Genomic DNA, 70,261 nt, shown 5'->3' with positions numbered 1-70,261 from the left:
CTGCCTTGGGCACAAGAATGTTGTGGGGGGTGATGCTGAATGCCTTGTGGCCTTCCAGGTAACGGGCCATTGTTGTTCTCCCACCGTCCACAACCCTGTCCTTTCCTCACAGAAAGCAAAGAGGATGGACAGGCACAACCTGCCCTGGGTAAACCCCGCCACCTTCTCTTCCAGACACCCAGAAATGGGGTCCCAGTGGACATGCTCTGGGGCACAGCCCTTAGTTCCCCTGCTCACCCATTGGCCATTTTGAAAAGTGCACACACTGTGTGAGAGCTGCCAGTGGTCAGGGAGTCCCCCCAGTCTGCATGGGCTTTCCAAGATGGTGGAGAGTGGCCTCACTGTGACATCGTCCTGCTGTCCCAGCTCCTGGAATGCTGCCCCTGCTGTCCCATAGACTGGAAACGATTGTGTTAGTTCCAGTGACCCCTGACTTGATCCCCATCCATTGCTGCTTGTTCTGACTCCAGTCACAGAGGCCTGGGAGACCTTGCTGGAGAAGAGGGAGAACAAGAGGACACAGAGATTCTCACCTCTTATGAAATTCATCAGTGTCCACACAGTGTCTTTGTTTCTCCTTTAACTGTTCCTGCAGTAGTAACAGCTCATTATGGGGCCCTTGAATTGCCTTACAGGTCTGGACTGAGCTTTGATCTGGACTGTTGCTGTGCTTGGCGGCTGCTGTCCTTGCAGACCAGATGAACTCACTCCTGCCACCCTGCCTGGCAGTTTATTCCATCCGTGTCACAGCTCTGTCTGCAGCACTGACAGCTCCAGCTCCCCAGTCAGGCCCCTGGCTGAGGACATTGCCTCACATCTGGGCTGAACCACCCCAGCTGTGGCACCAGCCCAGCTCTGACTTGCAACAAGAAACCTGGTACCAAGTGTCCAAGAGCCCATGTGTGCAAAGGCTTTGAATCAGAGCACAGACATGACATGGCCAAAGATTGGTGAATGTCTCTCTAGACCGAGGAGTATAAATCCAGAACAAAATGCCTGAAGTCATTCAACCGAAGATATTTCTTCCCCAGTTTGCAGAAATTAGATAATTTGCTGTAACTTTCCTGGTGTCCTGTCTAATGATGGGACAAGAAAATATGATTCTCATACCGATTTATTTTTTAAAATGAAAAATACAATGCTGGTGAGAAGTGTCTCTGAAGAGGAGAGAGAATCAACATCACTGATTACTTCAGGTTGTTACAAAGGATGTGCCCCTGGACTGCCTAGGACACCTGGAGGGAGCCCAGAGGGGACAGAGAAAGGGACATCATGGGCTGCTCCTGTGCTGCTGAGCTGGGCTGGGCTCCTGGGACACAGGGAGCTCATGGCAGCGGCAGCGCTGCAGAGAGACAGCTCTGCCCAGGGCAGCTCCTCTGCAAAGCGCAGCAGGGCTGAAGTCTCTGCCTGCAGCACTGAGGGCACAGGAGCCAGGCACAGAGAGGGGAAAGGCAATGTAGTGGTTTGGTTGCTACAGAGTCAATGAGACACAAATCTTCACAATCCTGACACAGTAAGTCTTTTGCTGTAGGACAAGGAAGCTGCATTTCCTGGCAGAATCTCCTAAAGCCGGCACATGACACAGTTTGCAGGATCTGTCAGGTCTCTCTCACAGTATCTCTGTTGTAGAGAAGAACACACTCCAGAGCAGGGCTTCCCTGCTGCACTGTCAGAGGGACAGGGCATGATGGCAGCTTCTGCTGAGGGTGACTGCAGGGGGAGCACCCAGGGGTGCCCAGGGCTGTCCTGCAGAGCAGGGTCCCTGCACCCCAGGGCTGTGCTGGGGCAGGGACTCTGTCACCTGCCAGGGTCAGCGCTCAGCCTGCCGGGGGAGATCCCAACATCAAGGAAGGGAGAAACTGTGGGGAAGAAGAGACCCCCAGCAGGGAAGAGTCCTTCTGCTGCTTGTGTACAGGTATCACTTTAAAGATAAAGAGGTTACCTGAGTCTGTCCTTTCAGTTTCCTATTCCAAGACTGGAGTTGGGGGGGGTGGGGAGGGGCATGTGTGAAAGGATAAATGCAAAATGAGCCCTCATGCTTTAACAAGTCACTGAGACTCCTGCAAATCTGAGTGATCAGTACATCTGCCAGAAGGCTCATAACATCCCTTGACCACCCCTCTGCCTGTGCACAGCACCTGCATCACCTTGGCTGGACCCGTCAGCCTTAGTCTGACCTGTCCTGTTTTCCAGCCTGCAGACAGGAAGGTGCCCCCAGGCAGTGCCCTGTGAACAGGCAGGATCTGTAGGGCCAGGGGGAGGGCACAGAGGGTGGGATGGTCTGTGAGCACTGACAGGGAACAGACATGGACAGGGAAACACCTCCCAGGGGAGAATCTCCAGGTAGCAGGGAAATGATCAGAAATGAGAGGAAACCAAACCCGGAATTGTTATGGGAGAGAGAAAAGTCCCTGTGATCCCCTGCAGTGCAGATCCCTCCTGTGAGCAGCCCCCCGGCCTCCTCTCCCACCCAGCAAAGCCTCTGCCCTCAGGGCCGGGGGCTCCAAGGCATGAAGCAGCTCCTGTGCAGCCAGAGCTGCAGTTCCTCTGCAGAGCACAGGGGCTGAGAGCAGCTGCCCGGCAGTGTTGGTGTCTGGGAGGTGGCTGCACAGCTGGGGAAGGGTGATGCTGTCTGAGTGCCCGGCTGCCTCTGCCCTGGCCTCTCTCACACCCACCCTCACCGCATTGTCCTTCTTGCTCCCCTGCTCTGGGTCACTGCTGTTGGGATCTTGTTCTTGCTGTCAGGCTCTCTGGGGATGGCAGTTTCAGCTGCAGAGTCACAGCCTGATCTTGTGGGTCCTTTCCTGCAGGTGTGTCCATGGGCACACGTGTCCCAGCTTTGCTCTGACCTGTGGGCTGTGGGCAATGCAGTCTGTGGGGCTGGGGAATGAGCTGTGTGTGTCCTGGGCTAAATGTGGGGTGCTGAGACCTTCAGAAAGGGTGAGACCTGTCATGGTCTCAGGTGGGTCCCTCTGCTCTCAGCAGTGCCTTGTGGCTTTTCAAGGTAACATGGGAGTGTGATCAGCCTCCATCTCAGAAAGGTGCCAGCCCAGGGCGGCTGGAGCAAGACAGAGGGACAGAGCAGCTGCCCTCACTCTGCACTGACCCACAGGCATTTTCTGGTCTTGCAGGGCTCACTCTTTTCTCCCTGAGTGCAGCACAAATGCTGAGGGTTTCTGACACCCAACAACACTCGCCAGGGTGGGAGGGGAGAAGGAGCTGTAGAAACACCAAACCTCTCCAACTCAGTTTCTCAGGCCTGGGGGTACAGATGCTGACAGTCCCTTCTGCACCAGGAGCGGTTCCATCTGACAATGCTGAACCCCAGGACTGGCCCCTGCCCACCCAATCACACAGGGTCAGGCTGACTCCTCAGGAACCCCTGGGCAGAGACCCTGCTCTTCATTGCACACTCATCAAGCACCAACGAGGGCTTCAGCCAGGACGTTCTCCTGGAAAAAGAAAAGTGTCTCTTTGTGTGACAGGGTGTGAGGGTCTGTGGGAAATGGTTTTGATTATTCCCAGAGAAGTGTCATCTAAACCTTCACTATCTTTTCCTCCTTGCACAGGCAGCCAATGTCCAACAGCAGCTCCATCACCCAGTTCCTCCTCCTGCCATTCACAGACACACGGGAGCTGCAGCTCTTGCACTTCTGGCTCTTCCTGGGCATCTACCTGGCTGCCCTCCTGGGCAACGGCCTCATCATCACCACCATAGCCTGGGACCAGCACCTGCACACCCCCATGTACTTCTTCCTGCTCAACCTCGCCCTCCTTGACCTGGGCTGCATCTCCACCACTGTCCCCAAGTCCATGGCCAATTCCCTCTGGGATTCCAGGGCCATCTCATACTTGGGATGTGAGACACAGCACTGTTTGTTTCTCTTCTTGATCACAGCAGAGTATTGTCTCCTCACAGTCATGTCCTATGATCGCTACGTTGCCATCTGCAAACCCCTGCACTACGGGACCCTCCTGGGCAGCAGAGCTTGTGTCCACATGGCAGCAGCTGCCTGGGCCACTGGGTTTCTCAATGCTCTGCTGCACACGGTCAATACATTTTCACTGCCCCTGTGCAAGGGCAATGCCCTGGGCCAGTTCTTCTGTGAAATCCCCCAGATACTCAAGCTCTCCTGCTCACACTCCTACCTCAGGGAAATTTGGCTTATGGTAGTTAGTGTATTGTTTGACCTCTGGTGTTTTTTGTTCATTCTTTTCTCCTATGTGCAGATCTTGAGGGCCGTGCTGAGGATCCCCTCTGAGCAGGGACGGCACAAAGCCTTTTCCACCTGCCTCCCTCACCTGGCCGTGGTCTCCCTGTTCCTCATCACTGCCATCTTTGCCTACCTGAAGCCCCCCTCCATCTCCTCCCCATGGCTGGACCTGGTGGTGTCTGTTCTGTACTCGGTGGTTCCTCCAGCAGTGAACCCCCTCATCTACAGCATGAGGAACCAGGAGCTCAAGGATGCCCTGTGGAAACTCATATCTTATTATTTTGTAAAGCAATAAACTGCCCATCTGCTTCTACATAGGCGTTTTAATGTAGCTAATTACAGGTCCAGCCTGTCATCTGGATTTTTTGTTGTTATTAGTTGTTTTCTTATTGTGATAATGTTGTGATCCCCTTTCTAATTCACTTTTCTTTTATAACTGTTGGCTGTGTAAATGAGAAGCCGTGCTCTCCTTGTCTCTAAACAAAATAAAAGGCTCTTTAGTTACTTGGTTTTCACTATATCCTTTTTAAAAGCACATTTTTAGAACTCCAGGGATGGTTCCTGTGTTCATGAGAGGAGGGGAAAAAAGTCGAGCCTGGCAGCCCTGCCAGGGAGCAGCAGCGCTTGTTCTTCCAGAGCTGTTCTGGTTCCACTCCCACACTCTCTTTCTCATCCCTTGTGTTGGTGCAAGGCCTGAGTGCTCTGGCAGCTTGGTCACCGTCCTGCTGTGTGTTAGTCCTGTGAGCGCAGGCAGGGACAGGCAATGGGCACTGCTGTGACAGAGCTGGCCCCAGAACAGCCTTTCCAGACAGAAAGGTGATCTTCTATGGGCAGAGCTGGAAGGTTCAAGTCTTCAACTTCTTACAAAGTTTTTCTCAATAACGTGTCCAAGAAAGTAACCCTCAGATGAAATACCATTGTACAGCTGAACAGTGTGTGTGTGCAGGGCTGGCACACAGCAGTGTCCTCTCACAGCCAGGCTCCTGCCAGAGACCTGCAGGACCAGCAGAGCAGGGGCTGGGCTGTGCCCCTGTGCACTGGACAAACCATGGAAGGAGCCCCAGGTCAATCACCATGGACTGGCCCCTCACAACCATCATTTCCAGCACTGGCTTCTCACCCACAGAGGCTGTTTTCTCTCCATGGATGGACACTCAATGAATAGTCCATGTTTTCCTTGTACAGATGAGATGTGAGCATGCACATCATGTACGTGAAGTGACATGAACACGAGTGAGCACAAACACCATCAACTATTCCTTTCCATTCCGTGAAGGCCTGTGAGACAGACGAGGTCTTGAGGTAACTTCATATTGGGAGGAACAACCTATGGGAAATCACCTGAATGCTGCACTGCGTTGTGCTTCCTTGAACTGAGGTCCCTGTGTCCATTCCTCATGACATGGGACATCTCAGATGAGTGCAGAGCAGGTGACACACCACAGGGCTGAGGTGTCTCCCGTTCTTTGGGAGTGGCAACAGGAGGCCAAAGGGACACTGTGACTCCTGTCTGTGTGTAATAGGGACAGACTGTCTCTGAGCATCCCTGGGTGAACAAGGAGTACTGAGACCAACTCAGATATGGATGCCTGACAGAACCTGACATTTCTGTGTGTGACTCCATTAACAAACCCCACTGGATCAGTGAGATTCGTCTCAGCTGCCTTGGACAGGATCATTGCAAGTGCTCCAGTCTGCTCTGTCACCCTTTCTTGTGATTCCAGATTGTGCTTTCATAAGTGTCAAGGAAACCAGAATGGCTCTGGGGTCCTTAGAAACCTCAGACCTCAAACCCTCTTCTTCAAGAAGAGCAGGAATAGGAATGGGGAGAATAACAAGCTGGCCACCCTTCCTTCCTCCCTGGGAGGGGATGGGACAAGCCTCCTGCAGCCATTTCCAGGAATGTGAGTGACAAGGAAGGGATTGCTGAACCCAGATGGACAGGGGAAAGAAAGGCATGTTGTGTACAGGGCATTTGCAAGGTTCAGACATGGTCTCCTTCTGGCCAGAGTGGTGCTGATGGGGCTCAAGAAGTGGATGCTGGGTGGGAAGTTGGCTGAACAATCAAGCCCAAATATCACCAGTGGTACAAAGTCCTGTGTGCAGCCAGTTACTGGTGTCATCCCTCAGTGACCAGCACTTGGACAACACTGTTAAACATCTTTATTCTCCCCTTCTATGATGTAACAGAGTGAATCTTTTGTGCCTTTGAGGATGATGCAGACCTGGGTGGAGGCCTTGAGCAACCTCACCTGGTTCACTCTGCCCTGAGCAGGAGAGTGAGACAAGATGAGTGAGACAAGATGAGTGAGACAAGGGCTCTCTGCAAACTTGAGTTATTCTGTGATTTGACAGAATTTTTGCCTTGGAGAGGTTTCAGGAGAGAGAATAGGTGGAAGAATAGGAAAAAAAAAAAAGGCAAAAGAGGACATATGTGCTGTGTTAACATAAATACAGAAGTTCCAGTGAGGAGTGCTTTTCACTCTCATTGTTAGTAGGAAATATATTTGAATGATTTGAACAAGGTGAGGAAGCGAGATGGATGTCTACAGCCTGTGGGAAAGAGGGGCAGGGGTAGGACTGTGTAGAGCACGGTTCAGTCTTGGTCAGGTCCTGGGTGCTAAGGAGGGGGATGGACAATTGTGGTGTTAAGAGGTCAGTTGTGTCTCAGACACTCATAATCCAGGTGGAATCATGTGGCTGCGAAGGGGACAGTGAGGTCAGTTCTGTGTCTGGAGGTGACAGCCCAGCAGCAGGGACATGGCTGGGAAAGAACCTCTGCCAAAGTGCCCACAGGCCCTACCCAGGAAGAGAAACGGGTTGTCATGTCCATCCCACCTGAGAACATGACGGGACAGAAGCAGGAACATGGTTGTGTCTGTCAGAGAAGCTGAAAGAACAGCAGCAGTTGTGGGATTTAGAAGATCATGGTGAGGTGACTTCTCTCTGGTCAGGTAAAAGACCATAAGAAGCCTAAGAGGTTGGGTTCCCTGCATGAAGGGCAGTTTCTAAGGTGGCTGAGCTTTCCTTGATAGTGGGAATAAGAAGGAAACAGAAAGAAAAATATCAGAAAGTACAGTTTGGAAGGTGAGGACTGGATATGAGAAGGAAGAAATGTCGCTGGAAGGGCAGTGCTGTGGTTCAAGAGGTCACCCAGAGGGAGCTGGATCAGCCCATGGTTTGTGTTCCAAAGAGCAGCCAGTGAGGGTGCAGACACAGCAGTGAAGGTGCAGAGATGCTGGGGTGAGAGCAGGTGGGGAAGCGAGATGAGTGTCTGCAGCCTGCAGGGAAAGAGGGGAAGGTGTGGGACTGTGTGGAACAGCCTGTGGTGGAGATGGCAAAGGGCGCTGTAAGGCTGGAAGGGACCCACAGAACCCAGGTCTGTGTCCCCTTGGCCATGGCAGTTGTCTCTGCCACTGAGGCCCAGGAGAAGACATGTTGTCCTCATGGCACTGGGGCCTCGGTGCCTCCTTGCAGCCCCATGGGGAAGCTGGAAGTTGTTGTCCCAGTGTTGTCCTTCCCTGGGCCTTGCACACCCACATCCCACGGTCCCAGGAAGAGCCCTGAGCCGTGTGTGAGGGGCAGGATCCCCCTTCCCATTGCCTGGAGGTCATGGCTCCTCCTTTCTGCTTCAGAAAGCAAACCAAGCAAACTCCTCCTGGGAGTTACATCACTTTTCTTTACATCAGATTCTCCACTGAAGTTTGCGCCTGGTTGTTACAGCTTTTCTGCAGTTGGCAGATGTGATGCCCGTCTACAGGAATGGCCAAAAGGAGGATCTGGGGAACTACTGTCAGTCTAACTTCTGTGCTGGGCAAGGTCATGGAACAGATGATCTTGAGTAACATCACATTGCACTTACAAGAGAACCATGTGATCGGGCTTAGTTAACAAGAGTTTATGAAAGACAGGTGTTTTTTAAACAACCTGATCTCCTTCTATGACAAGGTGACCTCCCTAGCAGATGAGGGAAAGGCTGTGGATGTTGTGCACTTAGACGGCAGTAAAGCCTTTGACACAGTATCCCACAGCATCTCCTGGAGAAGCTGCAGCTCATGGCCTGGATGGTGTATCTGTGATGGATCAAGAAGTGGCTGGAAGGATGGGCCCAAAGAGTTATGGTGAACAGAGCCAAATCCAATTCGTGGCCGGTCATGAGTGGTGTCCCCAGGACTCAGTATCAGGGCCAATTCTGTTTAATCTCTATCAATGATCTGGGTGAGGTGATCGAAGGCACCCTTAGTAATTTTGCAGATGACACCAAGTTGGGTGGGAGTGTTGATCTGCTGGAGGGTGGGATGGTCATGCAGAGGGATCTGGAGCTGCTGGATCATTGGGCTGAGGCCAATTGTCTGAGGTTTAACCAGAACAAGTGCCAGGTCCTGCACTTGTGTCACAACAACCCCAGGCAGCGCTACAGGCTCGGGGAAGAGTGGCTGGAAAACTTTCAGGTGGAGAAGGATATGGGCGTGTTGATTGACAGCTGCTGAACAGGAGCCAGCGTGTGGCCAGGTGGCTAAAAAGGCCACCAATAGTATCCTGGCTTGTATCAGAAATAGTGTGGCCAGTGGGACTAGAGAAGTGATTGTGCCACTGTACTTGAACTGGTATGGCTGCACCTTGAATCTGGTCCTTATCATAAGGACATTGAGGCACTAGAGAGAGTGCAGAGGCAACAAAGCTGCTGAGGGGCTGGAGCACAAGTGTGATGAGGAGTGGTTGAGCGAACTGGTGGGTTCAGTCTGGAGAAGAGGAGGCTGAGGGGAGACCTTATCACTGTCTACAACTGACCAAAAGGAGGTTGGAACATGGAGGGTGTTGGTCTCTTCTCATGAGTAGCAAGTGATAGGACAAGAGGAAATGGCCTCGAGTTGTGCCAGGGAAGGTTCAGATTGGATATTAGGAAAAAATTATTCCTGGAAAGGGGTGTCAGGCATTGGAACAGGCTGCCCAGGGCAGTGGTGGAGTCACCATCCCTGCAGGGGTTTAAAAGGAGTTTAGACGAGGTTATTAAGGAAGATGGTTTAGTGCTCGAGTCAGATTATGGTTCAACTCAATGATCCTGAGCGTCTCTTTCACCTGAAACGATTCTATGATTCTGTGATATCAACTGCATAATTCTTCTATCACTTCTTCTCAGTGTTCTTCACGTACCTGCCTCTTTACCTACAGTCCTGAAAGTTTTCTAATTAAGCACACAATTCTTGAATACCAGATGTAAATGATGGAAGCGACATGGCTCTATCAGTCTGGTCTGATACCTGCCAGTCCCAGGCAAACACCTCAGGTACACGGGGACCTCTCGAGGTTTGCACTGGGTGCTTATAGTGAGACCATGGAGCTCAGCCCGAAAACCTGAGAACTCCCCTCAAAACTGAAAACCAAACCAACCCAACAACAACAACAAAAAGAACAAAAATCCCCACACTCTATTTTTTGATCAGATGAAATAATTCAATATTTCCAATAAAATGTCTGTGGAATTTTTATCCTGCCAAAATATGAATTTTCAGAATGTGTATGGACTGTGGGAGATGAAACATTGGCCTTTCCCTGTGCTTGCAGTGCCAGAACTCTGTCTATCACTACGTGTATTTAATCCCCTGGACATCCAGGAGTTTCCACCTGTCCTTACCCAGCTCACCGTGTCTGAACTCATCTCTTCAGAAGCCTGTCTGGACATTTGCACTTTCCATCGCTCCCCAGAGGTTCTTCACCTCTCACTCTTGTCTCATTCAGAGCCTCTCAGCTCTCACTCTGCTTTGAGCTTCAGGCACGTAAAGTCTTTCAGCAGTTGCTCTCGTACTCCCTACAGGCAACTCTTCAATTATGGCAATGGACCTCGCTGGAAACTACTTAATTTAACCACAGAACTGAGAAACATCATTAAGTTCTATTGTGTTTTCTTTTTTTTTCCTTTTTTGTTTCCTCTAATTAAAAATTCCCCAGTGCCTGTTTACATCCAGTTCTCTAAGGAAACATGAAGCAATTCCTGCGAAGAACCTGTAACAATCAGTGCGAACTTCAGTGCAGAATCTGATGTAAAGCAACGTGCTGTAAATCCCAGGGGCCAATGAGCAGAACAGGGAGTTTGGGGAGCTGGTTATAGATTTCCTGCTAACGATCTGAGCAGAGAAACATTCTTCACGGAACTGCTCTGTTTATTTGACACCTTTTAGGTCTCCTCCTCTCCCTGTATTTTTATTTTCTTGTTCCTCCACCTCTTCCTTCTTCCAAAACGTTTCCAAGGGAAAGATTCCTGGAATCACAAAGCAACTCAGGTTTGAACATCATCTTGTCTCCCTGTCCTGCTCAGGGCAGGGTGACCCAGGTGAGGTTGTCCAAGGCCTCTGCCCAGCTTTGCACCATCCACTAAGGAGCTGAAGGTTCACTGTGTCACATCATACAGGGGGAGAATAGAGACGTTCAACAGTGTTGGCCCAAGTGCTGGTCCCTGAGGGATCCCACTGGTAACTGGCTCTGTGGGCACTTTGTACCACTGGTGACACTTGTGCTCTATGGGGGACTATAGATGCTATATAAAATGCTATATAAAAAGATGTGCTCATGCTTTTGTGACACTAGTGTATTGAAAAAATAAAATGTCATGAGTTTGCCTGTTTAAGAGTTGGGGTGTTCAGCTGGAGAAGAGAGGCTCCTGGGAGACCTTATTGCAGCCTTTCTGGACAGAAAAGGGGCCGATAAGAACAATGGGGACAGACTTTTGAGCAGGGGCTGTTGCGATAGGACAAAGGGTGATGGTTTAAACTAGAAGAGGGGAGAGTCAAGGAATGAAATGAGGAAGAGACTTTTTACACTGAGGGTGGTAAAACACTGGGACAGGCTTCCCAGAGAGGGGGTGGATGAACCATCCCGGAGACATCCCAGGCCAGGCTGGACGGGGCTCTGAGCTGCTGAAGGTGTCCCTGATCACAGAGGGGAGTTGGACCAGATGGGCTGTGAATGTCACTTCCAACTCAAACCACTTTGTGATTCTAGGATTCAGTGACAGGGAAGACTGGATGCATGGATGCTGATAACAAGAAAAGGTCTTGTCTGGCTTGCGCGAGCCAGGCCGGCAGCTTCACCCAGCAGCTCTCCCCACCCGAGTGGAGAGCTGACCCGCTTCTGTACAACCGACCCTGCCCCTGCCCCACAGTGCCCAGAGGATGCTGCCCAGAGCCCCAGGATGGACATTTGTGGGGGAGTATTGGGAGCACTGGGAGGTTTACTGGGAGCACTGGGGGTTTACTGGGACTTCTTGGAGGTTTACTGGGAACAATGGGGGTTGCTGGCATCACTGGAGAGGATAGTGGGGGTTACTATGTACACTAGAAAGATTAGTGGGGGAGTACTGGGAATACTGGGAGGGTTACTGGGAGCATGTGGGGTTGCCTGAGTGTTACTGGGAGTACTAGGTGGTTACTGGGAGCACTGGGAGGGCTACTGGGAACACTGGGGCTTTACTGGGAGTCCTTGCAGGATTACTGGGAACAATGGGGGTTGCTGTGAGCACTGGAGGGGTTAGTGGGGGCCACTGGGTGCTCTGAGGAGGTGTCTGGGAACACTGGGAGTTGCTGGGGAGTTACTGGGAGCACTAGGTGGTTACTGGGAGCACTGGGAAGGTTACTGGGAACAATAGGTTTATTAGTGGGGGGTTTCTGGGAACACTGGGAGGGTTACTGGGAGCACTGGGGGTTTCCTGGGAGTTCTTGCAGGATTACTAGGAACATTGGGGGTTGCTGGGGCTTTACTGGGAGGGTTATTGGGAGTGTAACTGGGAACATTAGAAGAATTAGTGCGGGGTTATTGGGAACATTGTGGGGGTTACTGGGAACATTCCAGTTGGTGGGGGTTTACTGGGAGCACTAGGTGGTTGCTGGGAGCACTGGGAGGGTTATTTGGAGCACTGAGGGTTTATTGGGAATTTTTGGAGGATTACTGGGAACAATGGGGGTTGCTGGGAGCACTGGAGGGGTTAGTGGGGGGTTACTGGGAGCACTGGGAGGGGTTGCTGGGAACAGTGGGGGTTGCTGAGGGCTCACATAAAAGCACTAGGTGGTTACTGGGATCACTGGGAGGGCTAGCGGGGGATTACTGGGAGCAATGAGGGGGTTGCTGGGGCTCACTGCGAGCACTGGGGGGCTTGCTGGGAGCACTGGGAGGTTTACTGAGAGCACTGGGAGGTTTACAGTGAGGATTACTGGAAAAAGTAGGATGATTAGTGGGGGATTAATGGGAACACAACATGGTTACTGGGAGCACTGTGGGGGCCTGCTGGGAGCACAAGGACAGTTACTGGGAGCACTGGGGGTTAACTGGGAGTTCTTGGAGGATTACTGGGAACAATGGGGGCTGCTGGGAGCACTGGAAAGGTTAGTTGGGGGCTACTGGGAGCACTGGGGGTGTTACTGGGAGCACTGGAGGAGTCAGTGGGAGGGTTACTGGGAGCACTGGAAGGATCAGTGGGAGGGTTACTGGGAGCACTGGGAGCATTAGGGTGATACTGCTGTGGGTGTCCATCACAACCCACCAGCTCAGGGTCATGACGTTGCCGAGGCCTCTCCAGCAGCTGAGAGCGGCCTCAGTCACAGGCCCCGCTTGTCGTGGGGGTTTGAACTGCCCTGATGTTTCTGGAAGGACGACTCAGCCAGACACAGTCCAGGAGGTTCAGCAAGTGCATCCATGGGAACTTCCTGATGCAAAGGGTGGAGGAGCCGACCAGGAGAGGAGCTGCTGGACCTCATCCTCACTAACAAGGAGGGGCTGGTTGAGGCAGTGAAGGTTGAGGGCTGCCTTGGCTGCAGCGACCATGAGATGGTGGAGTTCAGGATCTCGTGTGGCAGGAGCAGGATGGCAAGCAGAATTGCAACCCTGGATTTCAGCAGGGCAAACTTTGGCCTTTTCAGGCAATTGCTGAGGGAAATCCCGTGGGCAAGGCTGCTTGAAGGTAAATCCATAAATCCATGGCTCCAGATGGGATGCACCCGCGGGTGCTGAGGGAGCTGGCTGAGGTCATTGCTGGGCCGCTCTCCATCATCTTTGCTAAGCTGTGGCAAATGGGAGAGGTGCCTGAGGACTGGAGGAAAGCAAATGTCACTGCAGTCTTCAAAAAGGGCAAGAAGGAGGACCCGGGGAACTCTAGACCGGTCAGCCTCACCTCCGTCCCTGGGAAACTGATGGAACGACTTCTCCTTGGTGCCGTCTCAAGGCATATCAGGGATAAGAGGGTCATTAGCTTCACCAAGGGGAAGTCGTGCTTGACCAACCTCATTGACTGTTATGAAGACATAACGAGGTGGATACATGATGACAAAATATTGGATATGGTCTACCTTGACTTCAGTAAAGCCTTTGACACAGTCTCCCACAGCATCCTCACAGCTATACTGGGGGAGTGCGGTCTGGATGAGTGGGTAGTGAGGTGGACTGTGAACTGGCTGAAGGGAAGAAGCCAGAGGGTCGTGGTCAGTGGGGCAGAGTCCAGTTGAGGCCTGGATCTAGTGCAGTGCCTCAGGGGGCAGTACTGGGGCCTGTAGTATTCAGTAAATTCATCAGTGACTCGGACGAGGAAACAGAGTGACTGTCAGCAGGTTTGCTGGTGACACCAAGCTGGGAGGAGTGGCTGACACTGGAAGCTGTGCTGCCATCCAGAGACCTGGACAGGCTGGAGAGTTGGGCAGGGAAAAATGTAATGAAATAGAACAAGGGCAAGTGTAGAGTATTACATCTGGGCAAGAAGAACCCCAGGTTCCAGTGTAAGTTGGGGAAGGACCTGTTGGAGAGCAGCGTAGGGAAAGGGACCTGGGGGTCCTGGGCACAGCAGGGTGACCATGAGCCAGCACTGGGCCCTTGTGGCCAGGAAGGCCAATGGGACCTGGGGTGGGTTAGAAAGGGGTGGTCAGTAGGTCAGAGAGGTTCTCCTGCCCCTCTACTCTGCCCTGGGGAGACCACACCTGGAATATTCTCATACCAATTTATTTTTTACTAGCAAGAATACAATGCTGGCAAGAAGTATCTCTGCAGAGCAGACAGAATTAACATTCACTGATTACTTGAGGTTGTCTCAAAGGATGTGCCCCTGAGCCTGAGGGACACCTGGAGAAGCCCAGAGGGGACAGAGAAAGGGACATCATGGGCTGCTCCTGTGCTGCTGAGCTGGGCTGGGCTCCTGGGACACAGGGAGCTCATGGCAGCGGCAGCGCTGCAGAGAGACAGCTCTGCCCAGGAGCAGCTCCTCTGCACACGCAGCAGGGCTGAGGGCTCTGCCTGCAGCACCGAGGGCACAGGAGCCAGACAAAGAGAGTGAAACAGAGTCTGGGCTGGGAGGATGCTGAGAGTTCACTGGAAATGAAATCCTCTCAGATATGAAGCCTGTGGCTGCAGGGCATTGAACCTGCAAATCTTGGTAGGATCTCAGAAAGCTGTCACATTGCAGAGCCTGCGAGAGACGTAAGTACAGCTCTCAGAGGTTGTCTGATCAGAGGGGAGGATGTGCTGCAGAGCAGGGATTGCCTTCTGCACTGTCAGAGTGACAAGACGTGAATGCTGCGTTCTCCCCAGGGTGGCTGTGGGGTGTAAATGTAAATGTGCAGGATGGGTGCCCAGGGCTGTCCTGCAGAGCAGGGTCCCTGCACCCCAGGGCTGTGCCGGGCAGGGACTCTGCCGCCTGCCAGGGTCAGCACTCAGCCTGCCTGGGAGAGCCCAACAACACTGAGGGGAGAAGATGTGGAGGGAAGGAGTGACCCCAGCAGGGCAGGGTCCTTCTGCTGCTGGGTTCTCCGTGGATCGGGGCTGCTCACAGCTCCAGCTCGTTCCAGAATATTGACAAGAGGAGGTTTCAAGGAGCAGAAGAAGACAAAGAGTACTACAAAGATAAGGAACCTCCCAGAGTCCGTGTTTTCAGTTTCCTACTCTGGGGAATGGGTGGTGATTAAGGCAGTTTCTAATTTTAAACAAATACTTGAGACACATGAACTGCAGTAGGTCTTCAAGAGAATTCTGGCATGCCTTGCCTCTCCTCTGCCTATGCAGAACAAGCATCACCTTTGCTGGACACCTTACACTTAATCTGTAATCTGTTTTCCAGCCTGCAAACAGGAAGATGCCCCCAGGCAGTGCCCTGTGAACAGGCAGGATCTGTAGGGCCAGGGGGAGGGCACAGAGGGTGGGATGGTCTGTGAGCACTGACAGGGAAGACACATGGACAGGGAAACACCTCCCAGGGGGAGAATCTCCAGGCAGCAGGGAAATGATCAGAAATGAGAGAAAACTAAAGCCGGAATTGTTATGGGAGGGAGAACAGAGGAAAGCCCCTGTGACCCCGTGCAGTGCAGATCCCTCCTGTGAGCAGCCCCCTGGCCTCCTGTCCCACCCAGCAAAGCCTCTGCCCTCAGGGCCGGGGGCTTCAAGGCATGAAGCAGCTCCTGTGCAGCCAGAGCTCCAGTTCCTCTGCAGAGCACAGGGGCTGAGAGCAGCTGCCCGGCAGTGTTGGTGTCTGGGAGGTGGCTGCACAGCTGGGGAAGGGTGACGCTGTCTGAGTGCCCGGCTGCCTCTGCCCTGGCCTCTCTCACACCCACCCTCACCGCATTTTCCTTCTTGCTCCCCTGCTCTGGGTCACTGCTGTTGGGATCTTGTTCTTGCTGTCAGGCTCTCTGGGGATGGCAGTTTCAGCTGCAGAGTCACAGCCTGATCTTGTGGGTCCTTTCCTGCAGGTGTGTCCGTGGGCACACGTGTCCCAGCTTGGCTCTGACCTGTGGGCTGTGGTCAATGCAGTCTGTGGGGCTGGGGAATGAGCTGTGTATGTCCTGGGCTAAATGTTGGATGCTGAGACCTTAAGAAAGGGTGAGACCTGTCATGGTCTCAGGTGGATCCCTCTGCTCCCAGCAGTGCCTTGTGGCTTTTCAGGGTAACATGGGAGTGTGATCAGCCTCCATCTCAGAAAGGTGCCAGCCCAGGGCAGCCGGAGCAAGAGAGAGGGACAGAGCAGCTGCCCTCACTCTGCACTGACCCACAGGCACCCTCTGGTCTCGCAGGACTCGCTCTGTTCTCCCTGAGTGCAGCAGAAATGCTGAGGGTTTCTGACACCCAAGAACACTCGCCAGGGTGGGAGGGGAGAAGGAGCTGTAGAAACACCAAACCTCTCCAACTCAGTTTCTCAGGCCTGGGGGTACAGATGCTGACAGTCCCTTCTGCACCAGGAGCGGTTCCAGCTGACAAAGCTGAACCCCAGGACTGGCCCCTGCCCACCCAATCACACAGGGTCAGGCTGACTCCTCAGGAGCCCCAGGGCAGAGACCCTGCTCTTCATTGCACACTCATCAAGCACCAACGAGGGCTCCAGCCAGGACGTTCTCCTGAAAAATAATAAAGTGGGTCTCTTTGTGTGAAGGGATGGGAGAGACTTTGGGAAATGGCTTTGGTTGTTCCCATAGAATTCTCAATCTAAACCTTTTCCTCCTTGCACAGGTCCTCATGCCCACAGGCAGCCAATGTCCAACAGCAGCTCCATCACCCAGTTCCTCCTCCTGCCGTTCACAGACACACGGGAGCTGCAGCTCTTGCACTTCTGGCTCTTCCTGGGCATCTACCTGGCTGCCCTCCTGGGCAACGGCCTCATCATCACCACCATAGCCTGGGACCAGCACCTGCACACCCCCATGTACTTCTTCCTGCTCAACCTCTCCGTCATTGACCTGGGCTACATCTCAACCACTGTCCCCAAGTCCATGGCCAATTCTCTCTGGAAGACCAGGGCCATCTCCTACAGAGGATGTGCTGCACAGCTCCTTCTGTTTGTCTTTTTAGCTGCAGTAGAGTATTCTATCCTCACCATCATGTCCTACGACCGCTACGTTGCCATCTGCAAACCCCTGCACTACGGGACCCTCCTGGGCAGCAGAGCTTGTGTCCACATGGCAGCAGCTGCCTGGGCCACTGGGTTCCTCTATTCTCTGCTGCACACAGCAAATACGTTTTCACTGCCACTCTGCAAGGGCAATGCCCTGGGCCAGTTCTTCTGTGAAATCCCCCAGATCCTCAAGCTCTCCTGCTCAGACACCTACCTCAGGGAAGTCTGGGTTCTTGTGATTTCTTTCTCAGTGGCATTCGGCTGTTTTGTTTTCATTTTTTTCTCCTATGTGCAGATCTTCAGGGCCGTGCTGAGGATCCCCTCTGAGCAGGGACGGCACAAAGCCTTTTCCACCTGCCTCCCTCACCTGGCCGTGGTCTCCCTGTTTGTCAGCACTGTCATATTTTCCCACCTGAAGCTCCCCTCCATCTCCTCCCCATCCCTGGATCTGGTGGTGTCTGTTCTGTACTCAGTGGTGCCTCCAGCAGTGAACCCCCTCATCTACAGTATGAGGAACAAGGAGATCAAGGACTCAGTGTGGCAACTAATGAATGGCTGCCTTATTAAGCAATAAACTGCCCATAATCTTCTGCATAGCATATATAATGTAAATAATTTTCTCACTGAGTGGTTGTGCCCATGTCCACTGGACACCCTAGAGAACCTGCTGCAGGTCAATCGTCATGGACTGGCCTCTCACAACCACCATTTCCAGCACTGGCTTCTCACTTCAGCTTGAAGAGGTTCTTTGTCCCTCCCTGGCAGCACAACTAATGAGTAGGCCAGATGTCCATGTTTGCATTGTGTAGACAAGATGTAAACAAACGCACAAAGTGCTTCTGAGGTGATGAACCCCAGTGAGCAGAAACACCATCAGCTGTTCCTTGGGGTTCCATGAAGGTCAGTGGGACAGACAGTGTCTTGATGTGACTTCATGTTGAGAGTAACATCCTTTGGGGAACCACCTGAATGTAGCACTGGGATGTGCTTCCTGGAACAGAAGATTCTGTGTCCATTCTTTATGCCATGGGGCATCTCATGTTAGTGCAGAGTAGGGTGACAAATGGCAGGGCTGAGGTGCCTCCCAGCCTCCTGGAGTGGCAGCAGGAGGTCAGAGAGACACAGTGACTCCTGCATCTGTGTGTACAAGGGAAACACTCTGTCTCTCTACATCCATGGGTGCATAAGGAGTCCATGGTGAGGTTATTTCGCTCTGGTCAGGCTAAAGACCACAAGAAGTCTGACGGGTTGGGGTCCCTTCCTGCAGAGCAGTGTCTGAGATAGTCGAGCTTTCCATGGTAGTGGGAAAAGGCCGGAGAGGGGAAAAAAATAATAACTGAAAAGGACAACTTAGGAGATGCATTCTGGATATCAGGAGGAAGAAACGTCAGTGGAAGGGCAGTGCTGCGGTGCAGGAGGTCACCCAGAGGCAGTCAGGATCAGCCCATGGCTTTGTGTTTCAACAAACAGCCAGTGAGGGTGCAGTGAATGAGGCACGGACTCTCAGGAAGGTGCAATGAGAGACATTTATTACAAACTCAGGCTTGCATTTATACTTGCTATGATTCTTGCTCAAGTATTTGCTGATTTGCCAAGTGAGTTTTTACATAAGTGATCTATTTCGTGTTCCCACCAAAGTTACTGTCATAAAAACAGTTTTTGTCTATCCTAAGCTATCACTCTGTCCTTGATGTATCAATCCTGTATCAGTCCCTCTGTCCTTGAGGTATCATGCAGCATACGGTACTTGCTTCTTGTATTTTTCCACTAGTGCTCGTTCTCACACTGTCAACTCTCGCAGTTTCTCACAGGCCCGATCTTAGCACACTGCCACATCTCCACTTTGTGTTTAATAAGTGCATAGCCATAGCAGTATGTAATTGCATAGCTATTACCTGATTAAACTTTTTTTCAATCATTTGTTGTAACTAGATGTCTCTTTAAGACCTTTTAAAAACCCAGTTGGAGATTCCTTACAATCCTGTTTAATCTCAGAAAGTTTTAGCATATTTATAGCTTTAGGTATAGTGTGTCTAATCCTGTATAAAATCTGCTGTCAATAACAATTCAGCCTGTCACTAGATTTAAGAATGTTATGATCCCACCCTGGATCGACCAAGGGACAATTTTGAACTAATGTTCCCTGTATATTCCCTGCCAATATCTGCCCTATACAACAGTGTTTCAATCTCTTTCCCTGATTATCCTGTTCAAGGGTCAAAACGGATCTGAAGGAGACAAATATAATGCCTATGTATCCTTATTTATTGTGTAATATGCATTATGCAATAGGCAATATACGATTTAAAATATACTTCTTATGATAAATCACATATAAGGCATTACTATACTACACATCACAATGTATACCCACCTAGATCTGTGCAGCATATTCGTATTATTTACAGTGGCCTCCATTGATTACAAAATTCAATCAGATTCTCCTCGGTTGCTGTTCCCGGGGTGGGGAGGGGATTCCTTCCGAATCCCTCCTGTTGATTATCCACTACCTATTTCACGATCACAATAACAGACAATTGGTTAACCATAAGTATTGGACTGGAAAATCACCAAAGACACAAGTAACAACAGCAACAAATCACTGAAGATGCAAACAACAATGCAATTACTAAGGCATGAACAACAAAATCACTAAATCTACCTTTATCAAATTACTCTTTTCTTGTTTTTCTCCTTTATTTAATGTTTTCTCATTTTTCTCTAAGTTCCTTATTTTTCTTTTTTATTTTTCTTTTCTTTTTCCCTTTTTTTAAGGTTATCCAAGTTACCTAAGCTTCCAAAATGCAAAGGCCCAATGCGCTGGTATCCCTCCAAAAGGCAGACAAGTTCCACATGTGTCACTTGGGTCACCAAAGTATCAATAACCAAAATGCAAAGACTCAATGCACTGGCAATAAAACCACGATAGACACTCACCCCCCTCCCCTTCCCTCAAAAGGGAAAGGAGAAACTTGGATTGAGATAAACAGAGTTTAATAAAATAACAAAATACTAATACACTGCTAATAAGTATATATATAATATAGCAATAAAAGCTACGCAATGCAATTCCTCACAAACTCTGTCTGCACACAACCAGTCCCAGGAAGCAGCACCCTGGTCCCAACAGCTGATCCCAAAGAGAGAAAAAACGCAGAAAAGCGCAGAGGCCTCTCCAAAATGGCAAAAGGCCAAATCAAACGTCCTGAACTGAACTCCCCTGGCTCCCATAAAAAAACTAAGGAAGAACTCGCAAGAGAAATAAAAGTGCCCAAAGGCGGAGAGAGAAGCCGGAAGATCCCAACTCTCCTAAAGATGAAGTGTGAGGCTAATGGGATGGAACACTCTCATTGATCAGCCTGGATGTCAGTCAAACTCTGCCCCGTCCCTCCCCACTTCCTCGATGCCTCACACCTGTGGGCAGAGCACTCAGAGTGTCCTTGGCTCTCAGACCAGAGCAATTGCAAACATCAACTCTGTGCTGGGCTGTTCTCTCTTGTTCTCAAACTAAATCCAAATAACGATGACCGTGCTAGCTATGAAAAAGTAAGGTTTCTAACTGCATGAGGAAAATTAACTCATTTTCAGTCAAACCAGCACAGACCTGAAGCTCTCCTATGCCAGACCAACAAAGTTAGAGAAGTAGTAAAGAAATTATTGAAGGGAAACAGTCTCAGCACAGCAGCTTTGCCAGGGAGCACCAGCCTTGTCCTTTCCAGAGCTGTTCTCCTTCCACTTCCCCACTCTCCTGTGAGCCCTTGTGTTGGTGTAAGATCTGAGCACTCCTGACCCTTGGTTACAGTCCCGCTGTGTGTCAGTCCTGTGACCACAGGCAATGGGCACTTCTGTGACAGATGTGACCTCCAGAACAGCATCTCCATCAGCAAGGGGATCTCCTTAGCACAGTGCTCAAAGGCTTAGGTCTTTTTCCATAGTCTCTCAAGAATATGTGTAAGGAATAGACCCTCAAAAGGCTTTGTTTTCTGTGTTTTCTGTGGGATCAGTGGGATGAGATCAGGGTCCCAGTGTGGCTTTTGAGGGACGTAGAGCTGGTGGTTCAGGTTTGGGTTGTTGGTGGCCAGCACCCAGGCAGATGGTGGATAAGGCAGGGCAGCTCTGAGCACCCTCCATGGCCACCTCAGAGCTCGTGTGGGAGGCGGTCACAGTGACAGTGACCAACATCAGCTGGGTCTGTCTCTCAACCTGACCACTATGTCCCTGCAGAGTCACCACAGCCTGGGCATCACAGCTCACTCACTGCACAGAGCAAAAGCCCCAGCTCGGGGGCTGTGGGGAGTGTGGGAACAGGGTGCAGGAACAGCTGGCCAGGCCAGTGCAGATGTGCTCTCCTTGGGGAAAGGCTCTGTGGGGAGATGGGATGTCCCAGGAGAAGATCAGGGCACCATGTGTGTGCAGACACGGAAAGAGAAACCCTTTTCTGCCGTGGGTGCTAGTTTGGGGCAGGCTGCCCTGTCCATGGGGCAGCAGGAGCTGCCTGAAGAGCCCCAGGGCCAGGACTCGGTGCTGTCCTGGGGAGCGGGGCTGGCACAGGGTGCTGAAGGCTGCCGGGCATTGGGACATCCTGAGCGTGGCAGCCAGAGAGACACTGTCACTGACCTGTTTCTTCCATCTCACTCTACGGGGCCTGCCCAGACTGGGCTTTCCTGCTGGGCCGGGCTGTGCTGGAGTGAGAGCAGGATGTGGGGAGAGCTGGGGAGGAGCTGGGCTGGAAAGTGCCCCAGAGAGGAAACCACCCGTGAAAAGATGAAGTGTGTGAGTGTGCATGGTGGGGGCACACAGCAATGTTCTCACACAGCCAGGCCTCCTGGGAGAGACATGAAAGACCAGCAGAGCAGGGTCTGGTCTGTCCCCACGCTCCTGGACAACATGGGGCACCTACTCCAGGACAATGGTCACAGACCAGCCCCTTGCAACCACCTTGTAGGGCATTGTCCTCTCACCAGAGCTGGGAGAGGTTGTTCTTCCCTCCATGGAAGGACACCAAGTGACTAGATCAGAAGTCCAAATTTTCAATGAGGCGAGATGTGAGCATGCACATTGTGTGATGGGGGAGATGAAGCCGAATGAGCATAAACGCCATCAGTTATTGCTGTGGAGGCCATGGAGGCTTGTGGGACAGTGTATCGAGGTCACTTCATGTTGAGAGTAACTTCCCCAAGAAACCACCTGAATGGAAGAGTCATGCACCGGATGGTCTGTCTCCAGAAGGCACCTGCGCCTTGGCTACAGGGATTTCTATTCTCATAATTTCATTCTTGCCCTAGATAGAGTTCTGTGACCTCAATGGAGTTGATAACTTCTGCGATTTTGCCACGTTGCTGGAGAGTTCCTGCAGTAATACCATGGCACTCATGTTTTCATAATCTGCATTTTAGAGCAGTTTTCCTCTTCCCATTCACATGGGCATCCTGTGAATGCATTGCTGCTCTTCACCTCAGTGCAGACAGGCAGAAGACCTTCTCCACCTGGCCCTCTCACCTCACCAGTGTCACTGTTTTCTACAGCACCCTCATGCTTGACTGCATGATGCCAGAACAGCACTCCTGACACAGTTTGACAAAGCCTTTTTCCTACACCATCCTCACATCCCTGCTCAACCTGCAGCCCAAGAACCAGAAAGGTTGAGCAGAAGTGAAGCACTGAGAAAAAATGTCACGAAAGCTTTGAGGTTCACACAGAGACCATCAGAGTTGTTGACCTCCTGTTGTGTTCTGAACAGGCCCAGAGGACCTGGACGGCATTTGCTGTGTCCCAGAAACTCACCTGCAAGGACAGGATATAGAGAAAGCCTTTGGTGTGGGAAGGGGCAGAGAGTTGCTGGTGGAGCTGGCTTGCTGTCTCTGTGACACATCTCCCAAACACCCCAGAAAAGTTGTGGCTATCAGGGAGGTTCCATGGTCCTCTGAGAAATAAAATATCAAAATTGTCTTCAAATAGGTTACAAAGGAAGATGATTGTTAAAGTTACAGGCTGGGCAGCTTCACCTCAGTCCCTGGGGAAGTGATGGGGCAAATGCTCTTCCAGACATCTCCAGGCACTTGAAGGAAACAAAAAAGAGTGCAGAACCTGCATGGGAGGGGAAAGTAGGGAATGTTGTGTACCTGGACTTTAACAAGGCCTTTGACATGGTCCACCATAGTCGGATTAGTGATATCTGGATGGAAAATAAAGATGACAATGTGGGTGGGAGTTTGGCTGGATGGTCAGGCCCAGATGCCATCAGTGGAATGGACTCCTCCTGGAGGGCAGTCACTGTTGGCATCCCTCAGTGGCCAGCACTTGAGACAACACCTGTGAACATTGTCATTATCTCCATCTATGATGGGTTAGAGCTCACTTTATGGTCCCTTGTGGATAAAGGCAAACTGCGGGGAGCCCTTGAGCTACCCCATCGAGTTCACCTGCCTCAAGCAGCACAGTCAGACAAGATGACATTCAGGTCTCTTCCAATGTGAGTTATTCTATGACGCAAGGAATCTTTCCCTTGGAGAGCTCTTTGAAGACAGAATAGGGAGAGGATGAAGAAAAGCCAGTGAAACAGAAGTACATAGAGAGAATGTTGCACTCTAAATACAGAAGAAAAATTGTTTTCACAAGTGGCTGCCTAAAATTATTCACATAAATCAAGAGAACATGATCAACTGCTGGTACATGGCCTCAGTGCTGTTAATAAAAAATAATAAAAATCTGAAAGTTCATAAAAAACTAAGCATGCTGGAAATGAAGACTTTTTCAGTGACTGCCTTGAGTTCTTTTCTGCAAAGGTTTCAGCTTTTTCCTACCCCTAAATGCTCCCCCTCACCTTGAAAGGAATCCATTACTCTAACCCTTAACCTCAAACCTTACCTCTAAAACAAAGCACAAACCCCTAACCTCTCACACTTGCCCTACCTTTGTCCTTCCTTACCCCTCACATGAAAATGCTGGCCTTCATCCTAGCCCTGACCCCAGCCTGACAAAACCCTAACACTCAAAGCCTGCCTATACCCTAAACACTAACTGGACGCCCTCAGCAGAGCTCCAAACCCTCCTGCTAAACCTTTGTCTAATCCTGAACCCTGGAAGGTGAGCTCTACTCCTGAATCCCTAACCTGAAAGCCTAACACCCAAATCCCTTCTTCTCATGCTCTCAATCCCTCACCTTCAGTCCCTTTCCTAACCTGGACTTAGGCTGCTTGGCACCCTGGGGGCAGGACATGAGGTCCCAGAGCAATCTCAGGGTGTGGGAAAAGGAATGTGGGGTGACCTGTATCTGATCAGCTTGTAAACCAAAAGTAGGAGACAGGTGAGAATGCTGTGCTGAGCTCAGCTGTGCTTTAGAAACTGCTACTCCAGCAGGCAGCATGGGACTGTGAAGGTGGCTGTGAGGTCAGTTCTGTCTCTGGAGTTGAACAGCACGTGGCTTGGAAGATCCTGGTGAGGTTACTTTTGCCTGGTCAGCTGGTGCAGCTAGTCTTGCAGAACTCATCTCTAGAAGGGTTATCCCATTTCGCTCCACTGATCACTTTGTTTTCTTACAAGGAAAGAAATCAAATCATCATTTCTACTGGCCCTAAAAGAGGCTCTTCACATGTGAATTTGTTGCTGCAGGTTTACATAAAGATAAGGACATGCAGTAGACCTAATCATTGGCAGCAGGTGGGAGCTTCCTGCAGACTTCTCTGTTGCAACCCAGTTTATCCAGCAACTCGCAGAACTGTGTGCTCAGCACAACACAGACTGAAGGCCAAGCTGTACATGGGCACAGCCCTGGGTCTACTCTAGTTCACTGTTATGTGGACCTCTAACTCTCCATGTACAATGGTCTTCTGGTCAGAATCACTGAACCTCCTTATGAAGGTTATGAAGAGGATGAGTTGTCCCTTAGACAGCTGGAGGAAGCCTCACAATTTTAGGCCCTGGTAGTCATTGGGGAGTTTGAATACCATGGACCTCTACTAGAAGTCTTCGGTTTAAGGGAAGGTAGAAGGTATTCCCTGATCCAACATGGTGGGAATGGTCTCCTGGATATGTTTTTCACAAGAAGACAAAGCAGGACTGCTGGAAGATGTGGAGGGGCTAGAAAACCCTGAGGGAAGTGAGCGAGACACATTGTAGCAGCACTGGGTAGAGAAGAAGGATGACCTCCCTCAACCATCTGTCAGTGCTGAGTCAAGGGGGATGACAACTCCCTTGTCTGGTTGACCACACTCCCACTAATGCAGCCCATTGTGTACCTTTACTTCAAAAGTGAAAAGCTAGGAGAAGACGAGGCTTTGGGAAGACATCTAAACAGCCTTCCCATACCTTCTTGGATACCAGCAAGATATCCTCCCTGGCCTGAGTTTGGCTTCCTTTGTATTCTCATTCAATCTTTCTTAGCATTTGACCTTGGGGATCCTTCTTTGGTCAGCTATTTAATTAAACTAGTACCTCCTTCAATCATCTGGAGCGCCTTGTAATACCTGATACTCTGATCTTGTCAGGGGCACCACAAATCTGATAGGCCATCTATATGGACTCATTAACAGCTGGCAAAGCAGAGCTTCACTCCAAGACAACCTTGAGAAACTTTGGGATTGGGCAATAAAAACCTCATGAAATTTTAGAAGGAGAAGTTGCCGGTCCTTTACTGGGGGCAGAATAACCCCACACATGAGGGCAGGCTGGGACCTGAACAGCTCAGGAGTGACTCTGAGCAGAAGGGGCTGGGCATTACGAGGGATGCCACACAAGCCCGTGGTGCATGCTCACCATGAGTAAGGCCAAGGGCATGTGGGGCTGCGTTAGGAGGAGTGTGGCCAAACAAACAACGGAATTATAATCCACTTTGAATCAGTGCTGTGGTGGCCACATCGGGGTTAGTGTGTCTGGGTGTGGGACTCCCTGTTCTGGAGGAATGGAGAGGAACCAGAGAAACTTCAGAGATCTGCCAGGGTGGGGTTTGGGGCCTTTGAGAGAGGCTGAGAAACCTGGGCTTCTTGAGCCTGGTGAAGTGGAAGCTCAGGGCACTACAGCAGTAGCCTGCAACTGCTTGAAGGGTGGTTTCAGAGATAATGGAGCTTTTCTTTGTAGTAGAAAGAGAAGGAAACCTCCACAAATTGCAACTTGGAAGGTTCAGATTGGAGGTTCAGAAAAAGACATCTCAGTCCAAGGGCAGTGCTGTGGTACAAGACGTCACGCAGAGGGAGCCTGGATCAGCCCATGGCTTTGGGCTTCGAGGAAAGATCAGTGAGGGTGGAGAGACATCAGTGAAAGTAGGAAATGCTGGGATGAGAGCTAGGTAGGAAAGCAAGATGGATGTCAACAGCCTGAAGGGACAAAGGTGCCTGAAGGGACAGTATAAGTAACCTGAAGTAGAGATTGCCAAGGGCTCTGGTGAGGCTGAAAGGCCACACAGGACCAAGGTCTTTGTCCCCCTGGCTATGGCAGTTGTATCTGTCTCTGAGACCTACCAGGATAAACTCTGTTTTGAGACTCTGGACTTTGATTCTCGTTGCCCCTTTTTGGGGAAGCCAGGAGGGGTTGTACAGTTTCCTACACTTGGCCTTGCTCAAACTCACACCCCACTGCTCCAGGAAGAGCCCTGAGCCAGGCATGAGGGATCTGCCTTCCCAGGGCCTGGGGTCAGGGTTTGGCCTTTAGGCTGGTAAAACAAACCAAGGATTTTCTCCATAACAGAATGACCTGTACAGTGCCTTTTCCTACCTGCAATCACAACCTTCAATTATCTTCTCTAACGAGTCCATGGAGAGGCTTTGTCAATAATGACCCTCAGTGGGGTCAATCAATGTTTCAAGGTACTTTGAGTTGCGCTTCTGACTTCCACCTCTTGAGTGATTTGTTCAGTCTCCCCTCAGTATCTGTAGTTTATGGACTAAGGGCCAAATACACCATGGGGCTCATTAAAATACAGAAAGTGTTAATGAACTATTTCCCTTCCTGTAATTTTCTTCAAGTCTTCAAGACTAATTTGAGCTGTTTCATAATGTAGCAAAGAAGGAAGATTTCAAAATGCACCTAGCAGAAATTATTCTGTATTTTGAAGGGCATATTATGTTCCTTTTCAGTTCAGTGAAGAGGTGATAGTAGCGTTCTCTGGTTGATAATGATCCAGAATGTCTCCTCAGTAGGTCTGGACAGGTAGGAAAAGCAGTCCCTTGAGGTCCAACATGGTATGGACAATGATCCTCCTCACCTGCCCAACCTTACCCTTTCTCTTGTTGCCCCTGGGACTTGTTCTCACTTTTTGTTACATCAGATTTGTCCACATTTCTCTGCAGCTGGATGTTACAGCTCCTTTGCATCATCTCCCAAATGCTCTTCCTAGAAAACTGGCTGCACAGAGGCACCAAATGATTTTTCCTAATTACAAACAAAGAAAAGTGAAGCACAATTAAGCTTCAAAAATAATAAAACACACTCCTCCACCATAAGTTAAGTACAAGCTGCCTTTAATGAGGTTGTCTTTCAACAAGGGATAATCTTATGAGAAATGTTTTAGGTAAGCAGATAAAAGAATAAAGATACAAACATAACTAAAGAGTTGACTAAGGAGACAATTAGACTACTGCAAAACAGGCAAACATTTAACTACCTGAAGTTCAAAACAGCAGCTGGCAAGTTGCGAGCAATCTGAATGAATAAAGAGTAAGAGAAAGAAAACTGGAGAATAATGAAAAGGGTCTTTGTCTAGAGAGTCTGCAACTGAAAATGGGACTTTAGAAACAGTCATTATATCAGGACAGGTGAAAATACGTGAAAGATCACAGAAATTAAATACACGATATAACAGGCACAATAGTGGCAAGAATGTAGCAGGAGATCAACACATCTTTGGAATGTCCCTTTTGAAAGGTCACAGGATTGGTAGAGGTCTCTTGTGAGTGAGAAAAACCCAATGTTGCAGCCAAAAGTGCCAGCCAGGGAACCACAAGCTGCACAAGAACACTTTGGTGAGGAGTGACCTGTCCAATGAGTCCTCTTGGGTGACATTTCTGGGCACCTAAAAGAGAAAAATGTGTCCGAAAGCCATCAGCATGGACTTAGCAAGGGTAATTAATGTCTCACAAACTTGATTGCCTTCATGATGAAGTAACTGCATTTCTGCGTGAGGGCAGAACAGTGGATGTCATTTACCTCAGCTTCAGCAAGGCTCTTGGCATGGTGTCCCTCAATATTCTTGTACCCAAGGTAGGCCATTACAGTTGGATAGGTTGACAAACAGATGGGTGAACACCAGTTGGATATCAGGTTTGGGTTGGAAGAGACCTTAAAGATCATCTAGTTCCAGCCCCCCTGACCCACATCTTCCTCTAGAAAAGGTTGCTCAAATCTCATTGTGTTGGTTTGACTGAAACTGAGTTAATTTTCTTCATGCAGTTAGAAACTTTTTTGCAGCTAGCATGGTCATTGTTTGGATTTAGTTTGGGAAAAATCAGATAACACCCCGGGACAGAGATAATGTTTTTCTCCAAGTAACTTTCCAGTGGTTTTGAAGTGGAACAAAGAGAATACAAGAGCCTATTATCTTAGTTGCTGTCTGGGAGCCAAGGTCTTTCTGAGGTCTGTGCCCACAGGTGCGAAGCAGCTGGGAAGGGAGGCATGGGTGGGACAGAGCTTGACTGACAGCCAGACTGACCAATGAGAATATTCCATGACATTAGCATCAGGCTTCATGCTGAAGGAGGGCAGGGTTTTCTGGATACAGAGATCGAGACCTGTTTCAGTTCTACTGTGTTTCGGTGGAGTTCCATTTGGGAGTTTGTTTTGGTTTGACCTTTTGCCATTTTACCATTTTGCAATGACCTCTGGGCCTTTGTGCACTTTTCCCTCTTCCCCTGGGATCAGGTGTTCACGACCAGGCTGCTCTCTCTCTTTCTTGGACCGGCTGCTTGGTGCAGGCAGAGCTTGTGAGGAATTGCATTGAGTATCTTATTTTATATTCCATTTTCCATTTTATATGTGTTATTAGCCGTGGTGGTATATTAATATTATTTTGTTATTTTATTAAACTGTGTTTATCTCAGTCCAGGTGTTTCTCCCTTCGCTTTTGATTCTCTCCCCCATTTGGGGCTGGGGGGTGGGGGCGAGCGAGCAGCTATCGTGGTTGTGATTGCTAGCTCAGGCTAAACCATGACAAGGGGCTAAACAGAAATGTTTTCACAGTCTGTGTTTTCACAAGAACATCACCAAAACCCATTTTACCTTTTTTTTTATCTCTTTTGGTGAAGTCTCTCTCCCTTCCCCCAAATCTCCCATCTCTCTTGCACAGGTTCCTCCTGACCTCCCTACATGTGTCATCTTGTTGGGGGAAGCTTTCTGATGACCTTCATGACCTCAGAGTGTCTCTGTCCCCTGTGCTGACCAGTCAGAAGTGACCTCTCAGCCAGCACCCAAAGGGACTCATTGTACTTCTGTGCTGGAGACGCCTCTTCACAGCCCACCCAGCAGCACTGGAGGAAGGTCAAGCCCTGCACCACCCCAGAGGTACCGTGCCTGCAAACCAGCGCATGAACCAGAAGGGATCCTGGCTTATCTTTCCCTCCTGGGTGCCTCAGTTACCCAGAGTATCTTGGAGACAGTGGAGACCTCTGTGTGGACAACTGAATCAAGCCTAAAATGTAAATTTTATACAAACCTATGCAGAAAAAACAAAGAAACAAACAAAAATCTCTATGAAATAGCTTAAAAAGTCTTCATTTCCAGCATTGCTAGGCTCTTAAGCCATTTTTTTGTAATTTTTGTGGTCCCTGAGGGATGCTGATAGTATCTGGCTCCATCAGTACCGCTGATGGCATTTGTTCCTGATCAGCCAGCCAACTTCCCTTCCATTGCATCATCCAGATCTTCAGTTCAGACATCAGAAACCTGCTCTAAGACTTTGGGATACCACATTCAAGGACTGGCAAAAGTCCAGGTACACAACATGCCCTTCTTTCTCCTCTCACGCGGTTTCAGCCGTCCCTTTCTTGTCCTTCAATGGCCTCAGCCATCCCTTTCTTGTCCTTCAATGGCCTGGAGATGGTTGCAAGAGCATTTGCCTCATCACCTCCCCAGGGACTGAGGTGAAGCTGATCTACATGTAATAGTCCCAGTCTTCTTTCTTGTCCTTCTGGAAGCTGGGTTTGTTATTTCCCTTTTCTGAGGATCTTGGAATCTCCCTGCTCTCTCTGGATTTTTCCAAGATGTTTGAGAGAGATCTCACAATGACTGCAGTCAGCTCTAATAGCACCTCTCTGGCCCTTCCTACATCAAAAGTTTTCTCCGTATCTCACAGTTCCAAGGGAGTGCCAGGGGCACAGTAAACACCTGTCTAGCTCATCAGGCACTGTTTGGAAGAGAATCAGAAGTGAATTCTTCCTGTGTGCCCTTGACTCCAATGGGGCCTCTGTGCCACTCACAGCTTTCCTGAGCATTTTTCAAGTGTCTCCCTCTCTGCAAACTTTCTGGTCCTCAGGCTGTACATGGGGGGATTGAAAAGGAGCATGAGGATGGGCTTTGTTAAACTATTCAAAAGGGTTGTTCTGGGCATCACAGAGACAAGGATGAGGCTGTTGTAGAAAACAGCAGCATTGGTGAGGAGAAAGGAACAGATGGAGAATGTCTTCTGCCTACCCATGGAGATCTGATACCCACAGAGAACAACCATGTGAACAGGAAGAGGAGAATGGGAATGGAGAGAGCCTGAGTGTCACGGTGTCACTGCATGAGAGCTCCAGCAATGTGGTAAATCACAGAAGTGGTCAGCTCTGCTGGGGCCACAGAACTGTACACAGGACACGACTGAAACGATTCCTGTAGATGACAGAGGAGCCCCTAGTGTGTCTGCCACTGGAGACAGATGTCCCAGGTCATGAGTCTTGTACAGGGGATGACACACAGCCCAGTACTGATCACAGGATGTTGTCACCAGTAGTGAGCGCTCTGTACAAGGACAAGGTGCAGGAAACAGCACTAATACAATGATGAGCAGGGATGGTGCTGTCCCCAGCCACAAAGCTGCCCATCAGCTGGGATAGGGGAGTGGATATGCAGGAGGTCTCCAGGGAGAACAAATGTCCCAAGAAGAAGTCCATGGGGATGTGCAAATGCTGGTTTGCCAGGACCTGCACAATAATGAGGGGTTTCCCAAACAAAAACACCATGCAGGCCATGAGGGAGAGAAGGATTTTCTAAGGGATGGGAATATTCCCCATTCCTGGTAGGAGGGCACCTCCAGGACTGCCCCATTGCATTTTCACCATGGAAGGTTTTAGGTCCCTCTTCTCCCCTTGCACTTGGTAGGGAACTTGCGAGGAAGGAGTTTTGGTTCTTTTGTAGATACTTGGGTATCAGTCAGAAAAACAAGTCATTGCAGGTACATTTATTTTTTCTTTTAACTAAAAATAGAGTAGAGCCCCATGTTCACATAGTCGCAGGGTCACACTAGCGAAGTAGATAATGAAGTTGAAATGGGCTGTCCACATTCCTTTGTGGATAACATTATTAAAGTTAAAAAAAAAAAAAAAAGGCAGAACAACAGACAACACAAACATAAAACTGACAACAATAACAAACTAATGAGAAAGGATGGACCTGTAATGAGTTACATTATGAGTCATATGTTGAAACAGATGGACAGTCTAGAGGTTCTGGAAGTCATCCAGGCATCAGTTTCCACACTGCATTCTGGAGCTCCTGGTTTCTCATGCTGTAGATGAGGGGGTTCAATGTTGGAGGCACCAATGAGTACAGAACTGCCACCACTAGATCCAGGGATGGCAAAGAGATGGAAGGGGACTTCAGGCAAGCAAATGTGCCAGTGCTGACAAAAAGGGAGACCACGGCCAGGTGAGGGAGGCAGGTGGAAAAGGCTTTGTGCCGTCCCTGCTCAGAGGGGATCCTCAGCACGGCCCTGAAGATCTGCACATAGGACAGTACAATGAACACAAAACATCCTAAAAAGACAAAAGTACTGAAAACAAGAAGTTTAAATTCCCTGAGGTAGGCATCTGAGCAGGAGAGCTTAAGGATCTGGGAAACTTCACAGAAGAACTGTTCAACAGTATTACCTTGGCAAAGTGGTAGTGAAAATGTATTGGCCGTGTCCAGCAGAGAATAGAGGAACCCAGTGCCCCAGGCGGCTGCTGCCATGTGGACACAAGCTCTGCTGCCCAGGAGGGTCCCGTAGTGCAGGGGTTTGCAGATGGCAACATAGCGGTCATAGGCCATGACTGTGAGAAGAAAAAACTCTGCTGAAAGGCAAAAGACAAAGAGAAAGAGCTGTGCAGCACATCCTGCATAGGAGATGGCCCTGGTCTGCCAGAGGGAATTGGCCATGGACTTGGGGACAGTGGTGGAGATGGAGCCCAGGTCAATGACAGAGAGGTTGAGGAGGAAGAAGTACATGGGGGTGTGGAGGTGCTGGTCCCAGGCTATGGTGGTGATGATGAGGCCGTTGCCCAGGAGGGCAGCCAGGTAGATGCCCAGGAAGAGCCAGAAGTGCAAGAGCTGCAGCTCCCGTGTGTCTGTGAATGCCAGGAGGAGGAACTGGGTGATGGAGCTGCTGTTGGACATTTGCTGCCTGTGGGCATGGGGACCTGTCCAATAAGGAAAAGGCAGTGAGAAATTAGGGCAAAGTTCTCTGAGCAAAATGTGTTCCAGTTCTCATGGAAATCCCCTAGACTGACTTACCCTGTTCAGGTCCCTTTCACGAGCTGTGGTTGATGCTGGCTGACGGCGTCATTGAGAAGAGGCATCTTTGTTGTGGACTATACTGAATTCAGTCCTGCCCTACAGCAACAGGAAAACAGAGAAATGGGGTGGTCTCAGATTATATCAACTCATGATATCAAAGTCCATTTGAGCACCGTCTCTCCCATTTCACTTAATGGCAGAGCAGAGCTGTAGAGATCTTGTTTTGTTTATTTTATACTAACTGCCCCACCACAGCTGAGGAGGTTTTGTTTGTTTGTTTGCTAAGGCAAAAATGCCTTAACGATGCTTCCACTGCAAGTGAAATCTTGTGGATGCTGACAGACAAAGAGACTGTCCCTTAGTGCAGAGTGGGGACAGCTGGTCTGTCCATCAGTCCTGGTCTCAGCTGCCCTGTGCCGGCACCTCTTTGAGCTGGAGGACGATCAGCCCCAGATGTTCCCCTGAGTAGAAACTGGACACTGCTGAGAGCAGAGCAATATGGTTTCCAAGGGCTGATCTGCAAACCACTGACCGCTCTCATTGTACATGAACAGGATCTCAGCTCTGCCCTCCCAGCCAAGGACACTCCGGGCTCAGTGTTGCTGGGCTCTCCCGGGCAGGCTGAGCGCTGACCCTGGCAGGCGGCAGAGTCCCTGCCCGGCACAGCCCTGGGGTGCAGGGACCCTGCTCTGCAGGGCAGCCCTGGGCACCCCTGCCTGCACATTTACATTTACACCCCACAGCCATCCTGGGGAGAACGCAGCATTCACGTCTTGTCACTCTGACAGTGCAGAAGGCAACCCCTGCTCTGCAGCTCATCCTCTCCTCTGCATCAGGGAATCTCTAAGAGTTGTACTTACGTCTCTTATAGGCTCTGCAGTGTGACAGCTATCAGAGTCTGCCATGATTTGCAGATGCAATGTCCTGCAGCCACAGGCTTAATATTTATTAAGATTTCTCTCCCAGTGATCTCTCAGCATCCTCCCACCCCATGTTGTCTTTAACCTCTCTCTGCCTGTCTCCTGTGCCCTCGGTGCTGCAGGCAGAGCCCTCAGCCCTGCTGTGTGTGCAGAGGAGCTGCTCCTGGGCAGAGCTGTCTCTCTGCAGCGCTGCCGCTGCCATGAGCTCCCTGTGTCCCAGGAGCCCAGCCCAGCTCAGCAGCACAGGAGCAGCCCATGATGTCCCTTTCTCTGTCCCCTCTGGGCTCCTCCAGGTGTCCCTGGGGCTCCAGGGGCACAACCTTTCAAACAACCTGAAGTAATCAGTGATGTTGATTCTCTCTCCTCTGAACAGACACTTCTTGCCAGCATTATATTCTTCCTCTTAGAAAATAAACTGGTGTGAAAATCATCTCTTCTTGTCCCATCATTAGACAGGACACCTGGAAGGTTACAGCAAAGGATCTGATTTCTCCAAGCTGAAGGAGGAATATCTTCAGCTGAATGGATTTAGTAATTTTATTCTGGTTTTATACTCCCAGGTCTAGAGAGACATTCAGCAATCTTTGGCCATGCCATATCTGTGCTCTGAAGCAAAGTTTTTGCACACATGGGCTCTTGGACACTTGGTACCAGGTTTCTTGTGCAGGTCAGAGCTGGGCTGGTGCCACAGCTGGGGTGGTTCAGCCCAGATGTGAGGCAATGTCCTCAGCCAGGGACCTGACTGGGGAGCTGGAGCTGTCAGTGCTGCAGACAGAGCTGTGACACGGATGGAATGAACTGCCAGACAGGGTGGCAGATGTGAGTTCATCTGGTCTGCAAGGACAGCAGCCTTCAAGCACAGCAACAGTCCAGATCAAAACTCAGTCCAGACCTGGAAGGCAATTCAAGGGCCCCATAATGAGCTGTTACTACTGCAGGAACAGTTAAAGGAGAAAAAATGTCACTGTGTGGACACTGATGAATATAATAAGAGGTGAGAATCCCTGTGTCCTATCGTACTCCCTCTTCTCCAGCAAGGTCTCTGAGATCTCTGTGGCTGGAGTCAGAACAAGCAGCAGTGCATGTGGATCAAGTCAGGGGTCACTGGAACTAGCACAATCCTTTCCAGTCTATGGGACAGCAGGGGCAGCATCCCAGGAGCTGAGACAGCAGGACGATGTCACATGGAGGCCACTCTCCACCACCATCTTGGAAAGCTCATGGAGACTGGGGGGGCTCCCTGACCACTGGCAGCTCTCACACAGTGTGTGCACTTTTCAAAATGGCCAATGGGTGAGCAGGGGAACTAAGGGCTGTGCCCCAGAGCATGTCCACTGGGACCTCATTTCTGGGTGTGTGGAAGAGAAGGTGGCGGGGTTTATCCAGGGCAGGTTGTGCCTGTCCATCCTCTTTGCTTTCTGTGAGGAAAGGACAGGGTTGTGGACGGTGGGAGAACAACAATGGCCCGTTACCTGGAAGGCCACAAGGCATTCAGCATCACCCCCCACAACATTCTTGTGCCCAAGGCAGTAAATTCTGGTCTGTGTCAGTGTGTAAGTAGATGGGTAAAAACAATCTGGATGGTTGGGCTTGGAAAGGTGCTGTAGAAAGGGAGAAACTTTCCAGTCATGAGGACAGTCAAGCACTGGAAGCTGTTTCCCAGGAGTGCGCACTCACTCTGTCCCAGAAAGTGACCAAGGTGTGTTTGGATAAAGCCTTGAGTAATCTGGTCTGACCCTGCTGTGAGCAGGAGGTTGGTCAAGACACCTCCTGAGGTCCCTTGGAGCCTGAATGACGCTGTCCTTTCATCCCCTTCATGTTTTCAATTTAGGGAGAGCTCTCAGGTTCTCCCTGACCACAGGAATAATTCACAGAGGGTCCAGAGCTGCTTTACAAGGGCCTCCAAACGGCCCTGACCACATCTTGTGCATCCCTTTTCATATGTCCCCACCCAGGGTCTTCTTTTTCGCTGTCCTTATACCCTTCCAGAATGAACAGCCCATCTTGCTAATCCTTTCATAGCAGGTTGTTCAAGAGGTGTCAACATCCATGTACAGAGTCTACACAGCAGCCAGGCAGCAAAGCCACCATTGCAGAAATGGAGATGAGACACTTGACCAGCTCCTTGCACCCAGATATCAGCGTGACATGTCTGCTGAGATTGCCGGGAACACCTGAACTATAAGTGCAGAGCATGTGAGTCCTGGTTGGGTATCCTGGCTTGTCTCCTGACCCATGTGGTGCTTCAGGCTGTAAAGAGAATCAAAACCAGCCATTGGACTGGGGTAGTTCCATTTTACACGTGTCACACAGGGCAGATGAAGGGAGCTCAGAACTCCAGACTCTGCTGCACTGTTGGGGCTGCAGAGACTGGAAATGCAGGTGACAGTGTGTGTCAGTGCACACACATAAAGATTCTGGCTTCCTTTGTGCCTTTGTACTGACCTGGGATCTGTTCCTTGGCCTTCTTTGTCTCAAAACCAAAACTGTTCTCCTATTCCCACAACACCTCACAACAGGGGAAAAAAAAAAAAAAAAGAGAAAAGTCATGAAAGATGCATGATTTTGTGTTAATTCTGTCCAAGAGGTGTACTCTTTATATGATTACAAAAAAAAAAAAAAGCAACAAGCAAACAAGCAAACAAACAAAAACAAAACAGAGAGAAAAAGCATTGTTCTAAGAACTTATTTCAAGACACAACTGCTGAGGTGTGGTAGATGTTTTGAAAAGCAAGAATGACTATTAGGAATGAAAATAAATAAACTTAGTTTATCATCATCATCAGTGAGAATAAGGAGTTCCCTGTTACTCTTATCAGTGACAGCACCACTGTTCACAAACATCCTTCAGCCCATCTCCATTTTTCCTGGGCTCCCAAGCTCAGCCTGCTCAGGTTTTGACAGGATTGCTGCAAACCCCTGTGACCCAAATCTCTACAACTGTCTCTGCTCAACAGCCTTTTACCCCAGGAAGGGGAAAACTCCCAATGCAGACACCAACACAGTGCCCAATCTTCCTGGAGAGCCAGGACAGTTGTGCCACACAACAGCAGCCTCTGAGGGAAGCTGGAGGTGATGGGACTGAAATGGTTTCAACCCAAATTATAGAATCATTGCATCATGGAATCATTTAGGCTGGAAAAGACCCTTAGGAACATGGAGTCAAACCGTAAATCTAACACTCCCAAGTACTCCACCGCTAAACCATGTCCCAAAGTGCTACATCTCCACATCTTTTAAACACGTCCAGCAATGGAAGCTCCAATCCTGAGCTGGCAGGACACCACTGGCTGCAGTTTGACATAAGATACTGGTCATGGCTGTGAGTTCAGCCCTCGCTGCAGAATGTCTCACACCCTCCCTGAAGAGGGCAGGGGGCTGGGAGATGGGAGCACGTTTCAGTTTCCAGATCCCAGCACAGAGCCCAAACCATCCTGCCCTTGGACTCTGGATCCCATTTCCTGAGATGCAAAGCTGGTGGCCTTCTGAGGATAAGCATGTTAAAAGGCATGAATAATCCTTCAGGTGTTTGTGTAATTTGTCTCGTAATGCCAGTTTTTAAAGAAAAATAAAAGTTTAACATGCTGTCGAGGGTTAAGATTGCGGGGTGACAATAAAACCCTGGCAGATGTATTGTTAACCCCCTCTCCCCCGCCACTTCCCCTTTTTTGCCCTTCCCTCTCCCCCCTTCCACTCAGGACAGGTGATCGGGAGGAAAAGAAGAACAGTGAGAAGAGAGTTGGAAAAATTAAAGATGTTTTACTAATGCTACTAATAAGAATAGAGAAAATAATACAAAATATACAAAACCAATCTTGAAAGTCTCAGCAACTGCAGAGCTGGCCACCAAAGTCCTGGATTAGACTCTGTAACCAGGCGGAGCTGGATTCAGTCTCTCACTAGGCCTCAGTTCACAGGAACGATTAGCAAGATCCTCTCCTAATGTCGGCCATAAGCAGAAGGGAAAAAAGGGATGAGATCCTTGTGATCTCCCACTTTTATATGAAGTATTCATGTGAATGGAATGTTATACACAGTTGGTCAGTTTCTTGGTCACTTGTTTCTCGTCGCCCCTCTTGCGAGATGTCCATCCGTGCTTATCAATAAGTTTGCATTCCATTGCTATGTTTACCAAAACATGGGTCTGGTTCTCCAGGAAAATGCAGTTAATATGAAGGCTTTAGCTGACAGGCAAATTCACTAAAAGAGTAATCTGTTTTTAACAAAACCAGGACATTCCACCCCTTATAATATGCCATTCACTGAATACTTAAACCTTATCAATACAATCTATCAACACAATCTAATTAATCACTACTACTATATATATATATATACATATATACACAGGAGTAATTAATCAGTGGACCATCCTTTAAAAAGTTCATTAAGTTCATTTTGTCACGATAGTCTCCCAGGGCAGGAAAAATGGTACAAGTGCATCTCATGACCACTGTTTGTGGGTTACAGACATCAACTTTGGAGAAGTTGTCAGGCGCCACTCGAAGAAGCCAGCTCTGGTTTCATCATCACTGTCTTGATCTGGAAGACACTTATTAGATACTATTAGTACGGCAATTCACATCCTGCAGTTCAGTATTGAATATTTTCACCTAAGCTCAAATCCCCTTGAGGTACACACCGAACTTCTCCATCCTTAAGCATCACCCACCAGGTGCTTCCAGGTCCCTGGGCAAAAACAATCCCACAAATGGGCTTGCCTTTGCCTGAGGCAGGAGTAACCCAGACTGCCTTTCCTAACATGTTTTTCATGTGTACTACAGGGACTTTATCTCCTTCTACAGTCCGTAGAATTTCTGATTGGGCAGGCCCGGCTCGATTGGTTGATCCCCTGGTGTTGACCAACCAAGTGGCTTTTGCTAAATGTGAATCCCAGTTTTTAAAGGTTCCACCACCAAGTGCCTTTAGTGTAGTTTTTAGCAAACCATTGTACCTTTCAATTTTCCCAGAGGCTGGTGCATGATATGGAATATGATATACCCACTCAATACCATGTTCTTTGGCCCAATTGTCTATAATACTGTTTTTGAAATGAGTACCATTGTCTGATTCAATTCTTTCTGGCGTACCGTGTCGCCAAAGGACTTGCTTTTCAAGGCCCAAGATAGTATTTCGGGCTGTAGCATGAGGTACGGCATATGTTTCCAACCACCCAGTGGTTGCTTCCACCATTGTAAGTACATAACGCTTACCTTGACGTGTTTGTGGAAGTGTAATATAATCAATCTGCCAAGCTTCTCCATACTTATACTTTAACCATCGCCCCCCATACCATACAGGCTTTAACCGTTTCGCTTGTTTGATTTCGGCGCAAGTCTCACATTCATGAATAACCTGTGAAATAGTGTCCATAGTTAAATCCACCCCTCGATCGCGAGCCCATTTATATGTTGCATGTGGGAAAGTGCAGTGGGTCTGCGGAGTCCTTGACAGAAAATATGGGGGTAGAAATCAGCCTTGAAGATATTAAGGTTTACCCTTGAGAAGGAAGGGAGTAAAGGAGTATCCGGAGGTACGGACTTGTACCCGTGAGAAAGGAGAGATATACCCGTGAGACAGAAGGGGATAGAAGAATAACATGGATGACAGCAAAATTAACCAATGAGATATTAGTGCTGTAACTTGTAACCAATAGTGAAAAGACACATGAACTGGTAGAATTGTATAAAAATGCACTTGTAACAATAAATGGCACCTATTACTTTCATCTTGAAAGAACTTGGTCCATGTCGTCTGTCCGTCTCAACCACGACATATGGTGACCCCGACGTGATCCTGCCTGAAGAGGATCTCGCATAACAAGGTGACAGCGTGAAGCTGTGAACAGCCGAAGAAGAGCTGTGGAGACGGAGCCCGGTACAGCTGATGAGAGCAGCCGTGCAGAGCTGCCGAAGATCCGGATCGACTGAAAAGACACCTCGTTAAGGAGTAGGTGAGCTACCGGGAACATGGGGGGAAACATATCTAAAGAGGAGGGTACTATATTATCCACATGGAAGCTGCTTCTGAAGAAGCACGGTATTAGCCTCCCGGAACTGACTTTAAGAAAAATGTTACTATGGGGCAAAGCACAAGGTTTAGAGGTTAATCCTGTGACAGCATTTAGTGTGTCACAATGGATGGACTTGGGAGATAAATTGTTTGATAGTGCTACCCAAGGGTCCAAGGAAGCAACTGAACTGTTAACGACGTGGCGCTTGTTATTAGACACTCTGAAAGAGTTAAAACAGCAACAGGCAGAGGCAGTGAAGGGGGATGGTCTCCTTGGCTCTTCTGGGCCAGATTCGGAGAAAAAAGCAAGATTAAGTACTACTCTGATCCCCCCTGTTACTAAAGATTCGTCAAAACCGCCCAAGTCCATGTTATCTGACACGGATAAGGATCCGCGGCACTTTCTTGGAAAGTTAAAAGGAATAAAGGAGGAGCGTACGTATGTGTGGCCCCGAGATCAGAAAAAAACTATGAAAGACTCGTATACATATGTCTGGCCCCGAGATCAGTTAAAAGACTCACATGAAAAAACAGCGTTGGGTTGTGCATGGTCTCGGGAGGGGCCCTCAGAGCACCGGTCAGAGCACCGCGTTCGGCCGACTGCTCCGCTGTCATCGATCACGGCTCGAACCTCTCCTCTACCATCATCAACCGTGGTTCTGCCGTCTGCGTCACCGCCATTAATCACAGTTCAACCCTCTGCCCCGCCGCTATCAGTCACGGAAGAAAAAAATGGACATTTTTTTTCCTATCCCCCCTTGCTTGGAGATTTAGGTGGGGAGGACCCCCCCGTGGTGAGCCAGACCGAGCCAAATAACGTAATTCCTACAGATTTGGGTCCCTCCAACCTGCCCCCTCCTCCCACCCGCACTGAATTCCTGAGGGTGAGGGTAGAGTTTCAGAGCGTAAACCGAACTTACCAAAAAGCTGGGATTTACCCCCAGTTTCGATTGCAGTTAAACCACGGGACCCTGTGCGTTTCTGGAAGAGACACTAGTTGACATACCACAACTACAGGCACGATAACTTTCTGAAATCCTGAGGCAGTCAACAGACCTCGCATATCAAGTTATGATAAAGGTGCCTGAAACCAACAATGCAGCCAAATCATTTGCAACTATTAATCAGGGTCCCAGTGAGAATTACGTGCAATTTATTGACCATCTTCAAGAGGCCATCGATAAGCAGGTTGAAAACTTAGAAGCTAAGGAAGCATTGGTGTTGAAATTAGCAGTAGAGAATGCTAATGTTTGCTATCAATATGTTATCTGCAAGTTTTACAGTACATATTATGTGTTTCTGTGTATTGCCTCTCTGAAAATCAAGCAGCTCGTTAGGAATGTGAGTTAATTGTTTTACTAGCTGTTTTTAAGTGTGCCGTAAAACTCTCTCCCCATTTTTCCCAGTCATGCTGCAAGCAGCACCCCTCCCTCTCCCTTCTCAAGGTTTTTACTTGCAAGATGGGGTCAGGAATAATTGTTTTCAGTTGTGTTCCTGAAAAATCAGTATTGGGAGGTGTTTTAAAACTTAGGAAAGCACTCGGAATTATAAGGAAGGAAGATCTTGTTAAATATTGAAATCAGTGTTGGCTGCTGTTTCAGTTAAATGATTGGGAAAAGTGTCCGGAGAATAGAATTTTGTTACAATTAATGTTGTTTTTAAGGTGAGAAGACCAGGACAAAATAAATCTCTACAAGAGATCATTAGATCATTACAGACAGTTTTACAGCTGGAACAGTTTGAACGTCAACAAGCTGAGAGAGAGTTAACTGATAACACACAGGTCACAGCAAACTTGTTAGAGTCTGCAAGATGCCTTCCTCATTAACCTGTTTTCTTTGTGGGTATCGGTTTAAGTATGTTGCAATTTTAGTAGGTCTTTGTTATATGGTACGATAAGTTCACAGTCTGTTAAATCATGAGAATTCATTGACTCAAAATGTGCGTTTTGTGATAATACAGAAGATCATAAGTAATTTAGTTCTTTACTGCGTGAATGTGATGATAAAATTTTGTGTGTAGTAGCTGTTATTTTTTTCTCTCTAGCATGCTACCTTTATTCCGGCATTCAGACTTGCGCAACTCTGTCACAAGCTGTGTCTCATCTCACTGTGCTGAATTTGGTTTTTCCGTATGTACATCATGTAAAGAATCCTGGTTTTGGAATAACAGCTGTAGCGCACCAGATGAGACACTAAAAAGAAACCAAATCAAAACAAAAAAAGGCCTTGCCCAGTCCAGCTCGCTCCGGCTCGGGGGGGGCCGATGGGCTCCGGCGCCACTGACTTTTTTTGTCAGGGAGACCCAGAGGTACCACCACCTGTCTGAGCAGTGAGCGGCCCAAAGGTGCAATGCAAAAATTGAGATATTGTCTTAAATTGGTGTAACTGTGATCCATCTGCATATTTGAACTTGGTATATGGTTTTCATATCTGAGCTCAGTATTTTAGTTTGCATATTCATATTTGGTACCAAAAGAATCTTGTTTGGGAGATAATTACAAAACGGGAACCGGTTCCACTGCTAAAATTGCTAAAATTCCACCTTGCCTCCCCTTAGGATGCATCCTTACACATTAGAATGATTGCTTATATTGTTATAAAAGCATTTAAATTGTTAAAATGCTATGATAGCTGTGAATTTGGAAGAGGTTGTATTTAAAAGTTGCTAGAATATTAACTGATTTAGATTTAGGAAAATAGAATAATGGATTGATGTTTATTATACTGGTTTATACTGTTTTTTTGACATCTCTAAATTGTAAAAGGTAAATGGAGCTAAGGAATGTAACTATTGCTGAGCTACTTGAAATTGCATATAAAGTGTATTATGGCTGGAATGAAATGGGAAAACAAAAGACCAAAACATCCCAGGCCTGTGTGCAGCTCATCGTAACTGAGAAGTTTCCCGGAGCCTCCCACTTCGTACCAGCCATTATGCCAGCTGCGTGACCTTGGTTATCTCTAAACTGCAGCAAGAAGAGAAAGAAAAACAAAAATGGAAAAACCTGGCTGCCTGCTTTTAAAGCGGTGAAAGGGGGGTTTTCTCTCCCCCCTACCGCAGCGATGTAATACTGAATGGAGCAGTCTGAGGGTGACGTTTAAAGGCATCCTTAGCAGACCCATAGTTCTAATGAAACTGGTAAATTAAACCAAAAATTTGTTGATAGACTTATTCTGTGGTAATTAGTTGTAAGAGACTTCTTAGTAAATTCACCATGCTAGTTTTTGAGGTCATGAGAAACAACGAAAGAAAGGCCATTTTTTGAGACCAATGGAATGCCAAATTTGGAACAAAGTTTTAATACATGAATTCTTATAGTTGTTAGAAACTCCTATACCTCTCTTAGATTAAGATTTGTTAAGTAAATTGTAAGCTCAAATAACGTTTTCTGAGAATTCTGTTTAGTTGCATAGCCTACAAGAAGCTGCTTGGATGGTGCGGATCTGCTTGCTGCAAGTGAGAAATCTCCAAGGAAATTTCAAATGCTGTATCTCCACTAGTATTAACAGCCAATGTTTTGATAAAGCAAGTACTACACTGATTGATCTGAAACAGGACTTCGATCTGGTAAGGGAAAACAATATCCAATAAATATGACAGCCAAAATGGAGTTGGAAACTTTGAGGAATGAATTTATGACAACCTTACAGGCTGACTGCATTCGATTGGACTTGCAGATTTGTCTATTTATAGCTACAACACAGAAACAACCTGTGGCTATTGGGGACAGTATGATGAGATTGCTAGCAGACTGATATACTGCTTGTTACTCTGATCAAGAAAGGCAGGCAATGAATTTAAGTTTCAATAGGCCATGATCCTTTTGTCATATATGTACCATTTGTGAAATTTAATTTTGATTTTTTTATTTGTAATCTATGTCTTTATAAATTGCATTAGCTGATTTTCTTAACAGCACAGCTTTTGGCATGCCTAAATGTAAAATGTAAATTGCTGCAGAACCTGCAAGTCTTTAACATCAGGTCATAGGCCATACTTGTATTTGGTCTGATCCTACATACTTGCAAAGTATTTGTTGATGGTTCTGGGAAGTCTCATAAAGCTGTAGTGGTCTGGCGTGAAGATAACAATTGGCATCATTCTTTGAAAATTATTGAAGGTTCAACCCAATGAGCAGAACTTGGCACAGCTTTACATTATTTAGAACTTTTTAAAGGAGTAACCTCTAAATTTGATTTGTGATTCTGAGTACGTAGTCAAGGTCCAATGCACGTATCTGCTTCTGAACTGTGTTTTTTGTTCTGGTTTTGTTCTTTTTTAAAACAAAAAGGGGGGAGACGTAGGGAAAACACCACAAAGCCAATTGTCAAAAGCATTGTATGTGATGAAATACTTTGCAAGTGTGACCCAAAACCATGCTAAATCAGAAAAAACCTACATTAGTTATGGTCAAATCACTGATCAATGGAAAAGGCCACAGCAATTGATAACCTGGGGGAGAGGCTATGCTTGTGTCTTTACAGATCAAGGGCCGCAATGGCTGCTGGCACAAAACGTGAAACCTGTGTTATCTTCCTGACAATGATTGTTGCAGCTGCTGTGTTTTGGATGCCCGCACAGGCAAAGACTAACATGTGGAGTACTTTAGCCAACATGACTGACCAGGACTCCATATGCCTGGCTATGGCATCTCCAGAAAACCCGTTCCACACGTGCTTGGTTGGCATCCCCCTTGATGAATACAGCAGCATCACACAATTGTTTCAAAATAGTGGTCGGTGCAAAGGCATTGCAACAAAAATACTAACATGGCACTTTGGATTAACTGTCTCCCGGAAATAGACATTGAACCACAGGAACTAGAAATGCTGGGATCTATGCCCATGGATGCTTGTATCCAGCTGGTTTGTGAAAAGTGCCAGGACAATATGCTAAAGCATGAATGGATAAGACTGCAAAATGTTAATGCTACCATTGGTGACTATAGAAATGAAACTCGATGGTGTAATGCCTCACAGAAGAATCCAAGGATTGTCATTGATAATGTGGGACAGCGACCCCAAAATCTCCTGTATGATGTATTCTTGATCTGTGGAGATAGAGCTTGACCAGGAATTCCTTCTAATGCTGTTGGAGGACTGTGTATTTTGGGACTAGTAACTCTCTTAACACCCAATGTATCTATGATAATAGATCACAGAAGAGCAAGATGAGAAAAACACTTTTTTCGTGTATATGAGTCAAAATGTGATGATAATGTAGATTTTTGGGGATCAAGGTTAAGGGTTTTAGGATCTCTTGTATCTGGTGTTGGCACAGCTAAAAGCGTTAAATATTTTAGAAAATTAGGATGCTGGCTAGTTAAGCAAACTAACAGAACTTCAAAGGCTTTAAGTGGACTTTTGTTGGATGTAGATTCTGTGAGACATGCCACACGGTAGAGTAGAGCCACAAAAGATTTTTGTTATTAGCTCAAGGACATGGGTGTGAAGATTTTGATGAGATTTGTTAAATAAATTGCTTAGTGGTTGAGGGTTTTTAGGATGGTTGTTATCAGCAGTGAAAACAGGACTGATCATTTTGATGATTGTTGTGGTTGTGTTACTAATGTTGCCATGCATGATTTCTCTGCTGCAAAGGGCCCTGCAGCAGACAATGAGGGCAGCATTTTTAGCACAAATAAAAAAAGGGGGAATTGTGGGAAAGTGCAGTGGGTCTGCGGAGTCCTTGACAGAAAATATGGGGGTAGAAATCAGCCTTGAAGATATTAAGGTTTACCCTTGAGAAGGAAGGGAGTAAAGGAGTATCCGGAGGTACGGACTTGTACCCGTGAGAAAGGAGAGATATACCCGTGAGACAGAAGGGGATAGAAGAATAACATGGATGACAGCAAAATTAACCAATGAGATATTAGTGCTGTAACTTGTAACCAATAGTGAAAAGACACATGAACTGGTAGAATTGTATAAAAATGCACTTGTAACAATAAATGGCACCTATTACTTTCATCTTGAAAGAACTTGGTCCATGTCGTCTGTCCGTCTCAACCGCGACAGTTGCATCTCTACCTTGGTGCCCTGAAGCATCATGGGCCCACCGAGCTAGGAAAAGTTCACCTTTATGTCGCCAGTCCAAGTCCACCTCAGCTACTTTAATCTTAGCAGCTTGATCTGCTTGTTGGTTGTTTAGATGTTCCTCGGTGGCTCGACTTTTAGGCACATGAGCATCTACATGACGAACTTTCACAGGCAGGCTCTCTAGCCGAGCAGCGATGTCTTGCCACAGTGTGGCAGCCCAAATGGGTTTACCTCTGCGCTGCCAGTTGCTTTGCTTCCATTGCTGTAGCCACCCCCACAAGGCATTTGCTACCATCCATGAGTCAGTATAGAGATAAAGTATTGGCCACTTCTCTCGTTCAGCAATGTCCAAAGCCAGCTGGATGGCTTTCACTTCTGCAAACTGACTAGATTCACCTTGTCCTTCAGTGGCTTCTGTAACTTGTCGTGTGGGACTCCACACAGCAGCTTTGCACCTTCGATGTTTTCCTACAAGACAACAGGATCCATCTGTGAACAGTGCATACTGCTTATCAGTCTCTGAAAGGGTATTATACGGTGGTGCTTCTTCAGCACGTTTCACTTCCTCCTCATCTGGAGACATTCCAAAGTCTTTGCTTTCTGGCCAGTCTGTAATCACTTCTAAGATCCCTGGGCGATTGGGATTTCCAATTCGAGCTCGTTGCGTGATCAATGCAATCCATTTACTCCACGTAACTTCGGTCGCATGATGTGGAGAGGGAACCGTCCCTTTGAACATCCAGCTCAGCACCGGCAGTCGAGGTGCCAGGAGGAGCTGTGCTTCAGTACCGATCACTTCTGAAGCAGCTCGAACTCCTTCATATGCTGCTAGTATCTCTTTTTCAGTTGGAGTATAGTTGGCCTCAGATCCTTTGTATCCTCGACTCCAAAAACCTAAGGGTCGGCCTCGGGTTTCTCCTGGTGCTTTCTGCCAGAGGCTCCAGGTAAGTCCATTATCTCCGGCTGCAGTGTAGAGCACATTTTTAACATCTAGTCCAGTCCGAACTGGTCCAAGGGCCACCGCATGAGTTATCTCACGCTTCATTTGTTCAAAGGCTTGTCGTTGTTCAGGGCCCCACTCAAACTGGTTCTTTTTTCGAGTCACTCGATAGAGAGGGCTCACAATGTGGCTGTAGTCAGGAATATGCATTCTCCAAAAACCTACAACGCCCAAGAAAGTCTGTGTCTCCTTTTTATTAGTAGGTGGAGACATTGCTGCAATTTTGTTGATCACATCCATTGGGATCTGACGACGGCCATCTTGCCATTTTATTCCTAAAAACTGGATCTCTCGTGCAGGTCCCTTGACCTTGCTTCGTTTTATGGCAAAACCAGCATCCAGAAGAATCTGAATTATTCTCTCACCTTTCTCGAAGACTTCTTTCGCTGTGTCGCCCCATACGATGATGTCATCAATATATTGCAGGTGTTCTGGAGCTTTACCTTGCTCCAGCGTGGTCTGGATCAGTCCATGGCAGATGGTAGGACAGTGTTTCCACCCCTGGGGCAAGCGATTCCACGTGTACTGGATGCCCCTCCAGGTGAAAGCAAACTGCGGCCTGCACTCTGCTGCTACAGGAATAGAGAAAAATGCATTAGCAATGTCAATTGTAGCATACCACTTAGCTGCCTTTGACTCCAGTTCAAATTGCAGTTCTAGCATGTCAGGCACAGCAGCACTCAGTGGTGGCGTAACTTCATTCAGCCACGATAGTCCACAGTTAGTCTCCACTCATCACTAGACTTACGCACTGGCCAGATTGGGCTGTTAAAAGGTGAGCGAGTCTTACTGATCACACCCTGGCTTTTCAATTGACGGATCAACTTCTGGATAGGAATCAAAGAGTCTCGGTTGGTGCGATATTGCCGGCGATGCACCGTCGTGGTAGCAATTGGCACCTGCTGATCGTCAACCATCAGCAGTCCTACAACAGAAGGATCATCTGAAAGACCAGGCAAATCAGACAGCTGTTCAATTCTCTCAGTGTCCACAGCTGCTATACCAAATGCCCACCTATACCCTTTTGGGTCCTTAAAATACCCTCTCTTGAGGTAGTCTATGCCAAGGATGCACGGAGCATCTGGACCAGTCACAATGGGATGCCTTTGCCAGTTTTTTCCAGTTAGGCTCATTTCAGCCTCTACAACAGTCAGTTCCTGGGATCCCCCAGTCACTCCAACAATATTGATGGATTGCGTTCCTTTATAATTAGAAGGAATTATCGTGCACTGAGCACCAGTGTCCACTAAAGCTTTGTACTCCTGGGGGTGTGTTGTACCAGGCCATCGTATTTGTACGGTCCAATAAACTCTGTTATCCCTTTCCTCCACCTGGTTGGAGGCAGGGCACCTCTAATTTCTGTTTTGCACAGTCTCTGGGTGTGAATTAGAGGTTCCTTCAAGAACATCAGAATGTTTTGTGGTCCTTTTGTTAACTGAAGCAACCACCTTCCTAAGAGTTTTTCCTTTGATCTCACGTACTCGTTCTTGAAGTTCTGAGGTAGGTCTTCCATGACACTTATTCATGTTTTCTCCCTGCTCATGTGGGAAGAACCACAGTGAACCTCTTTTTGTGGGCTGCCTCTGTCCTCTCTCTCGAGACTGGAAACACCTTTTCCTAACAGCTGAAACACAGGTTTGTGCAGGTCGTGAATGGTATGTGTCTTCTCTGAGTTCTTTGATTTCTTGCAATAGCTTTTCAAACCAGTCATCAAATTTTTCACACAGTTTCTCCACAGCAGAGACACAAGCCCGTAGAGAACCAGCAAGGCTGTCCTCCAAGTTCCAAGCTGCTCAATCACTTCAGTGATATCTTGTACACCTCGTGATGACCAGACCATTCCTGCCAATGACTTAGCATATGCAGGTGGTGCACTTTGTACAAATCTGCGCCACAGAGGTCGTGTACAATTGATTCTATCTGGGTCTGTCCCCTCTTGGCTGTTTGGTCCAAAATAAATGATCTCTCGCACAGCTAATTCTCTCAGGAACTGAATACCTTTCTCCATAGTATTCCATTTCCCTAACTTGGATATACAATCTTCCTTGTAGGGAAATCTTACTTTCATAGCTGCCAGGAGTCGGGCCCAGAGAGTAGTGGCATTAGACTCTCTTGAAATTGCCCTATCAATGGTGGAATCTCTTGACAGAGATCCCAGCTGCCTGGCTTCACCACCTTCCAATTCAATTGTTCCTGCCCCATTGTCCCAGCATCGGAGCAGCCAGGTTAAAATATTCTCGCCTTCACGACGACTAAAGTCTTTTCGCAGATCTCTCAGCTCACCTGGAGAGAAGGACCGAGTGGTGGTCACTTCATCTCCTCCCTGTCCTGATGATGATGCCCCTTGGGTTGATGTTGGCCCTGTGCCATCATCTGCTGCACGGGTAGTCTTTCTAGTGACTTTCTTACAACCGGCAACTGATGCTGATATGGGTTTGCCATCATTTGATTCATTTCCAGAGTCTGAATGACTGTCACAGTGGTTACTGTGGTTACAGCAGCAACAGTGCCCAGTGTGTGAAGAAGGGGGGGCTGCCTTAGCCTGTGAGGCTGGAGAAGTAACGTTATCAGTAGCGGCAGAGAAACTCTGCGTAGGAGCTGTACCTTCAGCCTGGGAAGTGGCTGCAGCCGTTTTTGCTGTTTTGCTCTTCCTCGAGCGGCCAGGAGAGCTTTTTGCTAAAGCTTCCGAAGACGCACCGCAAATCTCAGGACAACAAAGAGACGCAAACCTCCTGTTGAACGCCATTTCTCTTAACAGAAGCACAAACTGACACACATTCAGCAAACCAGATAACACCATCACAGTTCTGTCAAAACTCCAAGGATATTCAAAGCTCTCTAAAACATTTGCAAACTGTCCTAGCGAAAAAACAAAAGTATGTTAGTCAGCCTTTCTAAAGATTCGCTTGACCAATTAGCAAACACAGAGCCGTTCTGCTCTTTAATCTCTCCTGGAGGCTTTTCAAGGTAAAGCAGAAGCGAGTAGAAATTCATTAGCGGTTGCAGTATAATGAAATAAACCAGTGACAAACCACACAGTATCATCATGACCATTGTCCAGTTCCTTGTTGTTATATAATGAATACTTCAATTTAAAAAGAAGGCCCAACACAGATATGGAATCAGTGAGCACAATGTAGAAAATAACTGATACAACTTATGCCATAACGTCTTTAAATCAGTGTAATTCACTTTGCCTTAATACCACTAAATAATGTCCGAAGCAAACAGACGCGCGAGTATCACAACTCTATGAGTTGGCACCGTGCCAAGAAAATTGAAAGGTACATCAGAGCAGTAGAAAAGCCAAAAATCTTCAAATTCTTGCCCAAGGCCCACACACACCAGCCAGAGCAAGAGCGTCGCAGCCGAGGCTGTTTCTGGTGGGTAGGCATGGGGACCAGGAAAGGTTGTAACAAGAGTCCTAAACACACGGGGAAAACGCGGTGGGTATAGAGGAGGGAGCAGAGCTCAGCAGGTGCCATCTCGCATCCAACATCTGACACGTCAAGGTTGGTTTTCAGCCTGAGCTTCCACCCACGGTCCAAAGGCAAGGACCGGCTTTGCGCTCCAGCCTCACAAGCTCCAGCCCTTGTTTGCTGCTCATCAACCTCGTTAACACAACCAACAGGCGTGTGCGGCAGCCCCTCAGATCTGGAGTTCTGTGCTGCCCACAGCCCATGTCCAAGGAAACCCCAAACCCGGGGACACGACGGCCCCATCTCACAGCTCCTCCGGCCCTCCTGCAGCCCGGCCCTGGTGGGAGGAAAGCCGGGCCCGGGCCCAGAGCACAAACCAGCTCTTCCTATGGCCCAGCAAACAGACAAAGCACTCCTACACCTCAGCTGGGTTAGGCTTGCAAATGTTTCCAAAGGGCAACATGGAAAATCCTGTTGCTGGAGCAGCCACAACAGAATTCTGCCCATGGGATGGCTCCAAGGCAGATTTATGGCTCTGTGCAATGGGAGCTGGCACACACCAGCTGAACACCTAGAAACTAGGCACTGTATTTACTGCTCAAAAATCAAAACAACCTCAAGCATCCAAAAAACCGAGAGCAAGAGCCTTGTATCTGTGCAGAGAGCTCCATCCTCCCCAGCCGGAGCTCTGGGGACACAGAGCAGCCAGACCCCCTCGCCAGGATCAGGGGACCCCTCAGAAGTCATGAAACAAAAGGCCACAGGCGTATTTTCCTGCCCCTCACGCCATGACCAGCCCTGTGTCCGCTCCGGAGCGAGGCCGAGGGCTCAAGGCCACGTGCTGGGGGCAGCCCGAGCGGCACCACCAGGGCCCCGCTGCCGGCCCGCCCGCCGCTGTGAGACTGCTGGGCCTCGGCCGGGCCTTTTATACACTCCCCGTCACGTGGCCCCGCCCCGCCCCTTTCGTCATCACCGCGAGCGGCAGCATGGCGGCAGCGGTGAGTGCCCGGCGAGTGCGGAGCGGGGCTGCCCAGCCCTGCCCGGTCCATCCATAACCCCGGGGCTGCCCAGCCCCGCGATCCCCCCTGGTACGTGCCAGTCCCTGCCACAACCCCAACCCGGGACGTGCCCGCCCCCTCCATAGCCCCCCCACTCCGTGCCCGGTCCCCCCGTGTCCCTCCCGGCTGGTGCCCGGTCCCTCCATAACCCCCCGGCCGGTGCCCTCCCCGCCACCCCCGGCAGCCCCGTGTCCCGGTCACCCCCACTCAGCCGGTGCCGTGTCCCCGCAGGTTCCTCACCTCCAAGGGGCAGTTCCACGCGTTCCTGCGGGCCCGGGGGGGTGGGGAGGCTGGGGAGGAGGTCGAGGAGAAGAAGGAGGATGAGGATGAGGATGTCGGCAGCCCCCAGAGCGAGCCCCCCGCCAAACGGGTGAGGCCGGAGGAGCCGGGGCAGGACGGGAGAGCCGAGAGGAGGATGGAGCAGCGGAGAAGGAGCCGGCGGAGCGGAAGCGGGCGCGGGGGCAGAACAAGAGCCGGCCGTGCACGAAACCCACCCACGGCGAGCAGAACAGGCTGTGCCCGTCGGTCACACAGGCGGGACACGGGGCTCTGGGGTGTGATGGGTGCTCAGAGCAGTTCTGGGCCAGGGCAGACCCAGGCTTACCTCACCTGTGCTGGAGGATAGTGGTGTTGTCCCAAAACTGGGTTCTTCACCCAGTTCATCAATGTCCTTTGTCTCTATGTCTCGTGTATCTCCAACCCTGGCATGCCTGGGTGGGGAAGCAGAGGGCAGAGGTCTCACCCTGCTCTTTATCGTTTTAAGGGCTGTGCAGAGAAGTGCTACTTCGGCGCGCGGTGCCGCTTCCTCCACGATGTCGGCGAGTACGTGGCCGTGAAGCCGGGCGGCCTGGGCCGCAGCTGCGTGCTCTTCCAAACCTTCGGCAAGTGCGTTTACGGTGTCACCTGCCGCTTTGCCCAGTCCCACCTCGGTGCCGGCTACCAGAACATCGTCAACGTGGACCTGGGCAAGCAGTGGGAAGGGAAGACGCTGGTGAGGAACAACCTCTCCAAGGACCTCCAGCACCAGCTGCGCAAGGAGAAGTTGAACTTCAAGAAGGCCCATGAGTATCTCCGCGGTCTGGCCAAGCCCCACGGCGACGGTGGGAAGGGCGGCAAAGCCACCGGGTGCTCTGCAGAGGAGCAAGAGGTGCCCAACTGCACAACAGCCCAGGAGGGCCGGGGAGACGGCCCCGAATGTCCTGTGCGACCAGAGCAGGGAGAAGATCCCTGTCCTTGCACCCGTTAGCCAGTCTCGCATCCCTCGGTCTGTAACTGCTTTGAGTTTTCTCCAAGCCGAGCAGTGAAAACAACTGGAGCGGTTCAGTTTCTGGTTCTTTCATCCAAACAATACGTTCTTAGGGAATATCTGAGGTTCCTGAACAAAAACGGTGATCTTCTGGTTTTCCCACTGAGTTATACTCATAGCAAGTGATAAACTTGCTGACTGGAATATCTTCCTCCATCCCTCTTGTTTCCCAGCTGGAAATCCAAGGCAAGCTCTACTTGGCTCCACTCACCACGGTGAGTAGATCATTCTCTCCTCTTGTCAAATGTTGCTGTTCCACATTTGGAGCAGGGCAGATCTGAAGAACCACGTCTCTGCTGTCTCTCCCAGTGTGGTAACCTCCCTTTCCGAAGGATCTGCAAGCGCTTCGGGGCGGACGTCACCTGCGGAGAGATGGCTGTGTGCACCAACCTGCTCCAGGGCCAGTCCTCCGAGTGGGCTCTCCTCAAACGCCATCACACCGAAGGTATTTTTGGGGTGCAGGTGAGTGCTGTCACCTTGATAACCTAAAAAAATGATAACTCGCTTCTGAAGAGAAAAGCTGCTTCTTGAACTCAGGCAACCTGTCCCCTCTTTGGTAGCTGGAAGGGGCGTTTCCAGACACAATGACCAAATGTGCAGAGCTCCTGAATCAGACAATTGAAGTAGACTTTGTAGACATCAACGTGGGGTGTCCCATTGACCTGGTCTACAAGAAGGTAAGATGTTCTCTAGCACGCTTTGTGAGTCCTGTTGCTCCAAGTCTTGAGATGCTCCAAAAGTCTTGGGATGCTCCAAAAGTCTTGGGGTGCTCCAAAAGTCTTGGGGTGCTCCAAAAGTCTTGGGGTGCTCCAAAAGTCTTGGGGTGCTCCAAAAGTCTTGGGGTGCTCCAAAAGTCTTGGGGTGCTCCAAGTCTCAGCTGCATCCCCTGAGCAGAGAGCTGCTGTGGAGCAGCTCCAAGCAGCATCTTCACTATGCGAGGAGGCAGAAAATCTTGACTCTCCCGCTTTTTGTCCCCCAGGGAGGAGGCTGCGCCCTGATGACTCGGACCAACAGGTTTGAACAGATCGTCCGAGGGATGAACTCGGTGAGTCGGCGCATCTGCCGGCAGCAGGGGATGAGCTGATGGAGCCGACTCCTGCCTCACCCTCCATTTCTGCAGGTGCTGGACGTCCCGCTGACTGTGGAGATACGGACGGGGGTGCAAGAGAAGATGAACATGGCTCACAAAATAACCCCCAAGATCCGCGAGTGGGGAGCGTCCATGGTCACGGTACAGGGATCATTGGCCGGTGTCCGGGGAACTCTGCGCAACACGGGGGTGACTTTACCACTCCCCGCAGCCCAGCGGCTCTTTTAAACACCTTTGCCGAGCTGCGTACGAGCTTTTAGTGTTTTCTGCTCATGACAGTGAAAAATTCAGGTGCGGGGAGCGTCTTCGTGGGTGTTTCTGAGCTTTGCGTGCATGACAAAGGGAGATGGTCCCTGCGGTGCTCTGGGAGGGAGCTTTCAGCCCAATAAACCTCATTCCAGAGGGATCCTTGACCCCTGCCCGTGTCATTTCCTTTGCTGAAGCCCGTTATTCCCAGTCTGCTCTGCCTCCTCCGAGCGTTTTTTGGGGTCTCACTGCAGGTTTCTTCGCCAGCTCCACGGCCGGAGTGGAAGTGCTGCGTGTTGAATTCAAGAGGATCAGCCTGAGGGAGGTGGAGTGTCAGCAACATCCCTGGGGGGCTCAGAACGTGAGCTGCGGGGCCTCTTTGGCCAGTCTGGCTCCTGGACCCCGTGTCCTTTGTGAATTTTCTCCCATGCCTGGATTCGCTCAGCTTGACTTGCCCTCTGTATCGCTCTGACCTCCGGCTTCTCTCTTCTGGACAGGAAACGGTGATATTTTGTCTTATGAAGATGCTAATCGAGCCCTGCAGATGGGCGTTTCGGGAATCATGATCGCAAGGCAAGTGCTTGTGTTCCCCCCTCGCTTCTGAGCTCCATCGGTGCAAGAGTAAAAAGGGAATTAAATACCTGAACAGACCCGAAACACCAGAAGTTTCTCCTGGCAAAACTACTCTTTGAAAGTTGGTAAAATCACTTTGCATCTGTGGGAACGTCCAGCAGGTTCCTGTTGAAATTGAGATAAAGATTCAAGCGGCACTGGCGGGCAGATGAGTGCTGGAAAGCCTCTTAGATTAGTTGGCGTGTTCAGAAGCATCAGTGAGGGGAATAACAATGCACTTCTTTGTTGCAGAGGGGCGCTCATCAAACCGTGGCTTTTCACTGAAATTAAGGAGCAGCACCACTGGGATATCTCTTCCAGTGAGAGATTTGGGATCCTCAAGGACTTCACCAGCTACGGCCTCGAGCATTGGGGCTCGGACACGCAGGGGGTGGAGAAGACGAGGAAGCTCCTGCTGGAATGGCTCTCGTTCCTCTGCAGGTAACTCTGCCGGCCGGGGTCGCTCAGCACAGGAACCCGCGTTGTCCACCCACCGCACCCACCGCTGCTGCGTTTCACTGCAGGTACATCCCAGTCGGCTTATTAGAACACCTACCTCAGAAAATTAACGAGCGACCGCCTTACTACATGGGGAGAGACTATCTGGAGACGCTGATGGCAAGCCAGAACGTGGATGATTGGATTAAAATAAGGTAAGAAAGCGTTGAATTTCAGTAAAATGGGTGGGAAGGGACAAGGCAGAGCACAAAGTCGCCTTATGGAAAGTTTTAGTTGAACCAGCATCCAGGAAATATGTTAAACCACCTCAACTCTAAAGAAAATTACTGTGCACTGAAAATACAGCGTGCGTTCCAAAGTGTGAGATAGTTCAAGTCTTAAGCGAGGCCAAATGTGATCGCGCTAGCGCTGACTTCCATCATTTTGGGACCTGACCTTAATGCGGTTTGGCACGAGCAGGGTTCTGGCTCCGCACACGCACAGCGAGAGGTTGGGAGCAGCTTTTCGGAGGCTCGTGTTGGGTTTTGGCACGTCCCGGCCAGCGGTGACGCCGCGGTCAGGTCACCAAACCCGGCACCGCCCCTGGGGACTCCCCGGCGAGAAGGACGTTGCCCTGACCTGGTGGGCTCGTCCCTCCGGGGCTGTGGTTTGGGGCTGGAGCTCAGCACTGGGGGTGCTTTTGTGCAGCAGCCTTCATTTCTAGGGAGATTAAAGTCTTGATTTGAGACACCTGAGTGTAGTCACCATCGCTATAGAGCCACGGGGCCATCAAACAACTGTGTATGGTGCACTGAACACAAACCTCTCCTTATTTTTTTGTTTTATTCTTCTCTTTCTTCCAGCGAGATGCTTCTGGGCCCTGTACCTACCAGCTTCACCTTCCTGCCCAAACACAAGGCCAATTCCTACAGATAGCGCTGAGGAGCCCTTTCCTGCGGCTGCGAGTCGAGCGGAGGCGTCGAGGGGCGGGTTGGCTCCAAAATGAAATAAAGGTCGATGTCTTTAGAAGCCCGGTTGTCTTCACGCCCCCAACGAGAGTCCTCGCCACGAGTGGGCACACGGGCTCAGCCAGCCTCGCGGCCAGCGGTGCCTCGCTAATAGAGAACAGTGCGATTAATTAACAGCATACGGGCCACTGCAGAGCTCTGGCCTCCTGCTCGCTTGTCCTGGCTCACATAGCGGGAGCAAAAGCCCTCTTGTTCCTCCCAGGATGTCCTTGGTGGTGCCAAATGGTCCATGTACGGTGTACTGACCCGATCCCCGGGGTCCTGCAGAGCACAAATAGTCCCAGCACCTGGGCAGATGTGCAGCATCCAGCCCTTTTTTTGGGGAGCACACAGTGGTGGGTTCCGTCTCCTCCCAAGTGTCACGAAAGCTCAGCCCCTCCGAGGGGGATCCAGGGCTGCTCGGGTTTCCTGGTCAGGGGACTGCTGGAGTGAGGTCTGGGAACACGCGCTGTGTGACACCCCCTCGCGTCCCTTTTTCCTGTCTCTGCATCACTCCAGCGCACAGAAGCACAGGCAACGGTCACAAACGTGTTCACTATCACTGCAGCGCACAGAAACGCAGGCAATGGTCACAAACGTGTTCACTATCACTGCAGCGCACAGAAACACAGGCAATGGTCACAAACGTGTTCACTATCACTGCACAGAAACGCAGGCAATGGTCACAAACGTGTTCACTATCACTGCACAGAAACACAGGCAATGGTCACAAACGTGTTCACTATCACTGCACAGAAGCACAGGCAATGGTCACAAACGTGTTCACTATCACTGCACAGAAGCACAGGCAATGGTCACAAACGTGTTCACTATCACTGCAGCGCACAGAAGCACAGGCAATGGTCACAACCGTGTTCACTATCACTGCAGCGCACAGAAACACAGGCAATGGTCACAAACGTGTTCACTATCACTGCAGCACACAGAAGCACAGGCAATGGTCACAAACGTGTTCACTATCACTGCAGCGCACAGAAGCACAGGCAATGGTCACAAACGTGTTCACTATCACTGCAGCACACAGAAGCACAGGCAATGGTCACAAACGTGTTCACTATCACTGCACAGAAACGCAGGCAATGGTCACAAACGTGTTCACTATCACTGCACAGAAACACAGGCAATGGTCACAAACGTGTTCACTATCACTGCACAGAAACGCAGGCAATGGTCACAAACGTGTTCACTATCACTCCAGCGCACAGAAACGCAGGCAATGGTCACAAACGTGTTCACTGTGTGGCACAAGGTGCAGCTTGGTCCCCACACACAGCTCGGCTGCATCGACTTGTTCCTTTTCCCCCTGAAAAATAACATTTAAAGCAAAAAGCATTTGTACCCACCACCCACCGAACCCCCTGAACCCTTTCCCTGCCCAGGAGGAGCTGGGGAGGCTCTTGGGCTGGGGCGGAACACGGGGAGCCCCAACATTCCTTCCTGGGACACCCCAAAGAGTCCTTAGTTACTAATGGTCAGAGCGACCACGGTGCTCCGAGCGAACAGCTCCCGCGTTCCCCTGGTCCTGCAGCTACTACAGCCGTCTGTGCTCCCCCAAAACTTCTTTCCCGCAGGTAGGAACCCACCCCGACCCCTGCAGCCCAGGACGCTCATGGGGGCAAGAGTGGAGACGAGCGCCGGCCATGGCTCCTGTCTCTCTTGCAGGCTCAGCCCCGCTGCGCCCACCAACCATGCAGCAGCAGCCCAGCCCTGCAGCCCGGGCGCCCCGCCAGGCCCCACCAGCAGGTACGGCACCCCTGGCTCCCCGTCTGCTCGGACACCCCGGCACCTTCGGCCCCTTCGCCATCCCGACCCCGGGCACTCCCAGCACCCGCCACCCCTGCCCTGGGTCATATGTGCCCAGAAAATCCCATTTTCTGAGCATTTCCCCAGTACCCGGGGCCATCTCTCCCATTTCCCCTCCCAGAACCGAGTCTCCTCCCGCTTTGCAGCCCCGTTCCCTGCACAGCAGCTCACCCCATGGGGATGTCCCGGCCACCAGCAGACCCAGGGGACATTGGTGATGGGGACCAGCCCATGGAGGGTCCCCCCAGCCCATGACAACTCCCTCTCCCCCTCACAGGGCTGCTGAGGGCACCATGTGGGTGCTGCTTCGACCTGCGTGTCTTCCGCATACAATGGTACAACCACCAGGGCACAGCGGTGGCCGCAGTCACTCCGGTGCTGCCCATTGCCATCCGAAACCTGGAGATGCAATTTGCACAACTCAGCATCTCCGACAAGGCCACCGCTGCGGGGACAACCCCGGGCGGCCATGTCCACCCCAGCTGCTCGGCTGCCCCCAGCAACAAAGCCACTGGGGACCCCAAGAAGAGCCTTCAAAAAGATGCCCTGAAGCAGAATGTCCCGAGGCGCGATGAGCCCGGTGTCACCATGGCCGCCGTGCCCCAGCGGGACTCCAGCTCACTGGCGCTGCCCCAGCACCTGCCAACGACCAACGAGCAGCTGGGGCGCAAAAGGAGCCCCGAGCGGGGGCAGAGCCCCGAGCCGCCCAGCAAGCGCAGCACAACAGTGGAGCTGCCACAGGCTGCCCCGGCAGAGCAGCGGGGCCGCAAGCGGAGCCAAAAACGGGGGCACAGCCCTGAGTCTGAGCCCCCCACCAAGCGCAGGGCAGACGTGGAGCAGCCGCAGTCCCAGGCTGCCCCAGCAGAGCAGCGGGGCTGCAAACGGGGCCACGAACGGGGACAAAGCCCCGAATCTGAGCCCCCCAGCAAGCGTGGGACGGGCGTGGGAGGGGGGGATTAGAACATGAGCAGGGGATGGGGTTCGGGGGGGGGGGGGTGTTGGAGGGGTTAGGGAGGACAGGATACTGCATTAGGGAGGCGGGTGGAGGGGTTAGGGAGGATACGATGCTACATTGGGGGGGTCTGGAGGGGTTAGGGAGGATACGATGCTACATTGGGGGGGTCTGGAGGGGTTAGGGAGGATACGATGCTACATTGGGGGGGTCTGGAGGGGTTTGGGAGGATACGATGCTACATTGGGGGGGTCTGGAGGGGTTAGGGAGGATACGATGCTACATTGGGGGGGTCTGGAGGGGTTAGGGAGGATACGATGCTACATTGGGGGCTCTGGAGGGGTTAGGGAGGATACGATGCTACATTGGGGGCGGGTCTGGAGGGGTTTGGGAGGGCGGGATGCTGCATTAGGGGGGAGGGGGGCTGGCATGGCTTTCATGGGACCTTTTTTCTTTTTCGCTTTCAATTAAATGCTGTTTTTCTGGATCTGCTCTGTGCCTGTGTGGGGTGGGGTGAAGGGGCACTGGGAACCACAGACCCAGCTTTGCTTCCCTGCTGCAGCAAAATAACCCCAAATCAGCCCCAGAATGGCGAGGGAGGCACTGCAGGGCAGGGACCCTCCTGCCCTTGTCTGGCTGCACCTTGGGCAGCTGTTTTTCCACTCCTTGGTCCTGCAACCAACCAAACTATCACTACACTGGCCAGAAATTGCCTGGAAATCTCATCTCCCTTTATTGCTCATTTCCCACCCCAGCTCCACAACCTGGGGCCCATGGAGCACCCGGCGACCCCAGCTCCGCGGGTCCGGCCGGCAGCAGGTGCACTGAGTCCCCATCCCGGACGCTGGTGCCGGTGCAGCCCCCGCTGCCGCTCAGCACCCCGAGCTTCATCCTGGCCCAAAACTCGGGTCCCTGGAGCAGCTGCAGCACCCACCACAGCTCTGGGGGGGCACAGAGAAAAGGAGAAAAAAAGAATCCCCAAACCCAAATGTAGAGAAGCCTCAGCGCTGCAGGACGAGCTCTCCCCTCCCGATGTGCTGGAGAAGCCGCCGGTGCCATTGTGGCCGCGGGGCAGGCGCAGGACCCCGTCGCAGAGCCCGAGGAGCTCGGACACCCCGGTTGTTTCTGGGGGGATCCCGGGGCGGGGTTTGGGATCCCCAGAGGAGCTGCCGGCCCAGGGGGCCCCGGCGGGCGCCCCGCTGCCCCAGGCACCGCGGGGGCTCTCGGGGCTGGAGCAGCTGCCGCTGCCCACGTTGGCGTCGAAGGGAGGGAAGAGGTCGCTGCAGAGGAGCGATCCGGTGAAGGTGTCGCTCCAGTCGCTGGGATTGAAGTCACTGCTGGGCCAGGTGGGTTCCGAGGGCTCCTTGTTCAGGAGGAGCGATGGCAACGCTGAGGCACCGTTCAGCTCCCGAGCGCTGCCGAGCAGGGAGCCATCGAGGCCGTAGGGGAATGTCACGGCTCTCGCCTGCGCTTTCAAACCCAGATGATCCACCAGCTCCTCCACCGCCTCCGGTTTCTTCTTGGAGCCCTTCCCACTGAGCGGGACCACCCTGATGCTCTGGCCGCCCGGGTGGCCGAGCTCCTCCAGGGCTCTGCGGGCGCTCTCCGGGCTCTCGTACTCCACCAGCGCGCAGCAGCGGCTCAGCAGCTCGGGGAAGCGCGACGCGTATTTGCGCACATCCGAGGGCAGCTGGCGGCCCGGGCGCAGGATGCGGATGGAGGCGATGGCGCCAAAGGGCCTGAACATCCTCATGATGGTCTCCAGGAAGTTCTTCTGCAGCGGCAACAGCACGTCCTGCTCGCGGGGCAGCAGCTCCCAGGCCAGCAGCAGTTTGCTGGGGGGGATGCTGAGCAGGGACTCGGGGATGGGGACACGCCGCCTCACTTTGGTGCCCTCCTCGTTCACTTCCAGCAGCTCCGAGAACCGCAGGGCGTAGAGTGTGAGCCGCCAGTCGCGCGTCAGGTATTTCACCCGTGGAAGAGACGGGGGTCACCACGTCCCCATGAGCGTCTCAGGCAGGGACCACCCTAAGCCTGCTGTCTGGGCAGGCTGCGACCCCATCAACCTGAAACCACAGCAAAGCAACGTCCCCATGCCACATGAGCATCTCTGGGGTTTGCAGGAGAATGTTCCCAATGGGCTCTGGAAATGGCAACCTGGACCTCCCCATACACCCCAGCAGAAGCAGCCAGAGGACACCCAGACACACGGACACCCTCCACATGAAGACCACTTCCCAGCCCCACTGGCCGGCACCAGGGGCCACGTACCTTCTTGAAGGACGTCAGCAGTTTGATGCTGACAAAGCCCATCTTGTTCTTCTGGACGTGTTTCAGCAGGAAAGCGTCCTTGGCCAGGTTCTCATCGGAAAGGTAGAACTCCACCTGGGACACGATCCTCCGGACCAGCTGTGGGTCGGGGATGGAGCAGCTGCGGTCCAACAGATCAGCCCCCAACACATCGCTCACATTGCAGAAGCTCCTGGCAGAGCAGCGGGGACACAGGCGTGAGCTGGTGGCCTTTGGGATGTCAGCACTGCCCAGTCTCAGCCACAAGGGCAGTAGGGACAGCAGGGACACCAGCTCTGCCCTGAACACAGGGGAACAGCAGCCCGCACCCTGCGAGGCTCCCGGTGCTGAGACCGTGAATCTAAACCCATCCCAGAGAGGAGACACGTTCCCTTGGGGACAAACACGAGGTGAGACCCTGTGCACATCCCAACAGCCACGTACCCGCTGAAGCCTTTGCCGAATCCCTCGCGGCTGAGCAGGGCGAGCGAGCGGCTCCGGGATGCACGGACGTTCAGCGCCAGGACAGAGTTTCTTTGCGCTATCAGAGAGTTGCTGCAGCTGGGCTGGGAACCGAGCCCCAGGGCCACTCCAGAGCTACGTGAAGACATTGTCCTTCATCTGGGATGGCAAACAGGAGGAGGACAGAGCTGGGACACCTCCTGACTGCAGAGCCCCCGAGCCCAGCCCAGCCATGGGGGAGCAGAAGCAGCTCATTGCTGTGTCCTTACCTGCTTGGCAGTGCTGGGAAGGGTAGAAAATCCTGATACTACATCCTAGAGACCCACAGGCAGCAAAGCCCAACCCTCCCCACCTCCAAGGTGAGGTTCCTGAAAGACAAAGTGAAAAAGAAAGGGGGAAAAAAGAAAGAAAGAAAAAGCCCTGAGCACAAGCAGGCTGCTGGTTTATAAGGGGAGCTGCCCACAAAGAGCCCAGTGGGTGCTTATGGACCCACCAGGCTCCAGGTGAGACCTGTCAGGGTTAAACAGCCCCAGCTGAGCCTGGGAGCAGCCGGGCCGGCCTGCGGTGACCCAGAGCAGGGGGAGGGGCAGAGACAGAGCTATCGGCACCCGGCACAACAGTGAACTGCTGCTGTGAAGTGAAAATCATAGAATGATTTGGGTTGAGACTTTCCCAGCTCCCCAGTGCCCCCCTGCCATGAGCAGGGACATCTTCACCAGCTCAGGTTGCTCAGAGCCCCGTCCAGCCTGGCCTGGGATGTCTCCAGGGATGGTTCACCCACCACCTCTTGCTCAGGGTCAGGAGGTGCTGCTGAGCCCCCCAGGAAATAACCCCCTTGTTTGGGCCCTGAGACTTGGCATCTGAAGGAAGAGGCTCAGGCTGGTCCAGCCACCCCTGCACGACTGGCACAATGCAGAGGGAGAGCGAAAAAGGGTGCAGAGGGAGAGGCTGAGGCTACACCTTCCCCCTCCTGAGGTCTACCAGCAGGAAGGACCCATCGCTGGTCACGTCCCTGTGTCCTGCTTCCATCCTCCACAATCAGTCTGGAAGCAATATTACACGATGCTTCTTGCAGCCCCATCTCCCACTCCGTGGATTCTGGTCTCACCCCCAAAAACAGCCGCCGTTTTGCAGTGAATGCACCTCCCTGCACGCACCGGATCCCCGGCCAAAACCGCTTCAGTCAGACCAGACCCTGCATCTCCCCCCAGTGCTGCAGCATCCGCCCGACACCTTTTAGTGATTAAAGAAGAAATGGGACCTCAACAATCCTTGAACAGGCCTGAGCATTTGATACATGTTTATTGCTATTCAGGTTTAGCCGGGAATTTGGTCCATTGGATGGGCTGTCCTCCTCGCACAGTGCTGCACAGCTCCAGGGCGTCTCGCTCGTGCATCCGTGGGAAGCCTTTTCTGACTTAGTGCTCCCTGCATATATATTTCATACTTTCCTGCAATCAACCTTTCCTTTTTCCTGGCTTGGCCTTTCCCAGCGAGTTCTTGAGGATTGGCTTCCTCCAAACTGCTTGAGTGCTGCTGAAGGAGGATGAAGGGACAGCTCTGGCGACCCAAGCGCTGTACTCACCACCAACAATCGTCCAGCACCGCAACACAGGTTTCACAGCTCCTTGTGTCCAACCCTGGTGTGACCTGATTACAGCAGGGGGTGAAAAAGCTCAAGCAGCCAACAAGAGAACTGTAGAACGGAATCACAGAATCATATTGGTTGGCAGAGACACTCAAGATCATCGAGTCCAACCATAACCCAGTCCTGGCACTGCCCCATGTCCTGAGAACCTCATGTCCGTCTGTCCAGCCCTCCAGGGATGGTGATTCCAGCACTGCCCTGGGCAGCCTGTTCAATGCCCCACAGCCCTTTGGGGATGAAATTGGCCTCCTTAGAATTACAGCTGGCGAGAGGGCTCAAGGACAGCAAAAAGAATGTTTTCAAATACATAGCAGATAAAACTAATACCAGAGGCAATGTAGGCCCACTGAGAAATGGGGTGGGTGCCCTGGTGGCAAAAGATACAGAGAAGGCAGAGTTACTGAATGCCTTCTTTGTCTCTGTCTACTCTGCCGGAGGCTGTGCTGGGGAGCCCCGTACCCCTGAGACCCCGGATGAAGTCAGGTCAATGGAGGAGTTTGCTTTAGTTGATGAGGACTGGGTTAGGGAGCAATTAAATAGTCTGGACATCCATAAATCCATGGGTCCAGATGGGATGCATCCGCGGGTGCTGAGGGAGCTGGCTGAAGTCATTGCTGGACCGCTCTCCATCATCTTTGCCAAGTCTTGGGAAACGGGAGAGGTGCCCGAGGATTGGAGGAAAGCAAATGTCACTCCAGTCTTCAAAAAGGGCAAGAAGGAGGACCCGGGTAACTATAGACCAGTCAGCCTCACCTCTGTCCCTGGGAAAGTAATGGAACAGCTTGTCCTTGGTGCCATCTCAAGGCATATCAAGGATAAGAGGGTTATTAGGGGCAGTCAGCATGGCTTTACCAAGGGTAGGTCATGCTTGACCAGCCTCATAGCCTTTTATGAGAATGTAACAAGGTGGATGGATGATGGCAGAGTGGTGGATGTGGTCTACCTTGACTTCAGTAAAGCCTTTGACACAGTCTCCCACAGCATCCTCACAGCTAAGTTGAGGAGGTGTGGTCTAGACAATAGAGTAGTGAGGTGGGTTGCAAACTGGCTTAAGGAGAGAAGCCAGAGAGTGGTAGTCAATGGTGCGGAGTCCAGTTGGAGGCCAGTATCTAGTGCAGTGCCTCAGGGGTCAGTGCTGGGGCCAATATTATTCAATATATTCATTAACGACTTGGACGAGGGAATTGAGTGTACTATCAGCAAGTTTGCTGATGACACCAAGCTGGGAGGAGTGGCTGACACGCCGGAGGGCTGTGCTGCCATCAGAGACCTGGACAGGCTGGAGAGTTGGGCGGGGAATAACCTGATGAAATTTAACAAGGACAAGTGTAGAGTCCTGCATCTGGGCAGGAACAACCCCAGGTTCCAGTATAGGTTGGGAGATTACATATTAGAGAGCAGTGTAGGGGAAAGGGACCTGGGGGTCCTGGTGGACAACAGGATGACCATGAGCCAGCACTGTGCCCTTGTGGCCAGGAAGGCCAATGGCATCCTGGGGTGTATTAGAAGAGGGGTGGTTAGTAGATCGAGAGAGGTCCTCCTTCCCCTCTACTCTGCCCTGGTGAGACCACATCTGGAATATTGTGTCCAGTTCTGGGCCCCTCAGTTCAAGAAGGACAGGGAACTGCTGGAGAGGGTCCAGCGTAGGGCAACCAAGATGATTAAGGGAGTGGAGCACCTCCCTTATGAAGAAAGGCTGAGGGAGCTGGGTCTCTTTAGTTTGGAGAAGAGGAGACTAAGGGGGGACCTTATTAATGTTTATAAATATATAAAGGGTGAGTGCCATGAGAATGGAGCCAGGCTCTTCTCGGTGGCAAACAATGATAGGACAAGGGGTAATGGGATCAAGCTGGAACACAAGAGGTTCCACTTAAATTTGAGAAGAAACTTCTTCTCAGTGAGGGTGACAGAGCACTGGAACAGGCTGCCCAGGGGGGTTGTGGAGTCTCCTTCTCTGGAGACATTCAAAACCCGCCTGGACATGTTCCTGTGCGACCTCACCTAGGTGTTCCTGCTCCAGCAGGGGGATTGGACTAGATGATCTTTTGAGGTCCCTTCCAATCCCAAACATACTGTGATACTGTGATACTGTGAAAATTCTAGAGAGAATTTTAAAAGCTTCAAGAGAATTTCAACAATTTTGAGAGGGATTTGAAAAGTTTCAGTGGGAATGGGAAGAATTGGGACAAAAATTGGAAAATTTTGAAGAGACTTTGAAAAAATTTCAACTGGAATTTTAGCCATTTTTTGACGTGAAATTGTAAACATGTGGACATGGATTTTAAAATTGTAGAGAGAATTTTAAAAGCTTCAAGAGAATTTCAACCATTTTGAGAGGGATTTGAAAAGTTTCAATGGGAATGGGAAGAATTGGGACAAAAATTGGAAAATTTTTAAGGGACTTTGAAAAAATTTCAACTGGAATTTTAGCCATTTTTTTACGTGAAATTGTAAACATGTGGACGTGGATTTTGAAAATTCTAGAGAGAATTTTAAAAGCTTCAAGACGATTTCAACAATGTTGAGAGGGATTTGAAAAGTTTCAATGGGAATGGGAAGAATTGGGACAAAAATTGGAAAATTTTTCAGGGACTTTGAAAAAATTTCAACTGGAATTTTAGCATTTTTGACGTGAAATTGTAAACATGTGGACATGGATTTGGAAAATTCTAGAGAGAATTTTAAAAGCTTCAAGAGAATTTCAACCATTTTGAGAGGGATTTGAAAAGTTTCAATGGGAATGGGAAGAATCGGGACAAAAATTGGAAAATTTTTAAGGGACTTTGAAAAAAATTTCAACTGGAATTTTAGCCATTTTTTGACGTGAAATTGTAAACATGTTGAAGTGGATTTTGAAAATTCTAGAGAGAATTTTAAAAGCTTCAAGACGATTTCAACAATTTTGAGAGGGATTTGAAAAGTTTCAATGGGAATGGGAAGAATTGGGACAAAAATTGGAAAATTTTGAAGGGACTTTGAAAAAATTTCAACTGGAATTTTAGCCATTTTTTGACGTGAAATTGTAAACATGTGGACATGGATTTTGAAAATTCTAGAGAGAATTTTAAAAGCTTCAAGAGAATTTCAACAATTTTGAGAGGGATTTGAAAAGTTTCAATGGGAATGGGAAGAATTGGGACAAAAATTGGAAAATTTTTAAGGGACTTTGAAAAAATTTCAACTGGAATTTTAGCCATTTTTTGACGTGAAATTGTAAACATGTGGACGTGGATTTTGAAAATTCTAGAGAGAATTTTAAAAGCTTCAACAGAATTTCAACAATTTTGAGCGGGATTTGAAAAGTTTCAATGGGAATGGGAAGAATTGGGACAAAAATTGGAAAATTTTTAAGGGACTTTGAAAAAAATTCAACTGGAATTTTAGCCATTTTTTGACGTGAAATTGTAAACATGTTGAAGTGGATTTTGAAAATTCTAGAGAGAATTTTAAAAGCTTCAACAGAATTTCAACAATTTTGAGAGGGATTTGAAAAGTTTCAATGGGAATGGGAAGAATTGGGACAGAAATTGGAAAATTTTGAAGGGACTTTGAAAAAATTTCAACTGGAATTTTAGCCATTTTTTGACCTGAAATTGTAAACATGTGGACATGGATTTTGAAAATTCTAGAGAGAATTTTAAAAGCTTCAGCAGAATTTCAACAATTTTGAGAGGGATTTGAAAAGTTTCAATGGGAATGGGAAGAATTGGGACAAAAATTGGAAAATTTTTAAGGGACTTTGAAAAAATTTCAACTGGAATTTTAGCCATTTTTTGACATGAAATTGTAAACATGTGGACATGGATTTTGAAAATTCTAGAGAGAATTTTAAAAGCTTCAAGAGAATTTCAACAATTTTGAGAGGGATTTGAAAAGTTTCAATGGGAATGGGAAGAATTGGGATGAAAATTGGAAAATTTTTAAGGGACTTTGAAAAAATTTCAACTGGAATTTTAGCCATTTTTTTATGTGAAATTGTAAACATGTGGACATGGATTTTGAAAATTCTAGAGAGAATTTTAAAAGCTTCAAGAGAATTTCAACAATGTTGAGAGGGATTTGAAAAGTTTCAATGGGAATGGGAAGAATTGGGACAAAAATTGGAAAATTTTTAAGGGACTTTGAAAAAATTTCAACTGGAATTTTAGCCATTTTTTGTCGTGAAATTGTAAACATGTGGACGTGGATTTTGAAAATTCTAGAGAGAATTTTAAAAGCTTCAAGAGAATTTCAACAATTTTGAGCGGGATTTGAAAAGTTTCAATGGGAATGGGAAGAATTGGGACAAAAATTGGAAAATTTTTAAGGGACTTTGAAAAAATTTCAACTGGAATATTAGGCATTTTGACGTGAAATTGTAAACATGTGGACATGGATTTTGAAAATTCTGGAGAGAATTTTAAAAGCTTCAAGAGAATTTCAACAATTTTGAGCGGGATTTGAAAAGTTTCAATGGGACTGGGAAGAATTGGGACAAAAATTCGAAAATTTTTAAGGGACTTTGAAAAAATTTCAACTGGAATTTTAGCAATTTTGACGTGAAATTGTAAACATGTTGAAGTGGATTTTGAAAATTCTAGAGAGAATTTTAAAAGCTTCAACAGAATTTCAACAATTTTGAGCGGGATTTGAAAAGTTTCAATGGGAATGGGAAGAATTGGGACAAAAATTGGAAAATTTTTAAGGGACTTTGAAAACATTTCAACTGGAATTTTAGCCATTTTTTTACGTGAAATTGTAAACATGTGGACGTGGATTTTGAAAATTCTAGAGAGAATTTTAAAAGCTTCAAGAGAATTTCAACAATTTGGAGAGGGATTTGAAAAGTTTCAATGGGAATGGGAAGAATTGGGACAAAAATTGGAAAATTTTTAAGGGACTTTGAAAAAATTTCCACTGGAATTTTAGCCATTTTTTGACGTGAAATTGTAAACATGTGGACATGGATTTTGAAAATTCTAGAGAGAATTTTAAAAGCTTCAAGAGAATTTCAACAATTTTGAGAGGGATTTGAAAAGTTTCAATGGGAATGGGAAGAATTGGGACAAAAATTGGAAAATTTTTAAGGGACTTTGAAAAAATTTCAACTGGAATTTTAGCAATTTTGACGTGAAATTGTAAACATGTGGACATGGATTTTGAAAATTCTAGAGAGAATTTTAAAAGCTTCAACAGAATTTCAACAATTTTGAGCGGGATTTGAAAAGTTTCAATGGGAATGGGAAGAATTGGGACAAAAATTGGAAAATTTTTAAGGGACTTTGAAAAAAATTCAACTGGAATTTTAGCCATTTTTTGACGTGAAATTGTAAACATGTTGAAGTGGATTTTGAAAATTCTAGAGAGAATTTTAAAAGCTTCAACAGAATTTCAACAATTTTGAGCGGGATTTGAAAAGTTTCAATGGGAATGGGAAGAATTGGGACAAAAATTGGAAAATTTTTAAGGGACTTTGAAAAAATTTCAACTGGAATTTTAGCCATTTTTTGACGTGAAATTGTAAACAAGTGGACATGGATTTTGAAAATTCTAGAGAGAATTTTAAAAGCTTCAAGAGAATTTCAACAATTTTGAGAGGGATTTGAAAAGTTTCAATGGGAATGGGAAGAATTGGGACAAAAATTGGAAAATTTTTAAGGGACTTTGAAAAAATTTCAACTGGAATTGTAGCCATTTTTTGACGTGAAATTGTAAACATGTGGACATGGATTTTGAAAATTCTAGAGAGAATTTTAAAAGCTTCAAGACGATTTCAACAATTTGGAGAGGGATTTGAAAAGTTTCAATGGGAATGGGAAGAATTGGGACAAAAATTCGAAAATTTTTAAGGGACTTTGAAAAAATTTCAACTGGAATTTTAGCCATTTTTTTATGTGAAATTGTAAACATGTGGACATGGATTTTGAAAATTCTAGAGAGAATTTTAAAAGCTTCAAGAGAATTTCAACAATTTTGAGAGGGATTCGAAAAGTTTCAATGGGAATGGGAAGAATTGGGACAAAAATTGGAAAATTTTGAAGGGACTTTGAAAAAATTTCCACTGGAATTTTAGCCATTTTTTGACGTGAAATTGTAAACATGTGGACATGGATTTTGAAAATTCTAGAGAGAATTTTAAAAGCTTGAAGAGAATTTCAACAATTTGGAATTTCAACAATTTCAAAATTTCAACAACATTTAAACATTTCAACAACATTTCCCCTTGAAACTTTTCAAATCCCTCTCAACATTGTTGAAATTCTCTTGAAAGTTTGCAACTTCTCTCTAGAATTTTCCAAATCCACCTCAACATGTTTACAATTTCACGTCAAAATTGCTAAAATTCCAGTTGAAATTTTTGCAAAGTCCCTGAAAAACTTTCCAATTTCCGTCCCAATACTTCACATTCCCATTGAAAATTTTCAAACACCCCTCAACATTGTTGAAATCGTCTTGAAGCTTTAAAATTCTCTCTAGAATGTTCCAAATCCACCTCAACATGTTTACAATTTCACGTCAAAATTGCTAAAATTCCAGTTGAAATTTTTTCAAAGTCCCTGAAAAATTCTCCCATTTCCGTCCCAATTCTTCCCATTCCCATTGAAACTTTTCAAATCCCTCTCCAAATTGTTGAAATTCTCTTGAAGCTTTTAAAATTCTCTCTAGAATTTTCAAAATCCATGTCCACATGTTTACAATTTCACGTCAAAATTGCTAAAATTCCAGTTGAAATTTTTTCAAAGTCCCTGAAAAACTTTCCAATTTCCGTCCCAATACTTCACATTCCCATTGAAACTTTTCAAATACCCCTCAACATTGTTGAAATCCCGTTGAAGCTTTAAAATTCTCTCTAGAATTTTCCAAATCCACCTCAACATGTTTACAATTTCACGTCAAAATTGCTAAAATTCCAGTTGAAATTTTTTCAAAGTCCCTGAAAAACTTTCCAATTTCTGTCCCAATACTTCACATTCCCATTGAAACTTTTCAAATCCCTCTCAACATTGTTGAAATTCTGTTGAAGATTTAAAATTCTCTCAAGAATTTTCTAAATCCACCTCAACATGTTTACAATTTCACGTCAAAATTGCTAAAATTCCAGTTGAAATTTTTTCAAAGTCCCTGAAAAACTTTCCAATTTCTGTCCCAATTCTTCACATTCCCATTGAAACTTTTCAAATCCCTCTCAAAATTGTTGAAATCCTGTTGAAAGTTT

At 49.1% G+C, this 70,261-nt stretch overlaps 5 protein-coding genes and 1 long non-coding RNA gene across 6 annotated transcripts; 3 read left to right on the top strand and 3 right to left on the bottom strand.

Moving 5' to 3' along the window:
- Window positions 1–3,576: 3,576 nt before the first annotated feature.
- LOC309452348 (olfactory receptor 14A16-like) lies at window positions 3,577–4,509 on the top strand (the record flags this gene model as incomplete). The annotated part of the gene is made up of 1 exon (XM_082076987.1): window positions 3,577–4,509. The coding sequence occupies one exon, from the start codon at window positions 3,577–3,579 to the stop codon at window positions 4,507–4,509; it is 933 nt and encodes a 310-aa protein (XP_081933113.1).
- A 12,196-nt stretch (window positions 4,510–16,705) lies between these two features.
- Window positions 16,706–17,638, top strand: LOC309452347 (olfactory receptor 14C36-like; the record flags this gene model as incomplete). Its single annotated transcript, XM_082076986.1, has 1 exon — window positions 16,706–17,638. The coding sequence occupies one exon, from the start codon at window positions 16,706–16,708 to the stop codon at window positions 17,636–17,638; it is 933 nt and encodes a 310-aa protein (XP_081933112.1).
- A 5,297-nt stretch (window positions 17,639–22,935) lies between these two features.
- Window positions 22,936–23,558, bottom strand: LOC309452364. The gene is made up of 3 exons (XR_014186532.1): window positions 23,423–23,558; window positions 23,070–23,151; window positions 22,936–22,985 (listed from the first exon to the last, which is right to left on the bottom strand). It is a non-coding gene; the product is annotated as an uncharacterized lncRNA (long non-coding RNA).
- An 8,074-nt stretch (window positions 23,559–31,632) lies between these two features.
- Window positions 31,633–32,622, bottom strand: LOC309452362 (olfactory receptor 14J1-like; the record flags this gene model as incomplete). Its single annotated transcript, XM_082076996.1, has 1 exon — window positions 31,633–32,622. One exon carries the CDS (start codon window positions 32,620–32,622, stop codon window positions 31,705–31,707), a length of 918 nt encoding a protein of 305 aa, XP_081933122.1. The 3' UTR covers window positions 31,633–31,704.
- An 18,300-nt stretch (window positions 32,623–50,922) lies between these two features.
- Window positions 50,923–55,893, top strand: LOC309452346 (tRNA-dihydrouridine(47) synthase [NAD(P)(+)]-like; the record flags this gene model as incomplete). The annotated part of the gene is given in 12 exon segments (XM_082076985.1): window positions 50,923–51,132; window positions 51,956–52,393; window positions 52,618–52,713; window positions 52,808–52,960; window positions 53,059–53,175; window positions 53,478–53,543; window positions 53,619–53,768; window positions 53,771–53,834; window positions 54,332–54,407; window positions 54,699–54,887; window positions 54,971–55,099; window positions 55,748–55,893. Coding segments are annotated over 12 exon segments (1,761 nt in total). The 3' UTR covers window positions 55,821–55,893.
- Window positions 55,894–58,722: 2,829 nt separating this feature from the next.
- On the bottom strand, window positions 58,723–61,567 carry LOC309452367 (la-related protein 6-like; the record flags this gene model as incomplete). The annotated part of the gene is made up of 4 exons (XM_082077000.1): window positions 58,723–58,739; window positions 59,652–60,639; window positions 60,939–61,149; window positions 61,401–61,567. 4 exons carry the CDS (start codon window positions 61,565–61,567, stop codon window positions 58,723–58,725), a joined length of 1,383 nt encoding a protein of 460 aa, XP_081933126.1.
- Window positions 61,568–70,261: the final 8,694 nt, after the last annotated feature.

This window comes from Streptopelia decaocto (genome assembly GCF_964273445.1).
Source record: "Streptopelia decaocto genome assembly, contig: HAP1_SCAFFOLD_75, whole genome shotgun sequence".
NCBI classification, from domain to species: domain Eukaryota; kingdom Metazoa; phylum Chordata; class Aves; order Columbiformes; family Columbidae; genus Streptopelia; species Streptopelia decaocto.
This window is presented reverse-complemented; position numbering and strand designations above follow the sequence as displayed.